General features: G+C 43.9%; 1 protein-coding gene across 3 annotated transcripts; it reads left to right on the top strand.

Moving 5' to 3' along the window:
- The first annotated feature begins 30,586 nt into the window (after nt 1–30,586).
- Nucleotides 30,587–61,506, top strand: LOC126986747 (inactive rhomboid protein 1-like). Of its 3 annotated transcripts, none has more exons than XM_050843126.1 (14): nt 30,587–30,774; nt 33,404–33,703; nt 36,378–36,561; nt 37,889–38,014; nt 42,137–42,361; nt 42,716–42,790; nt 43,696–43,932; nt 46,374–46,520; nt 47,443–47,517; nt 48,222–48,383; nt 53,712–53,800; nt 53,976–54,216; nt 55,793–55,893; nt 57,775–61,506. In XM_050843126.1, exons 1-14 carry the CDS (start codon nt 30,734–30,736, stop codon nt 58,361–58,363), a joined length of 2,592 nt encoding a protein of 863 aa, XP_050699083.1. In that variant the 5' UTR covers nt 30,587–30,733; the 3' UTR covers nt 58,364–61,506. The 3 variants fall into 3 exon arrangements, with proteins under 3 accessions (XP_050699083.1, XP_050699082.1, XP_050699081.1); XM_050843125.1 differs by lacking the exon at nt 30,587–30,774 and adding an exon at nt 32,095–32,257 and having other exon boundaries at nt 37,895–38,014; XM_050843124.1 differs by lacking the exon at nt 30,587–30,774 and adding an exon at nt 32,097–32,257.
- The last annotated feature ends 10,583 nt before the right edge of the window (nt 61,507–72,089 follow it).

Genomic DNA, 72,089 nt, shown 5'->3' with positions numbered 1-72,089 from the left:
ATGTAATTTCCACACTACGTAGGTTGTTCCAAGGCCTGAGCACTCTTCGAAAAAAGTACCACATACCCTCAATTTTTGTAATCACCGCCTCTCTTGGAAAATGTAGACAACTATTTAAACGTCTCGGATCACCATGGAGCTCAAATAACTGTGATTCACGTTATTACTCTCGTTGTGGTATTTCAATCCCTTATATGAAATCCGCTGTAGACGTCGGCTGTTTGTTGTTTTAGGGATTGGGCTACAGTGTTTCATCAGCCTGTTGTTTTAGGGATTGGACTACAGTGGTTATCATCAGCCTGTTGTTTTAGGGATTGGGCTACAGTGGTTATCATCAGCCTGTTGTTTTAGGGATTGGGCTACAGTGGTTATCATCAGCCTGTTGTTTTAAGGATTGGGCTACAGTGGTTATCATCAGCCTGTTGTTTTAGGGATTGGGCTACAGTGGTTATCATCAGCCTGTTGTTTTAGGGATTGGGCTACAGTGGTTATCATCAGCCTGTTGTTTTAGGGATTGGGCTACAGTGTTTATCATCAGCCTGTTGTTTTAGGGATTGGGCTACAGTGTTTCATCAGCCTGTTGTTTTAGGGATTGGGCTACAGTGGTTATCATCAGCCTGTTGTTTTAAGGATTGGGCTACAGTGGTTATCATCAGCCTGTTGTTTTAAGGATTGGGCTACAGTGGTTATCATCAGCCTGTTGTTTTAGGGATTGGGCTACAGTGTTTATCATCAGCCTGTTGTTTTAGGGATTGGGCTACAGTGGTTATCATCAGCCTGTTGTTTTAGGGATTGGGCTACAGTGGTTATCATCAGCCTGTTGTTTTAGGGATTGGGCTACAGTGTTTATCATCAGCCTGTTGTTTTAAGGATTGGGCTACAGTGGTAATCATCAGCCTGTTGTTTTAGGGATTGGGCTACAGTGGTAATCATCAGCCTGTTGTTTTAGGGATTGGGCTACAGTGGTTATCATCAGCCTGTTGTTTTAGGGATTGGGCTACAGTGGTTATCATCAGCCTGTTGTTTTTGGGATTGGGCTACAGTGTTTCATCATCCTGTTGTTTTAGGGATTGGGCTACAGTGGTTATCATCAGCCTGTTGTTTTAGGGATTGGGCTACAGTGTTTCATCAGCCTGTTGTTTTAGGGATTGGGCTACAGTGTTTCATCAGCCTGTTGTTTTAGGGATTGGGCTACAGTGTTTCATCAGCCTGTTGTTTTAGGGATTGGGCTACAGTGGTAATCATCAGCTGGTTATGGCGCCAAATGACCTCGAAGTTGCGGCGCCAAAACAGACCGCCCTAATCATCATCATCATCATCATCATCATCAGCTAGTTAATGTTGATGTTATTACTGGTTATCTTTACGTGAGCAGAGTCATGTTTCTGTGTTTCCTGTGTGCTTCCTTTTCCGGCAGAGTAACATATAGCGCTTCACCCTTTCTGTAGTCTATTTTTTTTTAATCCCGCGAATGAGACTTCAGACGGTAAATCCTAAAAGTTGGCCGAAGTATCTGTAATGGCTATCACGTCCGGGTTCTCCACAGCAGTTCAAGCAAGCTCTTCATCAACCGTGGTCACTAAGCTACGCGCGTTGCTGTATAGGCCGGGAATCTGCTCTTGTTTCCGACGCTTCGAGGTGGAGGAGTCTGTCTGTCTGTCTGCTGTGTTTGTATTCAGTTGTGTTTCTATGTGTGCTGTGTCGTCAGTACGGTTTGATAAAGAGGAGGAGGAGGAGAATGAGGAGTAGGAGAACGAGAAGGAGGAGGAGGAGGAGAAGAGGTCCCCGTCTCTCCTCCTCTCTCTTCTCTCTCTTTCTCTCTTCCTCCCTTCCTCCCTTCCCCCTCCATCCCTTCTTCTATCCCCCCTCTCCCACTCTCTCCTTTTCTTTCCTTCCTCTTTCTCTTCCCACCCTTTCCTCCTTTCCCTCCAATCCCCCATTTTCCCCTCTCCTTCCTACTCTTTTCCTCTTATTCCCTCTCCCTCCTCCTCTCCCTACCCCTTCCCCCTTCTCTTCTCTCCCTCATTCTCTCCCCCAACTTCCTCCTTTCCCTCCAATCCTCCAGTCCCACACTCTCCTTCCAACGCCTTTCTTCCCATCTCATCGCCCTCCCTCTCTCCCTTCCCCCCCTCCCTTCTCTCCCTCATTTTCTCTCCCACCTTTCTCCTTTCCCCCGACCCTCCTTTTCCCCCCGCTATCTTTCCCTCTCCCTCTCCCTCTCCCTCCCTCACCGCGAGTATTGCTTCCATAACTTCACTTTACGGCCAGTTGCTCGCTGCTAATGAAGGAGGGAAGGTGGGCACTGTCTCCTTGTATTGAGTAGTCCATAACGGGCGAGGCAGAGCAGACCAGCCGCCCGCCCGCTAGACCATGCAGCCCCCTGGAAGAACAGTGTTGGGGGTGAGGAAGGGAGGGAGGGATGGGATGGGATGGGATGGGAAGGGAGAGAGAGAGAGAGAGAGAGAGAGAGAGAGAGAGAGAAGAGATAATGAGAGAAAGGAAAGAAAATAAATAAATAAAGAAAGAAAGAAAGAGAGAGGAAAGAAAAGAAAGGAAGAAAGAAAAGAGAGAGAGAGGAAAGAAAATAAATAAAGGAAGAAAGAAAAAGAGAGGAAAGAAAAGAAAGAAAAAGAAAACGAAAAAAATAGAAAGGAAAAAAGAGAAAGAAAAAGAAAGAGAATGAAAGAATGATATAAGAAAAACTACATAGGTTTTCAGACCACACCCAGGCCATATGGTCCAAACAAGGTGGGCTGTATCTAATCAAATGGCCTCCAAGACTTTACATTTATGCCTCAGCGAATATTAAGGCAAGGGAAGTGGCGGTCGAGTTCTTTTTAAATGAACCACAGGGGGAGGGAGCTTATCTATCCTCGCGCTACAACGTTGGTATAGAAAATTTTGGAGCGGTGTTATCGACCCGTAAACAATTTGAATTTATCCACATTTTTTTACAGCAAAGGAGACAGCACAAGGGCACACAAAAAAGGAAACAATAAAAAAAAGCCCGCTATTCGCTGCTCCTGTAAAGAATCCGAAGAGGTGGCCGAAAGAGCACTCAGTTACGTGAGAATAAGCTATTAAGTATTTTGAAACGTTCGATCAGTTCCCTCAGAGGCGATGTATATCAGGGAAGAACATGTTAAGCGATAAGAACCTCACCCACTTTTGTTCACTCACATACTCACTCACTCACTCACTCACTCACTCACTCACTCACTCATTTTCTTCCTCCATTTCATTCACACACCTAATCACTTATGCTCACAATAACACACTCACTCACTCACTCACTCACTCATTTTCTTCCTTCACTTCATTCACACACCTAATCACTTATCCTCACAATAACACACTCACTCACTCACTCACTCACTCACTCACTTTCTTCCTCCATTTCATTCACACACCTAATCACTTATGCTCACAATAACATTTACTCACTCACTCACTCACTCACTCACTCATTTTCTTCCTCCACTTCATTCACTCACCTAATCACTTATCCTCACAATAACACACTCACTCACTCACTCACTCACTCACTTTCTTCCTCCACTTCATTCCCACACCTAATCACTTACCCTCACAATAACACACTCACTCACTCACTCACTCACTCACTCACTCACTTTCTTCCTTCACTTCATTCACTCACCTAATCACATATCCTCACAATAACACACTCACTCACTCACTCACTCACTCACTCACTCACTTTCTTCCTCCAGTTCATTCACACACCTAATCACTTATGCTCACAATAACACTTACTCACTCACTCACTCACTCATTCATTTTCTTCCTTCACTTCATTCCCACGCCTAATCACTTACCCTCACAATAACACACTCACTCACTCACTCACTCACTGTCTCCGCCACTCCACTCACACACTAAATCACTTCTCCACACAACGACACATTCTTTTAAGCACTTAACACTAACTCTTTTCCTTCCCCTTCACTCCCAATCACTTTCCCACACGACACACTCACTCACTCACTCACTCACTCACTCCCAGGTACTCGCATCGTTATTGCCTTCCCGTCATAGTCACCTTCTTGTGGATATTAAATCTTCTTATTTCCGCCTCGTAACTTTCATGGGAGGAAGTGACAAGCTCATCCTTCCTCCTCTGCCAACCCGCTTCCTCTCCTCTTGTGTCCTCGTTTACCTCCCTATCCCCCTCCTCCTCCTCCTTATTTCTTGTTTTTTTATCCTCTTTTCTCTCTCTCTCTCTCTCTCTCTCTCTCTCTCTCTCTCTCTCTCTCTCTCTCTCTCTCTCTCTCTCTCCTTATCGTTGTGCTGCTGTTTATTCTTCTCCTCCTCCCCCTCCTCCTCCTCCTTATTTCTTGTTTTTTATCCTCTTTTGTTTCTCTCTCTCTCTCTCTCTCTCTCTCTCTCTCTCTCTCTCTCTCTCTCTCTCTCTCTCTCTCTCTCTCTCTCTCTCTCTCCTTATCGTTGTGCTGCTGTTTATTCTTCTCCTCCTCCTCCTCCTCCTCCTCCTCCTCCTCCTCCTCCTAAGTCAGTATCATCATCCTTGTCGGAGTTATTCATAATTTTGTTCCTTTTTATTCTTCATCATTCTCCTTCTTCTTTCTATTTATTTTATTTTCATTCATTCTTCTTCCTCTTACTTCTTTTTTTTTCTTTCCTGTAATTCTTGGCTTTCCTTTTCTTCCTTTTTCTCTCCTTAGTCTCTTCCTTTTTCCTTCCCCTTTATTTTTAGTTTCATTCTTGTCGTTCTTGCCTTCTCTTTTTTCCCTATTTTTTTTCGTCTTCTCATTCTCTTTCTCTTTATTGTCGTCCTTCTATAATTTCCTCTACTCCTGCTCCTTCCCCGCCTTCTCATTTCATTCATTCTTGTTTTTCTTCTCCTCTTTTATTCATTCTCGTCGTTCTTGTCTCCCTTTTCCTTCCTGGTTCTGTTGTCCGTCTTTCTTCCCTATTCCCTTTCCTTATTCTCGGTCTTACTACTCTTTCCACTCCTCCGCTTCCTCCTCTGCGGCTATTTCTACACCCCACCTCCACCTCTTCACGTCCCACCCTCAACCCTTACTGTACCTCCCACGCCCCCCACGAGAGCCACTCCAGCAAGCCAAGCAAGTAAGCAAGTAAGAGGTGGGGGCGGCGTACCAGAAGGGCCTCAAGTTGCTCCCTGTTCCCTGTATACACACACCGGACGAGGGCCTTAAGGCATGTGTTAAGGGGAGGGGAGGAAGCGTGACAAGGCCCAGACGGAGGGAAATTGAAAGAGTAGGGACATAAATCAGTTATTAATAGCTTCCCGTGTAATTTGTTGCGGGACTGAAGGAGGGGAAGTAAAAATAGGAGGTAGTTGATGAGGGTGGAGAGAGGGGTGGAGGAGGGGTCGCAGGTGGGAGTGGAGGTCAGTGGTGGACGGCAAGTCGAGTGTGTATGTGGTGCTGCCGCCGGCCTGGTGATCGTGTGCTGGTGATGGTGGCGGCGGTGGTGGTGGTGGTGGGGCTGGTAGGGAGTCACGCCGTGTGCTTGTGGTGGTAATGGTGGTGGTTGTGGTGGTGGTGGTGGTGGCGGTGGTACTGATAGCGAGGACCGTGGTGGTAATGTTAGTGTTGGTGATGTTATTGTTTTATTTCTGTTTAATTCAGTGTCGTTGGTGGTGGTGGTGGTGGGGCTTAACTCACAGCTTTGTACAGTTTTTCTACTCATGAACAAACAAACACACACACACACACACACACACACACACACACACACCCACACACTCATCAGTGTAGTCATCACAGTGGATACAACGTTTCGTCCTTCATGCATGTTTTAAGACCTTGTTCGGCCGCGTGACTCGGCCTGTGACACGTGTCTCCGTGGCGGACTATTGAGCCAATTGGCGCCCTGACGTGAGTGTTGCGTCCTGGGCTCAACTGGCTCCGTATGTGTACACAGGGCGTCAACTGGCGCCGCCTGTGTACTCAGCACCGAGCAGCGTGAGCCTAACAAGAGGCTGCAGGGCAGCTTCTAAGGCCCCGGTGATGCATGGTGGCGTGATTTGCCATCGTTGTAGTGAAGTAATTCGGCCCAACAAAGGAATGCCGCTGAAGGAGTGCCGGCGAGCTGTGCCTCGCCGCCGAAGTGGTTCGCCTGAACCCTGCCGCACCTTGGTGGTGACCTCAGCTGGCGTTAACCATCCTCGGAGAAAATATTATCTGATAATGAAAAGCTTTCCTTCGTCTACATTTCCACATTCCTAAGACTTGAACACTTTCAAGAGGGAAGTATTAAGACACCTCGCCGACCGTTTGTTTATCTTTTTTTTTATCATCTTCCTCTCCATTTTCGTCGAGCAGTGCTACTACGGTTTTTCTTTCTTGTTTTGTCTTGCCTCATACTGGTGCAAAATAAATTTATCAGCAAGTCCTAAAAGAAGGACACCTGTAACAAAAATTATTCTTTAAGGTCACTGAGAGTAGTGTTTCGGTAACGGTGGTGGCGGGGCAGCGTGCGGGCATGGTGATCCGGAGAGCCGGGTTCAAGTCTTGCCCGCTGTTAAAACCTGACAACTTTCAGCCCTCGCCATCCTGATGAACTCCTATCAACCTGGACGTTAGCGACACTCTCAAGACGATCAAGTGAAACACAGGGGGGCGGGGGGGCAGCATGAGCCAAGCAAGGATGGCGCCACTGTAGAATACCTTCCCGCCCCACTGACGGGCTGGGGCCGACGACCAGCCCCTATCAAGAAAACCTACCACCGCTCCTGGACAAATGTTAAAAAAACGGAACTGTTTTTCAAAGAATCTCAAGGACAGAATGCTGAATAATGAAAGCTTACTTAGAATATCATTGAGAAGTACTTTGGTAAGGAAAATATCAGGTCAGCTATGAAAGAATGTTTTAACAATTAAAATTTCTTAAGAAAGTCCTAAGGAAAACTGCTTTAGTAACAGAAAATATTCTTCGGAAACGAAGGAAGAATATTTTGATAACGGTCTCTGTTCTTTACAACGTGTCAAGAAAGAATGTTTTGATAAGGGAGTTTTCTTCAAAAAGTCTAAAAGAACACTTTGATAACGGAAACTTTCCACGAAATGAAGTGGTTATCCGGCCACTTATCGACGTCACACACACACGTGAAGAACGAGCCGCGGGAGGGAGAAAGGAGCAAGGGTCAAGAGCGTGGCCTGGAGCACATACCTGACCGGAACGTGACACACAACACCCGGCACTCGGCGGACAGCGTCTTCACCCTTACGACGCGGCTGGAAATGCCTCGTGTATGTCCGGCGTGTCAGTGAACGGCCCTGTAACACGCGTCCCGGCAGTCTCCGGAGCGTGTTTTGTTATGCTTTCGTGCGAGCAAATGCCGGGAACATCTTTTTCCTCACTTGTATAGCAGCGTCGTCCTTCCCGGAAACCGATACACACACACACACACACACACACACACACTCACACTAATACATCAGTTGACGTCATTCCAAATTAAAGGCTATAATTTTAAAGGAGATAATACAACATTTTCTTGGAATGCAACATGTTTCGGAGTGGCCACATAGATAAGTGTGTGTGTGTGTGTGTGTGTGTGTGTGTGTGTGTGTGTGTGTGTGTGTGTGTGTGTGGAATGGGATGGAAAGGAATGCGGATAATGTGGAAGGGAGTGGAATGGGATATCAGTGATTGGGATGGGGCAAAGAGGAGGGTGGATGGGTGGGTGGAAAGGAATGTGGACAATGTGAAAGGGACAGGGATGGGAAGGAAAAGAGTGGGAATGGGATATCAATGACTGGGATGGGGTAAAGAAGAATGTGGATAAGTTAGTGGAGAGGAATGTGGATAATGTGGAAGGGACAGGGATGGGAAGGAAAGGAGTGGGATGGGATATCAATGACTGGGATGGGGTAAAGAAGAATGTGGATAAGTTAGTGGAGGGGAATGTGGATAATGTGGAAGGGAATGGGATGGGAAGGAGAGGAGTGGGATGGGATATCAATGACTGGGATGGGGCAAAGAAGAATGTGGATGAGTTAGTGGAATGTGGAAGGGAGTGGGATGGGAAGGAGAGGAGTGGGATGGGATATCAATGACTGGGATGGGGCAAAGAAGAATGTGGATAAGTTAGTGGAGAGGAATGTGGATAATGTGGAAGGGACAGGGATGGGAAGGAGAGGAGTGGGATGGGATATCAATGACTGGGATGGGGTAAAGAAGAATGTGGATGAGTTAGTGGAGAGGAATGTGGATAATGTGGAAGGGAGTGGGATGGGAAGGAAAAGAGTGGGAATGGGATATCAGTAATTGGGATGGGGTAAAGAAGAATGTGGATGAGTTAGTGGAGAGGAATGTGGATAATGTGGAAGGGACAGGGATGGGAAGGAGAGGAGTGGGATGGGATATCAATGACTGGGATGGGGTAAAGAAGAATGTGGATGAGTTAGTGGAGAGGAATGTGGATAATGTGGAAGGGACAGGGATGGGAAGGAGAGGAGTGGGATGGGATATCAATGACTGGGATGGGGTAAAGAAGAATGTGGATAATTTAGTGGAGAGGAATGTGGATAATGTGGAAGGGACAGGGATGGGAAGGAAAAGAGTGGGAATGGGATATCAATGACTGGGATGGGGTAAAGAAGAATGTGGATAAGTTAGTGGAATGTGGAAGGGAGTGGGATGGGAAGGAGAGGAGTGGGATGGGATATCAATGACTGGGATGGGGCAAAGAAGAATGTGGATGAGTTAGTGGAGAGAAATGTGGATAATGTGGAAGGGAGAGGGATGGGGTGGAAAAGAGTGGGAATGGGATATCAGTAATTGGGATGGGTGGGTGGATGGTAGTGCCGGCCAGTCGAGGAGCTACAAGGCAACACACCCACGAACCTCTTACCTCCAGGACACATTGGCAGGGCGGCGCAACAGCTCAATGTGTGTTTCTGCTCCATAACTCACCGCTCACGAAAGCCACGACCCGAGACTACCTGTACGCCCTTCCCCTGCCTACAGCGTTACCATATTATCGTACTCAAAACATCGCATTTATCAGTGCCCAAAACTCTCGTACCCACACAGATAACGAGATTCCAGTTAATGTTATCGTTAAAAGCGTGACTTATTGGTGTTTGTTTGCGATGTTTGGAAGTCAGAAACGGGAAAGTATGATGTGCAGAGTGGATGAGTACGATAGTTTGATAACGCTGCTTGCCTCCCTCCCACACTCTCCTGCCTCCCTCCCACTCTCTCCTGCCTCCCTTCCACCCACACCCACACACTCCCCTCCCCATCTCCCTTTCACACGGACCTTCCCCTCCCCCCCCCCACACACACACACTCCTTCCTGCCTGCTGTCTCCCACACACCCACACACTCTCCTGTCTACCTGCCCCCCCCCCCCCCCCCGCACCCACACTCCCACTATGGCCCGGCTCTCACATCGACACGTCCACTTCTCCATACCGTCCACATCCACACACAAACATCCACCTGCCTACCAGCCCCCCACACCCACTTTACCACTTTTGCCCGTTCTCTTACACCCACTTACTCACTTCTCTCCACTTCCCACACCCACACGCCCGCATACTCTCCTAACACACCGAATACATTGCTGCCATTTACTCTCTATTGCTATTTACTTGTGGTCTGCCCTCGTGTGCTGAGTTATGCCAAGTCAAGCGTCCTTCTGGCAGTATTTTCCATAATGCATAGTTCGTCCTCTCCACCATACCTGTTGTTGTTGGGTGTGGATTCGCCTCTTGACTGCGGATTTCCTACAAGAAGACCTCACCACGATACAGGAACGGAACAAAAAGTGGCTGCTACAATTCAATGAAGAAAAATGTATAGCCCTGCACCTTGGGAGGGGATATCCAGCATACCAATACCACATGGGAAAACACTCCACTATCCACCACAGAGGCACATAAAGACCTGGGAGTATATGTGACCAGGCTACCAGTGAAAGCCAAATACATGCCAATCGCAGCGGACGAGTTAACGCACAGTGTTTTCAGCAGAGGCCTTTCGATGCGTTCCTACAACCGGTTAGAATGAGGAGAGTCCGTGTGACCTCCATGCAGATAAGTCTCTTCGAACTGAATACCGTCTGTTTTGTCATTTTAGTTCAGTGTCCTCCTTTCCTAATCATAAGGGGGCTTCGTGGTGCAGTGGTTAGCACACTCGTCTCACAACCGAGAGAGCCCGGGTTCGATTCCCGTGCGGAGTGGAAAAATTTGGGCGGCTTTTCCGATACCCTACGCCACCTAGCAGTGAGTGGGCACCAGGTATTAATCGGGGGTTGTGTCCCGTCTCCTGGGATCTGTTCCCTTCTCCTTCTGTCTCTCTCCGGCATGACCACAGATGTTGCGCTGACTAAACGAAACTTTCCAAACTTTTTCCTAATCATAAAGTTCCTCTAATGCAGGAAACTCAATAATCCGTCCACATCGTGTCCCGCCCGTAGACTACACGAGTGCGTCACGTCCCACATTTCTGTCTTAATTTGTTCAAGGCAACGCGCTGTCTCGAAGGTAACGCGTATGTAAGGACGCCAAGGGCAGACACCTACAATTAGTCGTGCTCCCCATAAAGAAATAATAATTTAACAATTATACAAACCAATTTGTTATTTTTTGTGTAAATTTACGGCATAATAACCCCCATTGGTGTGAGTTTTGCCTAATGACTGGACGCGGAGGGCAGCCACGCCCACCCACTCCTGGCCTGTCTCTCTCACCCACCCACCCACCCACCCGCCCACCCACCTACCCTGGCACCCCCTCCTGTCTCACACCCACCCACCCGCCCACCCACCCTGGCACCCCCTCCTGTCTCACACCCACACGCCCACCCACCCACCTACCCTGGCACCCCCTCCTGTCTCACACTCACCCACCCACCCACCCACCTACCCTGGCACCCCCTCCTGTCTCACACCCACACGCCCACCCACCCGCCCACCTACCCTGGCACCCCCTCCTGTCTCACACTCACCCACCCACCCCACCCACCCACCTACCCTAGCACCCCTCCTGTCTCACACCCACACGCCCACCCACCCACCTACCCTGGCACCCCCTCCTGTCTCACACTCACCCACCCACCCACCCACCTACCCTGGCACCCCCTCCTGTCTCACACCCACACGCCCACTCCCCTGCCGTGGCAACTGTACCCGTCTCACACACCTCCTCCTCCTCCTCCTCCTCCCCCTCCCACTCCTCCTCCTCCTCCTCTACATACATACCAGTCTGTCTGCACGTCAGCCACACATACGATCCACACCGCAATCTTCGTTTTCCTGAATATTTTACTTATCGATATATTGAAGGCTTTCTCCTCCCGGGTGCCGACGCCGCTGCCGCCGCCTCAGTAATCTTCCCCGCCTCAGGACGGCAGCGTCGCGACACCTCTTTCTGGTTATTCATTCACGCAAATAATATTAGACTCTGGAAGGGTATACCGTCGCCATATTATATGATAGGAATTTCCATATTTATTAAAGTCTTGGGGTTGCGTTCACTTTCATCTCGACATCTCGACTCGTGCGAAGGGGACGAGCCCGCGCCAGGCGTCCCTTCGTGATGGTGTGGGAAGCATCGGTGTCTCCAGCCCAGCGTGTCAGATTATCGTATTCACCACATTGTATTTATCATTTTTAAGCCTCAAACTCTCGTACCTATACAAATAACGAAAGAATATTAAAACTGTTATTTATTGATGTTTGTTTGTTTGTTTTTACTATAGATATCGGTCAGAAACTACGACAATGCAATATGGTGTGTACGATAATTTGGCAACGCTGCTTCAGCCTCTCATCGCGTACATCGGGGACTCTGAACCGCCTTCCGCTCCCTGCATTTCCTCTTCCCCACGACCTAGATGCTTTCAAGACGTGGATGGTTGGCAGGTTTGCTCGTCATTAACCGTCATCACCATTATTGGCATTATCTTCTACTTGTGGTACTACTTCTTCTCCTTCTTCCTTTTCTTGTTCTTGTTATCCTTGTTCTTCTTTCCTATGTACAGTTACTAGGGCCAGTCGGTCAGTGGCTAAAACAAAATATAAATCATTCTTCGGCACAGTGTGGATACCTCATACAAGGGCAGAGTGTGCGGATATGTCTTCTATTTCATTTTCCCTTGACCGCTCTCTTATGTCTTATCGGCCTCTACAGACCTAGTGAAGGGCGCCACACCTCGAGGATTTCGGGGAAGGAGAGGCAGGGGAGGAGGGGGCAGCGGCGAGGCACCATGGGGGGGGGGGTACCGCTCCCTGTGCCTCAGTGGTAAGCTGGCCGCGAGCTGCCCCCGGGGGAATGAGAGAAGAACGATCACTGTTGAACGTGCGGTGAGAGAGAGAGAGAGAGAGAGAGAGAGAGAGAGAGAGGGGGGGGGAAGAAAAAAGAAAGAAAGAAGGAAGGAAGGAAAGAAAGAAACGAAGAATGAGACAAAAAAACAAATCAGTAAACAAACAAACAAACAAAGAGAGGAAGAACAAACGAAAAAAAAGACTAAAATATAAAAATAAAAAAATGAATTAATTAACGTAAAAAAAAAAAGAAACAAAAAATGAAAGAGGGAAAAAAGATAAAAAAAAAATACCCCCCCCAAACAAAGGAAGACATCAAGGCAGCGAAATAAAAAAGGGAGGAATAAAAAAGAAACAAAAATAAAATAAATAAAAAAGAAAAGAAATAAAAATAAGACTCAGTGGACTTGTGAGAGCAATTAGGAGACATTCTTTGGGTGGTGCTCAGTGTCCCGCCGCCATCTTGGGACGCGGGGATTCTTTCGTAATTAACCTCTCTCTCTCTCTCTCTCTCTCTCTCTCTCTCTCTCTCTCTCTCTCTCTCTCTCTCTCTCTCTCTCTCTCTCTCTCTCTCTCTCTCTCTCTCTCTCTCTCTCTCTCTCTCTCTCTCTCTCTCAGGTAACAATAATGATACACGTAGGGAACAGGTACGAATCAAGACTGGACAGGTGAAGTAATTAGCATACCACGAGAGAGAGAGAGAGAGAGAGAGAGATCTACCCCCAAGCTCCCTCCCTTCTATTCCTTCTTGTGTGTGTGTTCAGCGATGTCAAAGAGAGAGAGCGCGAGTCGGCGGGGCGGAGAGGAAAAACAGCGGCCGGTGTGCGGGAGTGGACGGGAGATCAAAGGTGTTTCCCGAGCTTATTATGTTTGTGTTCGTCATAAAGCACCTGAAGGGGAGGGAGGGAGAGAGAACGGGAAGAAGGGAGAAGAAAGGAAGGGTAAGGACGGAGGATAGGGATTGGAAAGGGTAGAGGGGAAAGAGGAAACGGAAAGCAGATAATAGAGAAAGGAAAGGAAGGGAAGGAGAGAAGGAAGAAGGGAAAGGAAAGGAAGGGAAGGAGAGAAAGAAGAAGGGAAAGGAAGGGTAAGGAAGGAGGATAGGGACTGGAAAAGGTAGAAGGGAGAGAGGAACGAGAGAGCTGAAAATAGAGAAAGGAAAGGGAGGGAAGGAGAGAACGGGAAAAAGGGAGAGGAAAGGAAGGGTAAGTAAGGAGGATAGGGATTGGAAAAGGTATAGAAGGGAGAGAGAAAACGAAAAGCAGAGAAGGGAAAGGAAAGGGAGGGCAGGGAGGGAGGGAGAGAGGGAGAAAAGGGAAAGGAAAGGAAGGGTATGGAAGGAGGAGGAGAGGAAGGGAAGGAAAGACAGGGAGGGAAAACAGGAATTGGAAGTGTTAGAAGAGAAAAGAAAGGGAAGGAGGGATTGAAGGATTGAAAAAAAAAGAAAACTAAATTAAAGGAAAGGAAGCAAGGGAGGGAGGGAGGGAGGGAGGGCGTGGCGGCCGCTTGTTCGGTGCTGTTGACGGGGGAGAGGATGCAATCAATACCTGTGTGTTCACGGGGCCGCGGCACAGGTGTTGTGTGGCTCCCCTCCCCTCGCCTCCCCCGCCGCGTCCCGTCCGTTCCCTGCTTCTCATCCTCGGCCGATTCATCCTTCCAATCATTCTACTCCCCGACCCCCTGCTGATCCTCCTCTTCTTCTTCTGCTTATTCTTACTTCTCCTCTTTCTTTTCTTCTTCCTCCTCTTCTACTTCTCCCTCCTACTCTTCCTCCTCTTTCCTCTCATCTTCCCCATCATCCATCTTCTTCCTTTCCCAATCCATTTTCTCTCCTTCTTTCTCTCCTTTCCGTGTCCGTCACCAATCTTCCTTCCTTCATCAATTATTTCCTTCCTTATTTTCTATCTTCCTTCCTTTCTCTCTTCCTACTCTCCTTCCTCTGTTCTTCCTTCAGTCCTTCCTTCCTTTCTTCCTATGTTTTTTTTTCATTATTCATTCATTCATTCATTCATTCCTCTGTTCTTCCTTCCTTCCTTCCTTCCTTCCTTCTCACCCTCTTTTCTCTATTCCTCCTTCATTCATTCCTTTCATCCTTCCTCTGTTCTTCCTTCCTTCCTCATCCTTCCTCTGTTCTTCCTTCCTTCCTTCCTTCCTCATCCTTCCTCTGCTCTTCCTTCCTTCCTTCTTACTCCTGTTCTTCCTACATTCCTTCTTTTCTTCACTTCTCTCTGTTCTTCCTTCCTCCCTTCCTTCCTTCCTCCCTCCCTTCAACGTTCATTCCTCACACCTCACATCCTTTCCCTTCCCTTTTCTCCCTAACCACAAGCCCTCACTTTCCTCTCTTCCCCTCCCCCTCCCCTGCGACCCTCTCTTTTCCCTCTCGTCCCCTCCTGTCTCTCCCCAACCACCCCGCCTCCTCCTCCTCTCCCCGTGACCTCCATCCATTCCCCATCGTATCCTCCCTTACCTAACTCTACCCATCATCCCCCTCACAAGCGTTCCCATTCTTTGTTCGTATTCTTAGACACATTCGCCTCTCACAGCAAAGGAAAGGAAAGGAAAGGAAAGGGTTCTCGTGAGTTGAAACGACGTCCATGGCGCAGAAGCCTCGTCAAAACTATCACTAAGCTCACAAAAACTACCCATGCAATACCCACAACCTCTACGAAGGCCTTATCAAGTGTGTGTGTGTATGTGTGTGTGTGTGTGTGTGTGTGTGTGTGTGTGTGTGTGTGTGTGTGTGTGTGTGTGTGTGTGTGTGTGTGTGTGAGGGTCAAATTCTTAAATATTTCAAGACTGACTCATTCACATTTGATAAGACTTTCGCAGGAGTTTGGGGCATTTGCAGCGGTAGTTTTATGACCCTGGTAGTATTTTGGCCGTTTTTTCTCTACCACGAACGTTAAAAGCACTTATTACAACCCAACTGATCTCCTTTTCGATCTCTGGAAATAGTGTGTGTGGGAGGCGGAGGCGTGTGAGAGGTCGTATTTGAAAACATTTCGTCGCTCGAGTTCACATATTCGACAAGGCTTTCGTTTGAGTTAAGGTCATTTCCGGGAGTAGTTTTATGACCCCGGTGGTAGTTTGACCCTTCCACTGTAGATTGAGCCTAAAGAAACACTCATTAGAACCCGACTAACCCCCTCTTTGACCTTTGGAAATAGTTGATGTGAGAAGCGAGACTGTTTTATAATACCGTCCTTATAATTTAGGTTAGGTTAGGTTAGGTTAGGTTAGGTTAGGTTAGGTTAGGTTTGGTTAGGTTAGGTTAGGTTAGGTTAGGTTAGGTTAGGTTTGGTTAGGTTAGGTTAGGTTAGGTTAGGTTAGGTTAGGCTAGGTTTGGTTAGGTTAGGTTAGGTTAGGTTAGGTTAGGTTAGGTTAGGTTTGGTTAGGCTAGGTTAGGTTAGGTTAGGTTTGGTTAGGTTAGGTTAGGCTAGGTTAGGTTAGGTTAGGCTAGGTTAGGTTAGGCTAGGTTAGGTTAGGTTAGGTTAGGTTTGGTTAGGCTAGGTTAGGTTAGGTTAGGTTTGGTTAGGTTAGGTTAGGTTAGGTTAGGCTAGGTTAGGTTAGGTTAGGCTAGGTTAGGTTAGGTTAGGTTAGGTTTGATTGGACTAGGTAAGGTTAGGTTAGGTTAGGGCCCCGACAGTGATGGAATATGTACCTTTTATCTCCCTTATCTTATCGCTTATCTTCATCCTCCCCCAGCGTTCCATCCTGTCCCTCCCCTTCCCCACCCCTACTCCCCATCCGTCCCCTTCACCCCACCATGCACCCTACCTCCCCATCCTCACCCCGTCTCCCCCTTTCCCTCACCCTTCCTCCCCATTCTTACCTTTTCCCTCCCCTTCCCTCACTCTTTCTCCCCTTCCTCACCCCGTCCCTCACCCTTCCTCCCCATTCTTACCTCGTTCCTCCCCTTCCGTTCAGTCCCCAATCCTCCCTCCTTCCCCCTCCCCCCCTTCACCCCCCCCCCCTCGCCATAGCTCCTGCGACAAACAGTTAATCACACAACTCCATCATCGAGGCAGCGCACCGGGCCCACCAATCATCTCCGCCAACAAATCCAATCTGCACTTTGATTGGCCGCCGCCGCCGCCTCGCCTCCGCGCCCTCATTCTGTGCTCCCTCCTCTTCCTGTCCTCCCTCCTCTTCCTCTTCCTGTCCTCCCTCCTCTGCCTCTTGTTTCTTATTCTTCTTCCTCTTGTCTTTCGCCTTTGCTTTCTCTTCTGCTTCCTCCTCCTCCTCCTCCTCTTGTTTCTTCTCTTCCTCTTGTCTTTCGCCTATGCCTTCTCTTCCTCCTCCTCCTCCTCCTCCTCCTCCTCCTCCTCTTATATCTTCTTTTTTTTCATCTTCTTTCCCTCGTTCTTCTCCTCCACGTCCTCTTCCTCCTCCTCCTCTTCCTCTTATATCTTCTTTTTTTTCATCCTCTTTCCCTCGTTCTTCTCGTCCTCCTCCTCCTCCTCCTCCTATTTCATCTTGTTCTCCTTGTTTTTCTGCTTCTACTCCTCTGCTTCCTCTTCCTCTTAATTCCTCTTTCCTTCACCTCGTCTCTTGTTCCTCTTGTTTTCTGCTTCTACTCCTCTGCTTCCTCTTCCTCTTCATTCCTCTTTCCTTCACCTCGTCTCCTGTTCTCCTTCTTCCTACCTCTTCTTCTTCATTTCTCCTTTTTCTCCTCTTCCTCTTCTTCCTCTTATTTCATCTTATTCTCCTCATCTCTCCCTCTCCTCCTTCCTCCTCTTTCTTCTTTTATTCATACCCTTCTCCTCCTACTCCTCCTCCTCCTCATTCCTCCTCTTCCCTCTTATTCTATTCGCCATTTCCTTCTCCTCTTCCTTCCTCTTCCTCCTCTTTTTTTTTCCTCTTGTCTGTCGTTCTCATCTTTCCTCTTGTTTCTTCTTCTTCTTCTTCTTCTTCTTCTTCTCTACGTTGTCCTGTTTCCTCTTATTCTAATTCTCTTTTCCCTTTTCCTTCTACACTTCCTTCCTCTTCCTCCTCTTCTTTTTCCTCTTGTCTCGCGTTCTGATCTTTCCTCTTTTTTTCCACCGTGTATTTCTCTTTCTCCTCCACTTTCTCCTGTCTCCTCTTTCCTTTTTCCCTCTACACTTCCTTCCTCTTCTTCCTCTTCTTTTTCCTCTTGTCTCGCGTTCTGATCTTTCCTCTTATTTCACCGTGTATTTCTTTTTCTCCTACACTTTCTCCTGTCTCCTCTTTCCTTTTTCCTTCCTTTCCTCCTACCTTCCTTCCTTCCTTCCTCTCCTTCTCTCACTTCCTTCCTTCCTCTCGCCTTCTCTCTTCCTTCCTTCTTTCCCTCCTTTTTCCTTCCTTCTTTCCTTCCTTCCTTCCTTCCTTCCTTCCTCTCACCTTCTCTCCCTTCCTTCCTTCCTCTCGCCTTCTCTCTTCCTTCCTTCTTTCCCTCCTTTCTTCCTTCCTTCCTTTCCTTCCTTCCTTCCTTCCTTCATCTCACCTTCTCTCCCTTCCTTACTTCCTCTCGCCTTCTCTCTTCCTTCCTTCTTTCCCTCCTTTCTTCCTTCCATCCTTTCCTTCCTTCCTTCCTTCCTTCCTCTCACCTTCTCTCCCTTCCTTCCTTCCTCTCGCCTTCTCTCTTCCTTCCTTCCTTCCTTCCTTCCTTCCTTCCTTCCTTCCTTTCGTTCTCTCTTCCTTCCTTCCTTCCTTCCTTTAGTTCTCCCTTCCTTCCTTCCTTCCTTCCTTTCGTTCTCTCTTCCTTCCTTCCTTCCTCTCACCTTCTCTCCCTTCCTTCCTTCCTCTCGCCTTCTCTCTTCCTTCCTTCTTTCCTTCCTTCCTTCCTTCCTTCCTTCCTTCCTTCCTCTCGCCTTCTCTCCCTTTCTTCCTTCCTTCCTACCTTCCTTCCTTCTTTCCCTCCTTTCTTCCTTCCTTCCTTTCCTTCCTTCCTTCCTCTCGTCTTCTCTCCCTTCCTTCCTTCCTTCCTTCCTTCCTTCCCTCTGTCATATTTTTGGTCACCCGCCAATCTCTTCATAATCTCATATCATGCCCACCTCTCTCTCTCTCTCTCTCTCTCTCTCTCTCTCTCTCTCTCTCTCTCTCTCTCTCTCTCTCTCTCTCTCTCTCTCTCTCTCTCTCTCTCTCTCTCTCTCTCTCTCTCTCTCTCTCTCTCTCTCTCTCTCTCTCTCTCTCTCTCTCTCTCTCTCTCTCTCACACACACACACACACGGGACACTCACCTTTTGCCTCACCTCGCCTCACCTGAGTTACATATGATCACAGGTTTTCCTCCGCGTTTCCGGCCTCCCCGCGCCTGTCATTAGCACGCCCCCTTGCGGTAATTAGCTTATCTCAAATTGTGCCGACGGCGTAGCGAAGGACGCGAAGGTGTGGCAGAGGTAAAGGGACGGGGTGTTGCTCTCTGTTTCCCCGCCTCCTGCTTACCTGTGTTTGGTACCTCTTAAAGGGGAGGGAGAGGAAGGCTGCGCTGTTGCTGGTGGTGGTGGTGGAAGGAAGGAAAGAGGGAGAAAAGGAGTATGGTTGCTGGCGATGGTGGTGTTGTTTTGGTGGTGTTGGTGGTAGTGGTGGTGGTAGTGATGGTGGTGGTGGTGATGGTAGTGGTGATGGTGGTGGTGGTGGTGGTGGTGGTGGTGGTAGTGGTGGTGGTGGTGGTGAGGGTGGTGGTGGTTAAAGGAAAGAGGGAGAAAAGAAGTATGGAATGAATGGGTGCTGGTGATGGTGGTGATGTTTTGGTGGTGGTGGTGGTGGTGGTGACTGATGCATGGTGGTCGTGGTGGAGAGGAATGCATGAGTGGTGGTGGTGGTGGGGGGGGGGTTGTGGATGACCTTGAAGAACGTCCGTAAAATATCACAGAAGAATGAGGGCGCACACACACACACACACACACACACACACACACACACACACACACACACACACACACACACACACACACACACGTCTCCTCCTCCTCCTCCTCCTCCTCCTGGTGCTTTAATCTCTTCCGTAGGTCACTGACTTGCCAGACGAACTGATTAATTAAATTACTTAAGCAGCAGCCGCGTTATAAGCCAGTATGCCTCATGTTACCTGTTCTTCTGTTTTCACATTTTCTCCTCCTCCTCCTTCTCCTCCTCCTCCTCCATATTCTCCTCCTCCTCCTCCTCCCTCTCTCCTACTCCTACTCACTCCTCTTCGTGTTTCCTTGCCCCTCGTGTTGGCTCGTCGGAGAAGGACGACACCCGAGAACCAGGCGTCTTGGGTCATCTGGACAACGTCATGCCGCTGGCTACTCTAAACAAATCGTGTATTTACTAAAATTTGGATCTTTTTTTTCTTTTTCCTGTGCTGCCCGGGTATCCTGCACGAACATTACAAGGATCATTTGCTATGGTGCATGTTGTCTACAGTTAATTTTGTGTTTTGTTATTTTGAATGCGATATATCATGTCACTGGATGTAAGGGGAAGACTGCTTATTTAATTCGCGCACGTTTCACCTCCGCAAAAGCACCGCTTCGGATCCTGCTTCAGTTGTCCGAGGGTTCGAACGGACGCGATGTGGATAACTGGGCAGAGGTGGGAGCCAGACTACACTGGGACTCACGGCCGTAGTATTAATCTCCCCCATTCTCGTTCCCTTCCCTTCCCTTTTCCTTGGCTGTGACCCGCAGTTTTAAGCGTCCCCGGGGGTTGGGATTGATTAACACTACCTCGAGAGAGAGCGGATGGGGTCGAGAAAGTGTTGACTTCGCGGGGTAAGAGAATAAATGGTGTTCTATTTGTTATTATAGAAGGAAATATATTGAAAAGTATCAGAATACTTTTATGACTGATATTACATAGCAAACTTTACTGAAGTCAATATATTTTTTTTAGTTAGTAAAGACTGTGGTGTTTCCATACGATACACGGTGACACCCCGTCGGCGTCACGCAGCCTACCAGCCGTCTAGTCCACCATCATAAGAAATAGCCTTTAGAAAATTCATATAATTATTATTACTATTATTACTGTTGTAGTGTTGTTACTGCTATTATATATTACAAATTTAGCATTGTCCTAAATTACGTGATAGGACAGTATGAACACCTCCATGGCTCAGTGGCGACGATAGTGACAAACTGTATATCTGCACTCTCTCTCTCTCTCTCTCTCTCTCTCTCTCTCTCTCTCTCTCTCTCTCTCTCTCTCTCTCTCTCTCTCTCTCTCTCTCTCTCTCTCTCTCTCTCTCTCTCTCTCTCTCTCTCTCTCTCTCTCTCTCTCTCTCTCTCTCTCTCCATATCTATCTACCTATCTAGTATCTACCCATCTAGTATCTACCCATCTATCTCAACCATCCGCGAACTCACCCACCTATCCACCCATCATCATTCTCACCCATTCTCCACCCACCTAGCCGCCCGCCAAGCCGCCCGCTTCCCCTCCCGCCCATCCACCCTCCGCCCGCCAGTCATCCCTGCGCGGCGCCAACCCTTACGCTGAGAAAGGGAGAAAGAAAGAAAATACGTCTACCAGCCTAGTGGCGTGTCTGGGAACCCTTATGTAGTATGGATCGCCCAAGTAATGGCCTTCTCTTTCTTTTTACTGTCATTTTCTTAGCTGGAGAGGCAACACGAAAAGCTCAAAGGATGAAGGCGCGGAAATATTGGAAAAGTCGTTTGTGTGTGTGTGTGTGTGTGTGTGTGTGTGTGTGTGTGTGTGTGTACCTCGCAGCCCTTTTGTTAGGGCCTGACTCGCTGAGGGAGGGAGAGTTTTATCAAATCCATAAAGTCGTAAGTCGAAAAAGGAGTAAAAATGTAATAAGTTGAGAATTGTCAGTGGCACACATCACGTGCGAGGATTTTGGGGAAATATTTTCGTGCGGTTTCTTGTAGCATTTTTATTGTGTTGATACAAGTGTCTCGAAATACTGAGCTTCTTTGCAGCGTCAATGGACTCGAGAAGTCGTGTATAGATGTAACCCAGGAAGCCAAAACAACCTCATCCTCGTGCCGGAACAGCTGCTCCGCTGCCCCGCCTCCTCCCCGCAGCGCCAGTACTCCAGACCAAATGTAAATATATCGAGTCATAATTTGAGCAGGTGGTTGTGAAGTTGTCGGCATTGAATGTTCTCCCCAGGCAACTGGAGAGGGGCTGCGACGGCCGCTGCGAGATCTCTCTTACCTGAATAATTTAAAGCGGATGTTGGGCAGCGGCGCAGCGGCGGCCACGAAATCCACGTTTCCCAGAAGTAATTTCACGAAAGTCGTGAGTTTATCTCACTGGGCTGGTCCAGCTGTGTCTGTGTACCAGCTGCTTTCGCTGCTGCCGCTGTTGCTGATTGTGATGACGATGATGATGATGATGATGATGATGATGATGATGATGATGATCCTGCTGCTTCCTACAGTTCACACCAGCCGTGCCGTGCTCCCTATGTTCCCGCCGTGGCTGAGGCAGGTGAGGAGGGGTGCTATCTCCTGGTCACCTAAAATATACTTCATTAGAACTCACTTAATGACTTACCACACCCACGCCTTTGTCTTGTAAAACAAATAGTTCCCTACAGACACTTTAGGAACTCTTGCTTCACCTTGAGTCCTTCCATCGTCATCGCCTTCGCCCTTGGAGGTATAATGTCTCCATGTCTCGCCTCCATGTCTCCGCCAGTCAAGAAACCAAATACGAATTCCAGATAGAACAGAACTCGCCTCAGTTATATCACGACAGTAGTGTAGTGAGCACCCGCATCGTAGTTATTAGCGGCGATGAAGGATAATTACAACGTGGGATGTGGAGCAGCCGCGCGCCACTCATCCACAAGCCTGCGCGATAACGAGCCCGGCCGCGGCGACAGTCTTCAAGCGAACAATTTTCTGTGGGAGGGAAACACAAGTGATCAGTCAAGGTCAAGGAGGAGGAGGAGGAAGTACAAAGGAAGTACAAAGGAAAAGCAAACAGCAACAGACCTCTTGGTCCCAACACGGCTGTTTGTTGCTACAATCTACTCTAATCTACGAGTCAGAGATACAGGACAGCAAAGGTGAAGGCTCCTCCCCTCCCACCAGTCCCTCCAGCCGAGGCTGGCATGAAAAGGAAGAATACCATGTAGTATAGAAAAACTACAATGGAATTTTATATGGATAGAAGGAAGATCATACACGACGACTAAGCTAACACTACTTTCTGTTAGACCGGAGCAAAATAACGGATGTTCGGGTTAGCTTCCAAATATTTGTCTAGTCGGTTTTTTAACGGGCAAATAGTTTCGCTTTCGACGACGTTTTGAGGCAGACCATTCCATACATTGATGACACGGTTAAAGAAGAAGTGTTTTGATTCATTTGAGTTGAAACGCTTCCTCGTTATTTTGTATCCATTGTTTCTTGTTACGCTTGATTAAGAGACTGTAAACTAATCATGAACATTAACATTGTCGAATCCCTTGAACATTTTAAACACTTCTATAAGGTCACCTCTTAGCCTGCGCCTTGATAAGCTGAAAAAGTTCACTGGTGTGTGATGTCTGCGGTGACTGTTGCCTCTTACACCTCCCTCCTTACTCCCCTTCACTGCCCTCTGATCACCTCCCTCCTTACTCTCCCTTCACTGCCCTCTGATCACCTCCCTCCTTACTCCCCTTCACTGCCCTCTGATCACCTCCCTCCTTACTCCCCTTCACTGCCCTCTGATCACCTCCCTCCTTACTCCCCTTCACTGCCCTCTGATCACCTCCCTCCTGACCCCCCTTCACTGCCCGCGGATCACCTCCCTCCTTACTCCCCCTTCACTGCCCGCTGATCACCTCCCTCCTTACTCCCCCTTCACTGCCCTCTGATCACCTCCCTCCTTACTCCCCCTTCACTGCCCTCTGATCACCTCCCTCCTTACTCCCCCATCACTGCCCTCTGATCACCTCCCTCCTTACTCCCCTTCACTGCCCTCTGATCACCTCCCTCCTTACTCCCCTTCACTGCCCTCTGATCACCTCCCTCCTTACTCCCCCATCACTGCCCTCTGATCACCTCCCTCCTTACTCCCCATCACTGCCCTCTGATCACCTCCTTACTCCCTTCACTGCCCTCTGATCACCTCCTTACTCCCTTCACTGCCCTCTGATCACCTCCTCCTTACTCCCCATCACTGCCCTCTGATCACCCCCTCCTTACTCCCCTTCACTGCCCTCTGATCACCTCCTCCTTACTCTCCCTTCACTGCCCTCTGATCACCTCCCTCCTTACTCCCCATCACTGCCCTCTGATCACCTCCTCCTTACTCCCCTTCACTGCCCTCTGATCACCACCCTCCTTACTCCCTTCACTGCCCTCTGATCACCTCCTCCTTACTCCCCATCACTGCCCTCTGATCACCCCCTCCTTACTCCCCATCACTGCCCTCTGATCACCTCCTCCCTCCCTTCACTGCCCTCTGATCACCTCCTCCTTACTCCCTTCACTGCCCTCTGATCACCCCCTCCTTACTCCCCATCACTGCCCTGATCACCTCCTCCTTACTCCCCTTCACTGCCCTCTGATCACCTCCTCCTTACTCCCCTTCACTGCCCTCTGATCACCTCCCTCCTTACTCCCTTCACTGCCCTCTGATCACCTCCTCCTTACTCCCCTTCACTGCCCTCTGATCACCCCCCTCCTTACTCCCCCATCACTGCCCTCTGATCACCTCCCTCCTTACTCCCCTTCACTGCCCTCTGATCACCTCCCTCCTTACTCCCCTTCACTGCCCTCTGATCACCTCCCTCCTTACTCCCCATCACTGCCCTCTGATCACCACCCTACTTTCTACCCATCACTGCCCTCTGATCACCTCCCTCCTTACTCCCCTTCACTGCCCTCTGATCACCTCCCTCCTTACTCCCCCTTCACTGCCCTCTGATCACCTCCCTCCTTACTCCCCTTCACTGCCCTCTGATCACCTCCCTCCTTACTCCCCTTCACTGCCCTCTGATCACCTCCCTCCTTACTCCCTTCACTGCCCTCTGATCACCTCCTCCCTCCCCATCACTGCCCTCTGATCACCTCCCTCCTTACTCCCTTCACTGCCCTCTGATCACCTCCTCCCTACTCCCCTTCACTGCCCTCTGATCACCTCCCTCCTTACTCCCCTTCACTGCCCTCTGATCACCTCCCACCTTACTCCCCTTCACTGCCCTCTGATCACCTCCCACCCTACTCCCCCTTCACTGCCCACTGAGCCCCTCCCTCCTCCCCATCACTGCCCTCTGATCACCTCCCTCCTTACTCCCCTTCACTGCCCTCTGATCACCTCCTCCTTACTCCCTTCACTGCCCTCTGATCACCTCCCTCCTTACTCCCCTTCACTGCCCTCTGATCACCTCCCTCCTTACTCCCCCTTCACTGCCCTCTGATCACCTCCCTCCTTACTCCCCCTTCACTGCCCTCTGATCACCTCCCTCCCTTCTCTCCCTTCACTGCCCTCTGATGACCTCCCTCCCTTCTCTCCCTTCAATACCCACCCTCTAACCGCTTAATCCATATCCATACAGTGATAACACCGTCACATCTGATAATACCACAGTGATAATTACATCGCCTATATCATCACTGTGCGGTGGTGATAATCACTCTCAAAAATAAATTTAATAGAAGAAAAAGAAGAAAAATATAAAAAAGAAAAGGAAAACGAAAGAAGAGAAAAAAAACGAGAAGTCGTCCTCAGCCAAGTTCTCCAAGTTTGAACCAAGTTTCAAGTGACCACCAAGTTATCCTCTCTCTCTCGCTCTCGCTCTCTCTCTCTCTCTCTCTCTCTCTTACACACACACACACACACACACTGCCATCTGTTCGTGGCTGAGTCAGTCTAAAGTTGAATGCGTTAGATCAATTACTTCCTGCGACCTTGAGTCAGACAGTCTTTGTATCTCTGAGCTTCATCAGCAGCGAGAGTGTTTAAGACAGGATGTTGTGTGGGGTAGGCTGGATAGGGTGTAGGGCAGACCAGGCAAGGTGTAGGGCAGGTCGGGGAGGGTGTGGGTTGGTAGTTCAGGGTTTAGTTCATGCCAGGCAGGGTGTGGAGCAGGTCGATAGGGTGTTGGGTAAGCTAAACAGAGTGCAGGGCTAGTTGTGTTGCAGGCCGGGATGCGCTTGGCTCAGGACAGGCAAGATGCGGGGCAGGGCGGGCAGGTTATAAGGAAGGCCAGGAAAGCGTGGAAAATGCCAGGAAGGACGTGGAGCTGGCTAGGAAGGGTGTGGGGCAGGCCATGTTTGGAGTGAGACTGTCCAGGCAGGGTGTGAGGCAGGCCATACAAAGACTGGGGCAGGCAAGGCAGGGTTCGGTACAGGCAATGCGTGGTTCGGTACAGTCCGAGTCAAGGCGACTATTAGCCTCTTCCATTTAGCATAACCTGTTTCTGGGTCGTAATCTGTAGAGTCCCTTGATAGATAGAGTCCCGACAACCTAAGATTTGGACACCATTATTGGTCCTGTTTTCACCACGAGAGCGTGTGCTAGCGTTTGAAAAGCACGGCGAAAACAGGCCCAATAATGGCGTCCAAATCTTAGGTAGTCGGGACTCTATAAGGGACTCTACAGATCACGACCCAAAAACAGGTTACGCTAAATGGAAGACGCTATATATAGGTCCAGTTCCACAGTCCAACACCGGGTCATTGTAAGCGCCCAAACCAAACTATATTCTCCTCAATGATACGTTATTTCCACTCAATACCAGGTACTAATAAAGAGATTTCCTGATGTGTGGTTTCCTAAAATTTCCTCGTTTCTTTATCAACGCCAAACAAGGAATTATAGTCGTATTTTGTGTTTGGTTGGGGAGCTCACAAACTTCCTGTATTGGACTGTAAAACTGGGCCTATATTAGAGGAGATAGTGGTATGTAGTACTTTAGTTTCCTTGGTCCGGGTCCAGGGATGTCCAAACGGGGTGTGAGGCACGTGGCACAGGAAGAGTGTGGGCCAGGCAGGGTACGGTGCTGGGCGGGCAGGGTGTCGGGGAGGTCATGGAGGGTGCGGGGCAGGCCAGGCTGGGCAGGGGGTGGTGGGGCGGCACCTTACTCTCAGATGGTCGTCTTTAATGTTTTCAAAGGTCTTGGGATCGACCTGGGTCCAGCGGCCTCTCTCTCTCTATCTCTCTCTCTCTCTCTCTCTCTCTCTCTCTCTCTCTCTCTCTCTCTCTCTCTCTCTCTCTCTCTCTCTCTCTCTCTCTCTCTCTCTCTCTCTCTCTCTCTCTCTCTCTCTCACACACACACACACACACACACACACAGACACACCATTGCCTAATGTTTTCTCATCTACAAACGTCTATATTCATATGTTATCATACATTTTTTTTTGTTAAATAAAATTAAAAAGAATCACGCTCAGGTATAATTTTATTCATCAAAATTAATACACGCCTCGCAAACCACAGGCAGGGAAATCAGCCTCGATATATACACAAGCACCGGGCATGTAACATAAGGGGGAAAAGTCGTAGCTATGGAGAAAGAGACGTTTCAAAGGAGACTGAAGCTTAGAGTCATGCTTCGTGTGTCGACTTCAGGACACCACCACTATACCACCACCTCCACTACCTCCACCACCAGTCGTGTCTGCATTCCACTAATACCCATGAAAGAAAGTGACTGTGTGTGTATGTGTGTGTGTGTGTGTGTGTGTGTGTGTGTGTGTGTGTGTGTGTGTGTGGCTGGTCCTCACGATGGTGCAGGAGCGAGAGGCCCCATCACACGATATGTACAAGGAACATCCTCCTTCAGCCGCGTCCCGCTGTGCCCGCCGCCCAGTATGTAGCAGACGCTTTCAGCGGGTAGCGAGTGTTCGTGTCCGGACTGGGTGATTCTGAGGAGGGAAAAGAATGTCCCCTCGCAAATACCTCGTTTCGCTGTTGGAGAAACGTATGGATTCAAATAGGCGATGGTTGCCGAAGGGGTGATGGAGGAGCCAAGGCGAGGTTTGGGGCACCGCGTCGAGGAGGGCGTGATGGCTGCGTCACCAAGCTTTACATCACCATGAGGAACAGACTCAACAAGATATGGCCTCTTGGGGATGCCGACGTCGTGATGCCCATCTCCTTGTCCCCCACCCCCTCCAGCCCCCCCCACCCCTGCCCTTCGCCTCCAACCACTGCCACGAGAACCCATACTGGAACCCCTGCAGTAAGTATAGTAGGGACACACTGCGGGAGTATTAGGGTTGCGGGAACTAAGAAAGGACAGTGGTAGGCTTCCGTATGTGTGCCGCTATTAGGTGGCCTGTCGGGGAGCGAGCTGCGGGTGAGGGTGCTGTGGACCTGATGACAGGGGAGGGTATGCAGGCAGAGTGTATGAGGGTGCAGCGTGTGTGGTGTTCGGGGGCCTTTCAGCGTTCAGGGCCACCCCTGGGAGGGGCATCTTCTCGTTCAGTACTAAATCACCTCATAACTGAATAGTCTCAATATTATGTTCATGTGTGTGTGACTGTCGATCGCCACGGGACCCAGGAACCTCTCCCCACCAGCCGTCAGGTCTTGCTGATAGTGCATAAGAACGAGGAGTCTGCAAAAGGCCGCTTGACTAAGGCAGCTCCTGTAAGCCTAACCCCACATTAACTCACTATCCATGAATTTATCCAACCTCTTTTTGAGTGTACATGGTACTGACATTCAGAACATGACTGTCAAGCCTGTCACACTCATCCACAACTCTATTGTTAAACCAATTTTTTCTTGTCTTTATTAAATCTGAACCAGTCTGAACCGTTGCCACGTATCCTACCTGGCTCTTTTACAACCAAAACCCTATCAACAACCCCTGTTTAAAGTCCTTCATCCATTTATAAACTTCGGTCAAGTCATGTCGTAACCTTCGCCTTTCTAGAGAATACAGATTTAAATTATTCAGTCTGTCCTCATACTGTAAGTTTTTCACCCCTTGAATCATTTTTGTCATCCTCCTCTGTACATATTCTAACATCTTGATATACATTCTATAGTAGGGTGACCAGAACTGAACAGCATAATCAAGATGAGGTATAACTAGTGCTCAGTGAAGCTTGATAATGACTTAAGCGCTCCTATTGCTTACGTTCCTTGAAATGAAGTCCAGTATCCTCTTTGCACGATTGTTAGACTGAATTCATGGAGCTCTAGGACGGAGGTCAGAGCTCTCTAAGACTCCTAGGTCGCTCTCTTACCCAGACTGTTTTGAGGGGTGTCATTTAAGGAGTAATTTGTGAGGGGTTATTCCTACCTACACTCAATAAGGAATGAGAGAATAAAACGGTGAAAGAAGTAATATTGATGATGGAAGTATATGATTTATTTGACAACTATTTTGGCGTTGTCTTGCTCTTACCAGACATTACAAACCAAGAAAGGCAATCGCTTGACTCTGTGGGTAATTAATCACGGCCTGATCACGATATGGTTGTGTGTGTGTGTGTCCGGCCAATAGTCTCACCCATCTTCCTTAGCTTATCTTCAGCTTTTCTTCGTTACTCAGGATTTTCACCCTATCACATTCGCCTCCATCCTCCTCCCCGCCAGTTAGCAATGCCTCGCCCTCGGTGCGCAGTACTGACTAAGGAGGTGAGATATGAAAGAGAAAAGAGGATTGAAAAAAATATGCACACACATCCGCTCTCTCTCTCTCTCTCTCTCTCTCTCTCTCTCTCTCTCTCTCTCTCTCTCTCTCTCTCGTATTCAGCGACGCAGTAGTACTCTCCTTGATTCGCTAAACGCAGTGCATTGCGTTATCTTCCCCCTAGATCGGAAGAATATAAGCTCTGTTCACTTTTTGAACGTCAATTTTGATACTTATCATTTCGAGCGCATAAAGTATTTCGTACGCATAACACATTAAAATACATTGTGCTCACTTTACAACCGTCAAACGCTTCCCGGCCCCACCTGACCAAATATGCATTATTTTGCTTAGTTTCCACTCATTGTGTTGGAGTTCTTCCTTCGCTGCCACCGATGCCAATTTTACTCGACATAATCACTTAAGGTGGTCTGTCACTCTATATCCCTTGAGTAGATTCCTGACCCCATCTGATCAACTTGATATATATCTTTCGGCTGTAGCCTATTATTTTCCTCTTTGTGGGTGCCATTCATCATTCACCGCCACAAGTGTCCATGTTCCGCAACATGATCCCTTAGGTTGGTCTGGCCCTTTGATCCCCCTGACCCCGTCAGACCAAAAGTCTGTCATTGGACATTATCGCTCCTTGGGTTGCCAGTGTAACGTGCAGTCACCGATTTCAGTGTTACGCCTAACAAAAACTTAGATTGGTTTGTCGCTTCATATTATTTCCTAACTGTAACATCTTCCTATATTCTCTCCCAAGACGTCACTCACGCATTCAACCCGCCCTCCCAGCCCGCCTGCCCACTCGGCAACAGGAGGCTGACTCAGGGCCGCGAGGAAACCAAATATCATCCACAACACACTACACCTGAAACTTGCCGAGCCCAACGCCTTCTCTCGTCGTAAACTCGGACTTCTCCTGCAGCCGTCTCGTGTTGCCCCCCCAGTCGCCGCCCATATAAACTTGCAGGCGTGTTTTTACCCTTCGAGATGGGTGAATTTGCATACAGAATACGACCACTGCGTCTTGAGGGTGGCCTGTATTTCCTTCGCTGAACGAAAGGAATTGCTGGTTGTTTTTATGGCTGCATTTCACATCCACAGATGACTGCATTGTTCTTGGTTTTCATTATACAGTCCCAGGCATCCTAAAGAAAGAGCTTCCTAATCATAAGCGTGGGTAAAGAAAAGGTAAAGTTGGGAACATACGCTATAGCTAAAATTAAGCGTCGCGGCGGTGCTTATCTCCGCCCCGTTGGCCCTTTATTGAGCCTGTGGTGGGAGGGAACCCTTATCCGGACACAGGGCCAGTTTAACATGCGGGTTACCACAGGTTACCCTCCCCAGGTTTCCCCATGTACCCATGTTTATCGACCATCCCGAAAGGAAGAATGAACAGCTGGGTACGCTGCGCGCCGACTGCTCAGCCCAGCAGGCTTTGAACCTAGGCTCGGAGATTCGTAATAAGAGTGTTATTTGTAAACCGTGACAGGTGGACAGAGACTTATTTTCAGTCATCGGTAGCATAACATGAGGCGAGAGGCCGCTTTACAAGTTTCCGTGCGGCATTACGTGTGATTGAAAGCCAACGAGCCTATGCTATTTACCTCTATACATACTTGCCTTGATTTACCTCCACAGTGAATTAACACTTCATGACAATGAGTACCACCACCTTCGTCGTCGAAAAAAGGTGCGTTTATGGTTTAGTTACAGGAGATAAACCACAATGGCATCCCCTTAACAATGGCTGAGGCTGAAATCTCGTCAAGTGTCATCGCGGCGCAGTGTTTGTTTTGCTGCCGCGGCAGTGACGCAGTGCGAGGGGGGCTGCGAGCGTCGCTGAGCCGTGCACTGGGATGCTGAGCTGTGTGCCGCTGAGGAGGGGTGCACAGTGCACAGCTCCCTTGACTGGCTGAGTAGCTACACGGCCAGGCAGGATGGAGAGCCCCGACGTGCCCCTGGAAGAGGTCGGAGAAGGGTGAGTGGAGGGCAGCCGAGGACAGGCTGAAAAACAGGGTGACCCACACAGCCAGCGAGCTATTATTAGTTTGTGGCGGCTACAGGTGACGGCCGGGGCAGGGGTATGCAGCTGAGGCCCAGGTCCCCCGGGGTAAACGTTCCTAGGCGGGGAGGGGCGAGGGGCTGCTGGCGCGGCGCCCACCCACCTGTCGGAGCGGCTGATGTTGGGCGAGGGTAGCACCGCCCCCCTCCCCCCCCCCCCACACACACACCCCTCGCGCGGACACACACACACACACACACACACACACACACACACACACACACAAATGATTCAAACCAAAACTATTAATGAACTTAAAGGTAAACTTGTTTGTAGTGAGGTGAGGGGGCATGACCCCATGAGTGCAGCTCTCCTCCTGTATATCTTGATCTTGACAAGTAAGGTGCAGGGCACCGTGCAGGTGCATAACACGCAACAACCAGGCAAATACACACACTCCTGGAGGGGGAGGGAGGGCTAGGTGAGCTACTTCAAGTCAGATCTGATAATATTGCAGATGTTGACAATACTTGGTAAAGTTAGTTAAATTGTAGAATTACACCCACCATCACCTCAATGGCTGACCGCTAGTAATGGCAACCAATGGCACGGCAAGAAGTGTATCACATGTATTTTTTTTATAAACAGGTAAAAACTAATCTAACCTAACCACTAAATCCAACCTTACCTAAACTGACCTGTGCCTCGCTGCCAAAATGTGATAAACAAAAAAATAATCCCTTCCAAATGAGTAATTTGCAATGAAAAGCAGTTCAGCAGTGTGTTGTACGTGCACAAAGTACTTCACATAGAACAAAGATTTTGTTCGTCGTGAGACAGACGTAGTTCAGAAATAATACCAAAGTTAGGTTACTCTATAGTGAGTATAGTCTATATAATAGTTAGGTTTCTTTATTTGGTAGAATAAAGAATTAAAGATAACTTTATATGGTGTGAACAAGTGACTTATTTGGAGGCTGTAAAGCTAATTTGGTTATTGTTAAATTGATCAAATTATGTATTTAAGTTACTGCAGGAAATTGAGGAAAGACCTAATCCCAGTGTTTACCCAAAGATTTTATAAGCATTTGACATTGTAGTGTTAGGAATGTACCATATATAGGAAATTGATTTCTTACCTGGATGGGGGCCACCCCCATCCAGAAAACTGTGCGATGTCTCCAACCAAAACTGCAGCTGATGATTTTCATTAAGATGGTCAGATGGTTGGCTAATATGACATAGCGAGATGGCACGGACAACTACTAATTTTCAATACTTAGTCAATAACAACAAACCAAACAAAACATCCAAAAGAACAGCCAAACCACGTGGCAAATTAATCAAACTCGTATAAGGTCTGACCAAGATGCTTGTCCAGCTGGTGCTTGAAGGAATTCACCGAGATGACAGAAACAACAGAATCCTGCAAGCTGTTCCAAATGTTAATTACTGACAGGTGACTGGTTTTGGGGTTGGTTTGTGTTCAGTGGAAAGAGGTATGGTAGTTGTGCAAATTGTAGACACCATGTAGATGTGCCTTCAAGGTGTGGTAGTACTAGATATTGATTTATGTAGCAGCAGGAATATTTCTGAAGTAGACTACTTGAAAATGCCAAAATTATTTAGATATCTACCCTCATGAACATAATTGAAGATGATGCCAAGCTAATGAAAGAACTTGCACAGAGCACCATCTTTAGTGTATGGCAGGAACATTAAATTTTGGTCACCAATTTAAATTTATATATGTGTAAATGCCAATAAATTGATTCATTGATAAATAAATCAATATTGAGAATAGCTTTGTATAAAAGTTTTGTTGGTGTTAAATCAGCTGTTACTCCTCTTATCTTGGTGGTGAAGTTATTGATAATGATAAAGTGATAAGATCTGTTTTTTATTCTACTCAGAATATTGCAGTATATACATGCTAGAATCTGTGTGGGAGGGGAGATGTTAATTACTTATTTGCTATATTACAAACTCTTCAAGCAATGTGAAGAAAACCCTTCTATGTCATTATGTCTAACCATTTTTAGGGGGTAGGTGAGGAACAGGTAGACATGTTCTAGAATTAGAAACGGAGAGAAGTATGGAATACAAAATTGACATGACAACCAAAGTAAGCTGAGGTTTGTATGGCCTTATTTAGATACTCAAAGGACTGCTGTTTTGAAAAGAATCCACATCAGTGATGTCAGTAAGGAAAGTAGAGAGGGGCAACCTGAGGAAAGGTTGGTAGATGTGGTGAACAGATATATGTGAGTGCAAGAATGAAACTAAAGAATGCAAGTGATGAGTTGGTGATAATGATGATTGTCTCCATTCTCTCTGCAGTCCTTTTGAGGAGAAGCATGTGATACAACTGAGAAAGAACAGTCACAATTAAGATGTACATTTGTTTTCAATAAGTAGCTGAATTCTTGAATCTTGAATCTGTTTGTGCAAAGTTTTCTGACACCCTCTCTTTGTTGTGTTGGATGAATTAATTAATTTTACAAGTCCCATATTTTCACTTTGAATTTGGAGAACATTAAGATATCAGTGTGTGAGTAGTTATACTTTTAAGCCGACGTCACTAACCATTCCTTATTTTTTACAGACGGATGGTCCCAACTGGCCGGGCGGATGGCCAGCGAACTGTCAGTGCTCCAACAACCACCCTAGGCCCTTCCCTCTCCTCTGCAGCTGTCACCAGACAGCATGGGCAGCCCCAGGCCCACCCTCCACCCCATCAGCATCAGTTTGCCCCACAGGCCCACCCCCAGAGCATACCAAGCGCCTCAGCCCCCAACACCATGACCACCTCCACCACCACCACCACCACTACCACCGCCACCTCCACCACCCCCAAGCAACCCCCCCTCTCCAGAAGCCTGTCCCGGAAGGAGCAGGTCAAAGCGTGAGTACTCCTATGGCCAGATCCTTTGTAACCAACCAGTCACTCCTTTGGTATTTGAGAGAACAGTGGTGTGATGTTCAATGTTTGAGTGAGTGAAACCTTTACTCTTTAACCCTTAAAGCGCGGACTTGTTTTGCCGTGCCTGTCTTCCCACGCGGGCATATTCAGGCAAAAACATACCTCACTTCAACCTTTTATACCTTCACTCCTACTTATCTCATGTGACTGAATGAAGCATCATTGTAAAGTACTTACCCTTAACTGTCCTTTGACATTAATTTGAAGACTATATGACAATTGGCAGAACCAGTACGGAATATTGAATAGGATCACTGAAAACATTATTATAGACAGTTTTCCACCCCTAGTGGACTTCCCTTCTATGATTTAGTAATAAAAACATAACTTTTATATGGATTATGTGAAACACACCCCAAAAAAACTTAACTTCTGTGCCTTCCTGATGCCCTTGATGGGTGTTGAGGTCAAAGGGCCCCCATCTTGTGAATGAAATTCACTGGAAGGGTGAGAAGAGGTGGGATGTCTAGCCGACATCTCAAAGCTAGTGCAAGGCGTACACTGACCAATAATTAGTCAAGGGAGCATGATTGGGTATTGTTTGAAAGAAAACAACATGCTTACTCTACTTCAGCACAAATAAATTAAATTTGACAGCCCGCTAATTTAAAAAAATGCCTTGTCGACTATTGTCAACACCCACAGTTTGAGGCCAGGCACCAGCTGTCGACTAATGCTGACACCCATGCTTTAAGGGTTAAGGTAGACTGCTAGAGCATCTTATCGGCTCTTTTTTTTATTTGGAAAGAGTTCCATGAAATCTGGTGACGGGGAGGAGACTCCCCTGGATACCCTCACCCTTGAGTGAATAGTACGTACCTTTTCAAAGAAGAGACTAGATGCCTTATGCAACTCTCTGATATGAAGAAGGCACAGGCAATTACATGTGAAAGTTTCATATCAAGCAGATACAAGTGGCACACCACGGAATATGAAAAAAATCTTTGACAGCTGCTGTCTGGAAAAGTGGATTTTTTGCTTTCATTTCCTTCTCAGCCTTAACTATAAATGCAATGGCATTTTGTGGTGTCACATGAAAGAGCAGTAAAAAAGTTATTTTCTTTGCATTGTAGAAAATTTCAGATTTAAAATAAGAAAATTATGCCTATGAAATCTGACTTGTGGAAAATGAAAGATTTATTTTCATTTATCAGAAATAATACTCAAGCTTTTCATCAGTACAAACCATTAACATTTCTTATAGCTTTCTATGTTTTGTTTTGTTTCATGTCAGTTGACTAAAAATTACAGGCTCTGAAACTTTTTTTTACTTCTTTGACAAAATGTAATGAACCACATCTTGTGAAACCTACATGTGATCATTAGTACATACATAGATATAACTTATTAGGAAATCAAAGCCATGGGGCCAAAATTGTGGGCATCCCTATACTCCCCTTAATATGACTAGTCCATAATTTTTAGCAGGCAGACTAGGGTTAGAGTTATTTAGGGAAGACCAGTTAATGTGAGATTTAACAAAAAAGAGCAAAGGTGTGATTTGTACTGTTTGATTAGATAAAAAAATATTTCCTTTGTGATTTGGGGTAACAAAATGAAAAGTCATTTTAGACTAGTGAAAAGACTTTATAAGTTTGGGTAAGTTTGTTGTGTTAGGGAAAGACCAGCTGATGTAAGGTGAAAAATTTAAGTATTTATGAGGCAGGAATGAGAGTGGAGTGTATGTGGTAGAAGCACACACACTATGTAAACTCTCCTGATGGTAGAATAAAAAACAGCGATACAGATGCAATGATAGGGATAACCTTGCCTGCTAGTAGTAAAAAAAATTCAAGGAATAACATGAGTTTGATGTAATTTTAGGTTTATGTAAATTCAGATTCTTGGTGTGAAAGGATGTGATGAAAACTCATTTCTAAAGGTTTTAAAAGATTTATGATAGTCCATTGCAGTAGACAATGCAATTAGCATTTACTATGATGGAATGAAAGAGATGGAGGTAACAGCACCTTATCATCATTTTCTTAGATAAGTAAGTATGAGTGGATAGATATGAATGGTCTGTACAAGTAATATAAACAATGGAATGAATGGTAAGCTAATGACAACAAGGAATGTGTAAATCACAGTAATTGTAAGAAAGGGGATTAAGTAGCATCTACTAATGGACATCAGTATTATTTGAAAGGGCAGACAGTACAATAAGTACTATTGATATTCTCTGATAGTGTCCTAAGCTTATTAAAGACAGAATAAGATTGCAAATTAATGTTTTTGGAAACTGGCTTATCTGAAAAAAGATAGGAATGTGAAATGTTAGGGTCAGTCAGTCAAAATGAAAGATTCAAATGATTTGGTTGTGCAGATAAAGGAGAAACAAGGAACTGTCTTCTTTAAATTGGGGAGGTTGAAAAGAAGGATGAAAGGAGTACATAATTACTTTGTTTATGGGAATGATTAAACAGACTTGCTATGAGTCATGAAACGGTTGAGGCGGCCATTTGATTTAATTTTTACCAACAAACACTTCTGTGCACTGAATATGGATTATTTTCCCACATGTCTCTCATGAGGGGAACTAAAGCTGATTATGACATGAATGGTACATATGTTACTAAAAATTACTGTGTTGCAGGTATGTGAAGAAAGAAACCAGAGAGTTCTTTGGACTTGATGAGTCCACTGAAGATAATCAGAGACAGCGCTGGCAAGACAAGCGGAAACGTTTGGCCAGCCGCAAGTATGGCCAGCTCAAGGACCAGACCAACACTACCCACCACACACAGTCTTTCACCAGTGACTTCCATGCCTTATCAGAGGTGAGATGCTGGTTGCTGGTGGCATCTTTTCCTTATCACACATTTTTGTTTTTCTTCTTTTTATTCATTGCATTGCCCTCTTTTCAGTATTTTAAGTTATCCTTAATTTGAGCTAAGCACCTCCACAGTGCACTGGTTAGCATCCATAACTACGAATCTGCTGGCCTTGGTTCAAATCCCGGCCTGGGCAGTCTGCATGCAGCTCACCCAGTTGTTCATCATCCCTTCAGGCTACTTAATTAATGGATACCTGGGGAAACCTGGGGAAGGTAAACTGTGGTAACCTGGATGTTTCAGTGGCCCTGTGTCTGGTTCTTTCCCACCACAGGCTCAAAGGGCCATCAGAACGAAGATGAGCACAGCCGCCACATTCAGCTGTAGCACATGCTCCCAACTTTACCTTTTAATGAGAGCCTCTTAGTCTATAGAATGAAAAAGCTATTAGATGAACGATAGATATCAAGGAAGCTAATGGGAATATTGTTTTTTGCAAGACATCATTAATCTCAAGAAATTTGGGCTCATCATCTTATTCCCATTATTCATGAGTTAGAAAGTCTGTCTTAGTCACAGTATCATATCTCCCTGCAGCCATATGATGAGAAATCACTATTAGCTACTATAAAATCCAGTTAAAGATTAATTTAGTGTTTATTCAATTAGATTCAAGTAAAATAACCTTCTCAGCATAACTCACAGAAGCCAGTGGCAATCATTAGTTACTCTTGACAAATTCTCTCCATTCCAGTATATACCTAGTAATTTTTGTTCAAAGCAAGATGTGTATGGAGGTAGCAATTCTGGCAGTAAAATGGCCTTCACTTTACTAATAATTAAATAGTCAGAGAAAAGAATGGACATAATTTGTCACTCTAAGACTGCCACCTGTACACTCAGCATGAGACTGAAAAGTCAGCACTTGGTGATGATAGCTATATTGCTGGATTTTATGTCTTAAGAACTCAGTCTTGGCCAGGGGATTGGCTGTTGTCTCTTATAGCTTTAACCCAGTAGCAGTGACGGGCCAAATTTGTGGCTTTACCATGTAGCAGCGACAGGCCAAATTTGTGCCATAATATAAAAAAAAAAAAATGATACATAATCTGATGACTAATGCTTTGATATATATTATGAAATGGCTTGTGTGAGGGGTGATTTTTTCTCATTTTTCTCACTTAGAGGGACCATTAAGAAACATGATCCCCGCTGCTACCGGGTTAATTAATCCTTTGTGCGCGGTAACTATTTTTATGGGAAATCACCTTCTTAATGCAATCTCTGCTGCATACCATGAGAGGTTAGGCACCTAACACATCCTTTTTCCCAGCTTCAGGAGGGATTGGGCGGAGGTTTGTCGGACTCAGTGGATGCGGCAACGTGGCCTCAGCTGCCTCACCCCGGGAAGGACTCCGTCGCCAAGATGACCTGGGATGGCCTCTCCTTTGTGGTTTCGGTGAGTCTCTCTCTCTCTCTCTCTCTCTCTCTCTCTGGTTACCTTTTGTCATTTTATTCCTTCTTTCTTGTTTTTTTATCCTCTTTCTTTTGTCTCTCTCTCTCTCTCTCTCTCTCTCTCTCTCTCTCTCTCTCTCTCTCTCTCTCTCTCTCTCTCTCTCTCTCTCTCTCTCTCTCTCTCTCTCTCTCTCTCTCTCTCTCTCTCTCTCTCTCTCTCTCTCTCTCTCTCTCTCTCTCTCTCTCTCTCTCTCTCTCTCATATATATACACACACACGCACATGGGAGCACCAACAATGACGAATTTGGTGTCAGAGGTCAGCAGGTCAAGGGAAATGTTAGTGAATTGGCAGTGATGTACCATAGGCATCAGCCTGATGATTTTATTGAAATAGTTTTTGGAATTAGAGTACCAGTGAAATTTGGTAAAGAAAAATATAAAGAATCAGTGCAGGCAGTGTTTGAGACAAGCGGAAAAGGTTTTAACCCCTTGGCTGCAGATTTCCTACAAGAAGACATCACCAAGCTACAGGAGTGGACCAATAAGTTGCTGCTTCAATTCAATGAAGAAAAATGTAAAGTCTTGCACCTTGGGAGGAGATATCCAGCATACCAATACCACATGGGAAACACTCCTCCATGCACCACAGAGGCAGAGAAAGACCTGGGAGTATATGTTACCAGGATACCAGTGAAGGTGATTAAGTTTATCAAATGGATCATGTGCAGAGAGAAATGACCAGAATATACAGGAAATACAAGTGTGAACTAGGTGTAGGCTTCACCCCGGGGTTTAGCAGCTCCAGTTTCCCTATTCACGAGGCACCTGAACTTCGTTCGACCACCTACCTGAAGCTAACCTGACGTATCGTATGAGATGGAGGGTGAACAGGAGTCATTCACGTCCAGGAGGGCATACAAGCCGCCGAGGCCCGCCCCCATTCCTGTTGCGAGCATAGTATCCACCATTCTTGTTTTCTTCTTTCATCTTTCTGGGGGACATTGTTAAAGCACAAAGAACTCACACTTTAGTGCTGAAAACACTCTGTATTGCTGAAAAAATGACACGACCGCACGGATGCTATTTCTACGAGTTTACAACGCGGACTGAGACTAGAGCCATTGTCTAGCAGTCAAGAATTACCCTTGAACGAGCAAGAATTAACCCCAAATCATGCAGAATTCTTGTGTTTCTTGTTCTGGCACATCAGATTTTAAAGAATTCCCCCAATTTTTGGCAAGAATCGAGGGGCCTGCGCAAGCCGCAGCGGGACTCAATAGGGCCACTGTCTTGCTGGCCACACCTTCATAGGCCTATAGCGATGGCCATTTCCTGAGCTTCCTATGGGTAACCCTGCCAAGGGGGGGTGGATATAGAGGTCACAAGTTTACTGTTGTGTTATTGTTGCACCACATACCATTTTAAAGCATCACTGTAAGATAAGTAAGAACTTCCCGGTATGAAAACATCATTGTCATCGTTAGAAACAAGAAAGTGAAACGATGCCCTTTGTCAATATTTTGTGGAGAAAAAGGACGTTTTAAGAAACCCCGTTGCATGCAATGACGCTAAGTAGCTAGTACTAAAATACTCCTAATGAACTGTAGATCCTGTAAATGTGACTACATTAATGCATGTTGTCCTTGATGAATGACACAATGAGAAATAGTGTTGGTTCATTCAGTCATGTGAACATAATAGAGCGCTCTGGTGGATTACAGGAGGGAGGTGAAAAACAGTCTCAAGAATGGGGAGGTCATTCAAGACAGCCATATATCCCCAGATGACGCCCTAGGGTTGCAAACTTGCCATCCTTTCCTTAAAATATGGAATGCCGTTTGTTCCGTATTTGGCTGTCTGAATGGTTAAGCAGATAAAATTCAGTATTTTAAAACTGTAGTGAGCACATTTTTCGGTGAACCACAAAACCAGTCAATAAAATTATGTTTGTCAAGGGTCGTCCTGAAATACAAGAAAAATACACGTCATAACGTCTCTCCCTCCTTCCTTTTGCCTTCACCAGCAGCGGGCAGCGGCTGTCAGTCATGGCAGGCTAGAGAAATGTTTGGATTGCCACCCATTCCTTAGAATATGAATTCTTTCTGTATTGGAGAATGGGATGTTGCATTTTAGATCAAGGTGGCAGCTCTAACTGAGATTCTATTCCCATTGTTTTCTGCTTTGAGCACTCGTCTTGCAGTGAACAAATGGAACCCACGCTCATGTCTTCGACTTGTACAAAGAGACATGCCAGTCCTCGTCGAAAGACAGAATTGGTCAGCTAGGCTGACGTAAACTGATAGAGTTGGTCTATCGGCATCCTTACCTCCCCTTCATGAGCTGTCACCCGGCCCTACTCGAAGGGACGTACGAACTTGACCCTGACGGATTCCAGATAGCCTGTATCCCCACCCAGCGGGTGGCAACAAAAAAAAAAAAATAAATAAATAAAAATAAAAAATAAAAAATGATGCTCATATACCAAGTCACTTCTCATAAACCAAGGCATTTTTGTGGGATTTTTTTTTGCTCGTAAATTAAAACACTCGTAAACTAAGGCACTCGTAAACCGAGGTTTGACTGTACTTGTAAGGAGGTGCACAGCCACTAAAAATTCAGCTTTGGTTACAAGTCTCAGTAAATATCAAAGAAAGACATGGAATTTATTGAATAGAGAGTAGTTGAAATCCAGAGAACAGATGGAAACTCAATTTTTTTTACCATTTATCATTTCACATGATCATTTTTCCCTAGGGCAGACAAATATCTTGTATGTCATTTCTCTTCTTAATACATACCAATTCCAGTCAACGGTTGACCTTGTCTTCTTGTTCATATGTTTTCTTTGAGTCATCAAATCAACAGATTTGCTATTGTAAAGTCCAGGAGTTTCTCAGTCCAGCTTCCTTCAGCCCTCTTTGAGCCTAAATCCTCCTAGTTCACTTCCTTACAAATAAAGTCCCTCATTGTTGGTATTCTTCCTTTCCTTCACCATAGCAGTGTCAAGGATGGAATTATATCTCACACCATTTATTCATATTCTGTGGGCACAGATGATTATTTTTGGTGGTATGTACAATATCACTGCATCCATTTTTCTCTTCTTATCTCACATGTCAATTGTTTGTCTCATCACACCCTGTTCCTATTTTTTGTAATTTAATTTTAGTCTGGAATCAATCATAATTATTTATTTACTCATTTTGTTTATCCAGTCCTTCCTACATGTCTGATACATGCCCTTTGCCATATTATTTGATGTAATACCTTTGAACACTTTTGTTTTCACCAGACCCAAATTAACAAATCTCTTTTCACTGATGTATTGCAGTTTTAATTTTATTGCTATTATCTCATCAGGGTCCGTGTATCTTAAGTTCCTTACCACTTCCACATTTCCTCCATCCTTAGCCCCATCTGATTTTCCATCTACAGGCGCTCTTACTGCCTTATTTACCACTTCCTTATTTTCATATCTAACACTCAACAATACCTCTTTTGCTCTTTCCTCATTCTTTACTTCAGCTTGCTTTGTAATCTTCTTCATTTAAGTATTTCCTTATCAAAACCCGATTATATTCCTCTTTCTCACTCAACTTCAATAGTTTTATGTGTATTTGATTTGTGGGAACTTGTGACTTTAATTATATCCTCATGGGTCTTGATTCATATTTTATATATCTATAAAGTCAACTTTTTTGGACAGCATGTGGGTAGTCTCAGGCCACTTGGTGATGACTGAAAACTGTTAGCTTGTAGTGGCGGGCGGGACTTGAACCCGGGTCCTTCAGGACACCGCTCCCACATGCTGACCACACACCCTCCCCTTAGTTCTTTCCATTGCCTTTTTTATTCATATGTGCCTTACTGGTTGGTCTGTCTCTTTGTCCCCAAACAATTGTACTCATCTGATTCACCTAAATTTCTCACCGTTTTGTTATTATTCTTTCTCAAAATTTCCATAACTTTCTGTTTTAGTCTTACCTCTTAGATGTTGTTCCTCTAATTTCCCTAAAGTTCATACCAACTTTCTCATCTCAGTTTTCCCATTATTGTTGATGCTGTTGTTGTTGTTGTTACCTGCATTTGGCACGTATGTAACACAAGTCGTTGGCTTCTTCCAGACGGTTGCAAAGAGGAGAGCCAAGAGTCAAATCTCAGGTACAGCGGGCGGTCGGTCCAAAAGCCGGAGTTATGCCCCCTCGTCCATGTCTGTCCCGGATGAGGTGTTTGACGAGCCAGACGTCTCCCCCACCACCACAACCACCACCACCACCACCACAACTGCAGCTACCATGCGCCCTTCTCCTCCTGTTGACCATTGCACTATGGAGTCACTCTCTGATGAAGTAAGGAATATTCCATACATTTTATTGGCATCTTTCTTTCATCAGCCACTATTTTAGTAGGGAAAACTATACCTGTGTGTGTGTGTGTGAGTGTGTGTGTGTGTGTGTGTGTGTGTGTGTGTTTATTTACCTAGTTGTGGTGTACAGGAAATGAGGTGCACTTGTCAGGTCTCATCCCCAAATCAAGCAATCAAATTTTGTCTCAAAAACATTTATGTTTTTTGGACTGGACAATTTCATTGTAAGCAAATGTCATCTTTATGCCTTTCATCCCTGTCTGCCAAGTGTTTTTCATCCACACTTCATAAGCTTTTTCACTTGTAACACCCTAATGTTAATTATTTGCTGTTTCAGGTGTTCTTTGACGGCAAGGTTTCAGGAAGCCCTGACGTAGGAGCTGGCACCACTAGTTATGACGGTAGTAAAGAAGTAAGTGAGACACCCTGAGTTCTTGATCAGTTTTCATTTTAGTTTTTTCTTGACCACACAAAAGAGGAAAGCAGTATTTTCCTAAGGACATTATGATACAGGAAAGGAAGTAATAGAGAAGAAAAGGGCCATGTGATGGCATTCCAAAGTGAGGCATGGATATGAGGTGAGACTCAGTAGTCATTGATTTAACCATTCGAAAGAAATGATGCAACATACATGATGTGAACAAAATAGGCATTAACACCTTCACTCCAGCGACACCGACGTCGGTGTCCGACGGCGTCACCATATGGAAAGGGTTAGTCTTTTTCTAAACCTCTTAATCCTCTTCCATTTCCTATTAATCCTCTTCTAAACCTCTTAAGAGGAAATGGAATAGGATTAAGAGGAATTCAGAGGAGGATTGAGAGGTTTAGAAGAGGATTAATCCTCTTCCATTTCCTCTTGACCCTTTCCATACTGTGGCACCAACGTCTGCGTCATGGATGGAAAGGGTTAAAGAAAGAAAAAAGATGTATAGATTACCCTCCTGGAAAATAGGAGTATTATTTTATCATGTTCTAGAAGGCAGTGTAGAAAGTCTGCATAATGCAGAGACAAAGTGTATGTACAGAAGAAAGTGGACACTTCTTCCCTTGATGACCCATTGAGGAAGGTGTGAGTACAGGCTTTAGTGCTACTAAAAAACAAAACTGAACTGGTCATTGCATTTTACATCTCTTAGTGAGAAACCTGCAGTCATGGTCTTGCAATTTTTATCCAGATTTTTATTCGGGTGTAGTGTAGTTCCAGGGACTGGACTGGACTGGACATACACCAAGTTTGACACTCAAGCTTGGAATACTAAACCCTCAAACATTATGGGTGATGCTGATGATTCTTACCATTCCCTTTTCCCTCAGGTATCAGGAGCAAGGTACCACCCAAGTGTTCAAAGTGAGAGGCAGCAGAAGCAGTTCCAGGTCTCAGATTCTGTGGATGCCAGTGGGCGGTCCAGTGCTCATATCGGTCGCTCACGTATCTGGAATCGAATCCTGGACAGCTGCTTTGACAACTCTGACCGCAGACAATATGGCAGAGGGGTACTGGGAAGAGCCTTTGGCCGGAGCTTCAAGGAAAATGTGAGGAAAGAAAAAGATGTAAGTAAAGCATTTTTTATTGCATTGCTTGTGAATTTGGCCTTCATGAAACTGTCTCCATAACAGCAGTAATTAGGATGGTTGTAATCTGATGATGATGACATTTTTAGCAAAGTTTATTTTATATAACACATCATTCCCCTGTTTTCTGAAAACCCTTGCCTTACTATTTCATATCAAGGATTGAGTTGGTTTAATATGTCATATGAAAACAGTTACTATTAACTTTTTTTTATATACTTTAATGTTGTGTGAATGGCCATTAGATAGAGATGTCTTGTATGTCATCCCTTCTTGCCTCATCATCTCTCTTTTTAACCTCGTCCAGTGCCTGAATCACTTCCCCAGACTCCTCTCACCTTCCTCATTTCTACTAGGTACTGTTCTGTCACAGTCCTTCTCCACTTTGTTTATTCTTTTCCACTGTACCGGTTCCATTACTGATTTTGGCGTGAAGCCCTCAAAACACTCCAAAGATTCTTCTTCCTGTCGTTTAGGCCCAGGGGACTCGGCCAGAGGGTCCGCCATCTTGGATGTTTGTTTACTCTCCATTCCAATCTCCTTTCTCTCCTTCTCCTCCCCGTTTTACTTACCGCTTCTCACTCTCATAATCCTCTCAATGCCTGAACTCCTAGGAGACAGGAACCCAAATGGCTTAGCTGTTCTCGGGCCCTTTTGACTGACAAGTAGATTGCTGTCCTTCGCTCCATTTTCCCACGTCCACTCGCAGCGGCGGTCGGCGGCAGCGTGTGTGTGTGTATTTACCTAGTTGTATTTACCTAGTTGTGACATACAGGAAAAGAGCTACGCTCACGCTGTCCCGTCTCCATATCCTCTCTTATCCAACTTTTCCTTAAAATCATGAATGTTTCCTGTACAGACCACCTCCTCCTTCAGTCTATTCCATAGCTCAATGCTTCTGTTTGGGAAGCTAAACTTTTTCACATCCTGCCTACGCATGGTTCCGGTGTGTGTGTGTGTGTGTGTGTGTGTGTATTTCACAATGGCCTGATCACGAATTGGACTCGCAATCGCCAGCAAATTCCCTCACATTTTGAGCAAGGTTTTTTAGTCGATTTCTGGGTAGTTCCAAGACCTCACACACCACGCACGTGTGTGTGTGTGTGTATTTACCTAGTTGTAGCTTTACAGGGCCTAGGCTTACACTCGTGTGGTCCCGTCTCCGTATCTGTATTTGTCCAACTTTTCCTTAAAGTTTTGCACACTCTTCGCCAATACTACAGCCTCACTTAGTCTGTTCCAAACCTCTCTGTTTCTTTGTGGGAAGCTATATTTCTTTATCTCTCAAGCATCTTCCTTTCCTCAATTTTTTACTGTGTTCTCTTGTGTTCCTGGTGTTTATTCCTTCTTTTAGTAGTAACTCCTCATTATCTACATTTTCCATTTTGCTCAATAATTTATAAATTAGTATTAGGTCTCCCCTTTCTCTTCTTTGTTCCAGTGTTGGTAGGTCCATCTCCTTTAATCTTTCTTCATATGTCAATCCCTCCAGTTCTGGTACCACTTTTGTTGCAATCCTTTGTATTCTTTCTAGTTTTTTATGTGTTTCTTCTTATGGGGAGACCACACCACCTCTGCATATTCCAATTTTGGTCTAATCATAATGGTTATTAAAATTTTCATCATATCCTTATCCATGTAGTGGAATGATAATCCTATATTTCTCACCATTTTATACGTATCATCGAATATCCTATTTACATAACTCACAGGCTGTAGATTAACTTGTATTGTTACTCCCAGATCTCTCTCTTCTTGAACTTTCTTTAATATTTCTCCATCTCCCATTCTATATGTCCATTTTGGTCTCCCTTCACTCTTTCCCATTTCCATTACATGATTTTTCTTCACATTGAATTCCATCTCCCATTTAATACTACATTCCCAAATCTTGTTCAGGTCATCTTAGAGAATTTCACAGTCTTTGCTGTTTCTAATATGTCTCAGCAGTTTTACATCGTCTGCAAACAGGCTCACATAACTGTTTACTCCCTCCGGCATATCATTTACATATACTAGGAAGAGTACAGGTGCCAATACCGATCCTTGAGGCACACTACTCTCTACAATTCTCCATTCCGATTTTGTGTCCTTTACCACTGTTCTCATCTCTCTTCCCCTTAAGTAGCTTTCCATCCAGTTCTTCATTCTTCCCTTTCAAACCACCTTTATTCTCCAGCTTCCATAGTAGTCTTGTATGTGGAACTTTGTCGAACGCCTTCTTCAGGTCCAAGTAAACGCAATCAACCCATCCGTCCGTGTGTGTGTGTGTGTGTGTGTGTGTGTGTGTGTGTGTGTGTGTGTGTGTGTTAACATGCTGACATGCACATTAATGTTTGCATGAGTGCTTGTCTACCTGTCATCTAACAGGTATGCATGCATACAGAGATGTCCAATCAGTGACATTCTGACATCCACAGGTGAAAAAGCAGCTGGATGAAATGAATGACTATCGGCCGTATTTCACGTGGTGGGTTACAACAGTTCAGGTGGTGATCCTGCTGCTCTCTATCATGTGCTATGGCCGCGCACCCTTCGGCTTCTCTATCAGTCAGCAGAAGGGACAGGTGGGTGCTCATCACCTTGCTTTATTTTTATGTTGTTTGTTTGTGTTTTTTGTTATTGTCTCTAGCAGATGTATTTTCCTCATTTTTGTGGTTCAGGGTAAACAGATCTGTATGATTTTTACTCAGTGAGGTGCAAGAACATAATCTCAATGTGTGTGTGTTTGTGTGTGTGTGTGTGTGTACGTGTGTGCATGTGTGAATTTGTGGTTCGAGTCTTCTGGAAAATGTAAATTTAATGATATTTTAGTGACCCACAATGCACCTTCCTTCTGTATTTACATAGTTTGTTTCTCTATATGATACTGCCAAGCTGTCACTCAGTGCTGTCGGTGAAAATCCTCTAGAAAGTTTAATGTCAAAATGCTTCACAAGTGGCTTGTTTCAACTGTAAATGTCCTTGGCAGTTGTAACATTACACAGACACACTTTTAAGTCTGGAGTAAGATTCATAGTATGCAATTTGTCACTTCTGTCTTCACATCCTTGCCCAGTATTATCTTCATTAATCTTATGATCTCTTTTTCCTTATAATATTTCAATCTGCTCTCGTGTATTATTGTGTATCTGTGTTTACTAAATATGTTTAAAGGTGTTTCCACTGCTTCACTTCTTCAGTTTCTTCTCATCACTAACTTTCATTCTGGTTTATTCCTGATCTCCATTGTATAGTGTTGTGAAATTAGTAAATTCTACATTTAATCTTTAGAAAAGAATCTTTCCCTATCTAGTTCAATAATTAATCAGTAGGAATAGTAGTTTTCTTGGTAGGTATGGTCTGCTAGCAGAATCTCCTTATTTAGGGTGGGAGTCCACAAACATCCCATGGGGTTAACTCTATCTCTCAGCTTTTCACATCCCCATGCAAACGTCAGTATCACTTTTTATTCCTCTTGCATCTTATGTCTGTTTTTCTTTCTTTTAGGTCCTGATGGCCAGTTTATCAATACAGACAGTGGACTACTGGGAACCCTCAAATTTTTGGCTTGGCCCTCGAGCGGTGAGTACCCCACTGAGTGGTGAGGAACAGAAAGGTTGCCAAATCAAACATCGCACCTCACCACCTGCTTTATATTGTTCTTTGCCAACTCAGCATTCCTCACCAAAATTTAATAGGGTTTGCATATCATCTTACAGTATTGAATGCTTTTTATCTCTAGAATCATAACTTGAACCTGTTTAAATAGCACAGACTGCAGTAACCAGTTTACTGTAGCAAAACTGTGATTGGTTGAGGAGGTACTATCCACTCCAATGGCCTCGAGAACACCAAACTTGAGCCGTCATTCACGGAGACAAGATATGGCAGCGTCGCTCTTCCTCCCCAGGCCATATCTTGTCTCCGTGAATGACAGCTCGAGTTTGGTGTTCTCGAGGCCATTGGAGTCCATAGTACCAGGGCTGTGGAGATAACAGGAAGGTAGTTGTAACAGAAAGTGTGTGTGTGTGTGTATATAAATATGTAGACATAACTGTAAAACTGATAAAAATTTAAAATACATAAGAGTTGAAATTGTTTAAAAATTTGGAAATCAATGTTAATTTTGATCTCAGGTTTTCTACCATTTAATTGAATCAATCTTTTATACCAAAGCAGGCTCATAGTGAGATTTGATGCCTGTACCCACACTGAAGGGAAGGCAAACAAAACTGTGTCCTGGAAAAATTCCTCCCACTGATGAGCTGTCTTCCTTTGTCCTACAGGCTGACCTAATACACTTAGGTGCCAAGTTTGCTCCCTGCATGAGGAAAGACGAGAAAATCTATCGCCATGTAGAGGAGCAGCGGCGGGCAGAGCGAGAGACTGGGTGCTGCATACGAAACGATGATTCAGGCTGTGTCCAGTCCTCTCGGCGAGAGTGTTCGGTGAGGCAGACTTGAAGTGGTCCTTAGGACTAATACTTGGCTTTTACATTCTGCTCAATGATTTGTGGAGCTCATTCTCTCACAATAATTTGTTTGCATGTTACTAAGAACTGCAATTTGGTAACTGTGTGTGTGTGTGTGTGTGTGTGTGTGTGTGTGTATAGCTTAGGAACTGCTTTATACTAAGAAAACTTACTAGACATGGTTAATCACTAAACCCAGGCAATAATAATCGTCATGCATTGTTAACACTCGAGTCTCAAGGCCACTTTCATCAACATTTCAGCTCATCTGATTACTGATGATTGAAAAATAATTAAACTTATGTGGGCTGCAGTGGCTGTTGTATGGGATGGAATTCACTGAGCAAGCTTTCTCAATAATGCCCCAGTCACACATTCACGACAATGACTCCCGGCGCCCTCCGGACATCAGACCACGCGCTGCCAGTTTTGGAATGTCGCGCTGCCAGACGTACGTAACGACCATCATAAGTCCATCCCCTTGAGTGCCGACCATAGCCGATGTCAAAACGACGTTGTTACGATGTCGTTGAGATGACATCCGACGGCCGTAACTTATTCGCGACGGTGACAGATATCAGGGAGGGTCCCGATTGTTTTGAAAATGTCCAAAACTGTCGGCGTGCGGCCCGACGGTGGGAGGCGTGGTCTGAGTCGGGAGAGCGCCGGGAGTCATAGTCGTGAATGTGTGACTCGGGCTTAAGCAGTCATTTGCTCAACAAAATGCTGATTTCAAATAAAATGTTTAAAACTTCAACATAAGAATGTGTATATGAAAGGTGATGAATATATAACCACTTTGGTCCTTAGAGGAGGAAGGACTTAATCCATGACAGTGTTGACTTCAGATGAAGTGGAAGGTTTTTTTTTTTTTTTTTTTTTTTTTTTACTCAAAAAATCTCAAGAAAAATACAGATTCATAGGTGTGTATATTTATTTCATGTTATTACTCATTGTGGCTTCCTTGTGATTCCTTTCTGAACATTTTTTGCCCCATTTTGGAGCTCACAGTGTCTCACAAGAAGTTGAAAATTTTATCTATAATATTGTATGCCTTTATTATGCCTCATATATATATATATATATATATATATATATATATATATATATATATATATATATATATATATATATATATATATATATATATATATATATATATATATCGCATTCCACTATTTACACATGCGTCTGTATCACAGTCCACACTATACCACACTAATGCTTCAAGAGAGTGTGGTATTCTCTGGAGCAGGGGTCAACACACAGCCCCACATCAGACTCAGGACAGTAGAATCTCGTGCTACAAAGGCGGCTCAATATAGCCTTTATCCTCATCTGGCACGTAATCCTTGTCCGAACCAGAGTCTGAGAGTGCTCCCACGTTGTCTTCAGATGAGGAAACCTCAAACTTACCATCTATCACCATATGGCAAAAGGAATGGGCCGCCGCGGCATTGTTTACACTTGGTCTTGATCTTGATGTCACAGGTGGCTTGAAATTCCTCCCCAGCTTGGGTAGTGTTGCCAATGCTACAAACGCACTCACGCAGTGTTGCCATTGTCTGCAGCAGTCTCTGTAGCAAAAATAAACCCGCTACATCGACTGTAACAGTGTTTAGCAAGCCCGACATGTATACGTGTCGCTAGTATTTCCTGCAACCATAGGCGCTGACGCGTATACGCGTCGCTAGTACTGTACGGGTTAATACTCCTTGAGTAATAAATTGTAGATAAAATCAGAAATAACTGCAGCATAATTGTTTAACCTGGTAACAGCGACGGGCCAAATTTGTGGCTTTACCGTGTACCAGCGATGGGCCAAATTTCTGCCATGATATAAACCTCCCAAAATAGATGATGCATAAACTGATCACACATGCGTTGATATTTATTATGAAATGGTTTGCGTGAGTGATGATTCTTTCTCATTATTTTACTTAGAGGGGCCTTTAATCTAACCTAACCTAAGAAACATGATCCCCGCAGCTACCGGGTTAAAAATTCAAACGTATAAGTGCTTACTAAATACCTCCCAAAGAGCTACGTACATGGGCGTACTTAACACTGCGTGGGTTAATAAAGGAGTAAAGTAGTATTGTTGCTACATGTGAATCAAGGCTGTTTATTTGAGACTGGATGCTTCATTGTTACTTCTGTATTGATGTACCGTGCAGTATAGATGAAAGCAGTGGTGTGGGGTCTGATTTTGAAAAGTCTGACTCCTGGAAATATTAAGGTCCAGCCCTGACTCTGACTCCAGCTCCGCCCCTCCTCTCCAAAATATAACATTTCCACAGAAAATGCATTATATCAATATTCCCATAATAAAAACTTCCCACAGATTGCTTGCATGAAATGTCTGCTTCCAAGGGGTGACTTAGGGTCCCACAAAAGCTTATTTCTCCCACAAATTTGTGGAAATTTCCCATGAAGTGGCAACATTGCCCTAGAAGTGCACACAAGTACTTTACACAAGAATTGATCACATAAAGGAGTTGGAGTCAGATATTTTTACTGACTCCAACCAAAAGTAGTTGACTCTTGGACTCCTAACTCTGACTCTGACTCCACATCCCTGGATAAAAGGATGATATCCTGGCATGTGACAGGGGGCTTGCCCCGAGGTGAATAATGCTGCCACGTTTCTTTAGCTGCCATTGTCATGTAGTACTTTGAGCCATTACTATATACAGTAAACCCTCGATATAACAGACTAATTGGGGGCAAACTTAGTCCGTTAATGCCAAAAGTTTGTTATAAGCGCCGGATATTTTAAAAATATGTATAATATTACCGACAACCCTAATAAACGTAGTTATATATATTTTTTATTTTTTTATTGTGTGTTGTCTGCACGTTGCCTGTATAGCCTCACAGCACACTTGGTGATGGATTGCAAGGCACTGAGGCTGCCAGGTTTGGCAGTGGGGCCCTGCAGGGGGGGCCGTATTGTTCCGGGTATGGGTAGAATTTTAAAAGTGCGCCAATCTCACACTGGCAGGCGGAACTTCTTTTTTTTCGGTGTGTTTGAAATAATCTGCAAACTGTTTCTGTCACAAATTTTTAATTGATTGAGTTTTCAATGCCTGTTTTACACCCGCTGCCGCCTGCCACCACAGCTGCAAAATAGCTTGCAGAAGTTCAACTTGATTACTCTTTCTATATTTCATTCACCGTTCATAAAGATCACAAGTGGACAAACTAGAACAAAACCAGGCAAGTTAATGTTTTTCCTGCTATGTATTCCCCCAGTGCGCATGCACAGTGGACAGCAGAGCGACTTATTTCTGCGAGGAGGTATTTCTCGCAGCACTGGCCAGCTTAGTGGACGACCCCCACCGCCGCCTTTTCCCATCATGTGCTGCATATTTCCGCCCCCCACACCTCGTGCCAAATAAATTTAAACTAACCAAACCTAACCTAACCTACCTAACGGGGGGGGAGATTTCACCCCCTTCAACCCCTTTTAAGCCGTGTCAGTACCAAGGAGAGTATAATAAATTTTAATCTCCCTGGTCAGTACTGACACTCACAAACACTGGGCTATTTTCCATTACATTTACATCCTGGATTGATGCATAAGACTTTCTTGTGGTGTAAATACATTCATTTGAATGGAAACCACAAGGAGGAAAATATTCCATCAGGTGGGCTGAAAAAGACTACAGGAACCCAGGGATGGAACAGCAGATAAAGGGAAGAGGGTGAGGCAGCTAGCAGATGCTATTGTTGTTACCAGGCTTGGTTGATTCAAAAGCTATTCTTTGGTGGTCCCCGTGGATTTCTAACCCTCTGACCTTGCTCGTTATTTACATTATATCGAGGGTTTACTGTATCTCAACCATTCTGGAGATGCTGTTGATACATTCCATTAATGGCATAATTTTTACAATGACTATCGTTGAGAAGAAACAAATACACGTAGATAGATGAGCTGAGCTTCAGTTTGGGGAAATTTAGCATGACCTTGGAGCTTGGGAATTACTAAACTTGATTATTATTGTTATGATTATTATCATACTCGCACAGGGCTTGAATTTTAATTTATTCTAGTCTGTCTTCACTGCTACTCTTCAAATCCTTCTATATAAAACTGTGTGTGGGGAAGGATAACTAACTTCATCTGTAAATCTTTCCCTTTTGACTCTTTAATACCTATGAATATCCAAGTACAGTGTTGTTCTTACTACCAAACTAATTTCTCTTCTTACCTACCCTAAAGCCTCTGGGTCAAGGAGACATGGAATCGGTAAGTGTTTTCATCATAATAGAGTTATCAACTTTAACCCATTTGCATGGAAAATATGTGTTAATCATGAATTTACCAGTGACACGGATGTTCTCTTCTCTCATAAGTTGCTGGTCACTTTTCAGTCACTGCTTTGGTCAATTTTTTTGCTTCACAATCCTCATGTTTTCCATTGTTCCCTTTATTTGGCACATACATAGTGCAAAGAGGGCTGTGCCAAATATAAGACACAAGCATATTTTCTAAAATATCTGACCAACCTCTGCAAGTGACAAATCCAAAATCCAGTTTGATCCCTTACATGAAACAGAAAGCATTAGCATAATTCACCTACAGATGTTCACCCTACCATTACAATATACACAAGGTTGTTCCGGATGCTGCACCAACCACATACAAGAAGATAAAATGTCAATAAAACATAGCAAAATGCATTCAACTTACCTCTAATATATTGTAGGGCACTTTTTATGCCTCATCACTGCCCTCAAGTGGCGTAGTAATGAAAGGGCAATATTAAGCAGCTTTTTCAAGGGTATGTTTGCCCAGGAAGCCAGAATTTTAGCTGTCGAGCTTGACTAGCAAGCTGACATCCTTTCTCTATCAGCTGCCAAAGATTTTCATCATACCACAAAATATGCATTTATCCACCAACCTGAAGTGAGCTACCACAGGGTATTTTTATACCAGTCCTCAGGGTGGGACTACTTCCCAAAGACCCATTACTGCAACATAATACATGAAAAAGGAAACGTAAATGATAAGTAGATGGCTATTGACTGTGTTGCAAATTCTGGTCTTTTTGGGCCCTTATCAACAACATGTGCCCTTCACCCTTCCTCAAGGCCGGAGGATGTAAATGTCCTTATCTATATATGCATGCATTCAGAGATACATATTATTTACCTAAATTTGTGCATTGCAAATATATCATGGAAGTGAATAATCGGGTGTTGCATGCAAAATTCCTTACATGAATTAACAATTATCTAATAGGTCAACCTACATTTGTCTTTAATAGATGGCTTTTGTAACCTTCTTATATTTTCCCAGAACCGGTTGTCAGTGTGGAAAAAGTGGAGTGAGCTGGCCAAGGGTCCAGATGGTCGTCTGTCTGGCTCTGTGTGTGGCCAGGATCCCAAGTAAGGCCAATGTGGCAGTATTTTTTCTCCCTCATGGACATGAGTTGCTCAAGTGAATTCTGTTGAAAATTGATCTCAATGCAAAACTTTGTTTTGTTAGATGAATGTCTCACCTTAAAACTTATGAAACAAATATTTCACCAAGATAAACAAAATACTTTGTCTTTCCTCTCAGCTACTGCAAAGAACCGGCGTCTATCCCTCCGCACGAGTGGCCAGACGACATAACGCGCTGGCCAATCTGCCGCAAGAGGATAGCAGCGGTCAAAAAGATCCATACAGCAGAGCACATGGCATGTGAGGTGATTGGTCACCCATGCTGCATAGGGATCCACGGGGAGTGTCGGATCACCACACGGGAGTATTGTAACTTTGTGCGTGGCTACTTCCATGAAGAGGCCACGCTCTGCTCTCAGGTGGGTGATGACTGCTCTCTAACCTTCTGCTACTGGCAAAAGAAAGAGTGGCTATCCAGAAGATAAGACACTAAGCATCATCAATCCCATACTTCATGAGAGAAGGGAAAAATGTTGACATAACTGATAATATCATGGAGACCCCCCCTCTGCTCATAGCAATTTTTACCCACTCCAAGGGACCACTGACAGCTGGCAGGGTTGGAGTTTGTATTAATTTTCCATCTTCATTATTATGAGCTACCAGTTTTACCACACTCCAGATCATGCAATTGGTGTAAAAAAACATATTTGCTGGCGGATAGGACACATTTTTTTCTTTTGTAAAAGTTTAAGAACACTACTCTGCTTCTTATGACCTTGTATATAGATCAGAGACTGAGTGCTTAAGACATGAGGTACTTAACTAGAGGGTCAAGCAGTAGTATGCAAACAACACAAATTGTTACTGGCAGTGCTTAGTAAATAAGATCAATGTGTAATTATTTGCTGAGCTATTCAACAAATGTCATCATTGTGTAGTTGTTTTTGTTGTTTTCTGCCTATTACACTGGTAGGGTTTCTTGGTGGGGCTTGATGGCCAGCCCAGCCTGTTATGGCTCATGCTGCCCCCCAGAGCTCATCTTTGAGCCTCTCTTTAAAGAGAATCTAGAGTTCAGGTTGATAGGTGGTCTTCAGGACAGTATGTGGGTAGTCTTGGGCCACTCAGCAGTGACTGAAAAATCCCAGCAGTGGTGGCGGGCAGGACTCGAACCCACATTCTCTTGGATGCGCCGGCGGCACACTAACCACTCAGCCACCGTTTTCCCAGGCAGTGGCTAAGTTTCTGTGCAAATCAGCACTAAAATAGTAATCTATCACCAATCAATTAGAAACTATTTTTAAATTACCATAATCCCACCTAAAGCCAATGGATAGTAACCTACCACCATGAAATAATGATGGCAAGACTAAGACCAAGACTGCACCGTGCCAGTAAATAAGCCACTCAGTAGTAACAAACCACCCAGCTCATCTGGTCAACGGTAGAGTAAAGTTACATTTGCATATTTGTTAACATTTTTTACTGCATTGTCCACTGAGCTCAGACCCATGACAGAAAATAACAAAGGCACTGGTAGAACCTTGAATTTTAGCCTCAGGTCATAGATTATGGCAAAGAACATGGTAATAGGGTAGCTGCATGATGTTTTAGTCAGCCACCAACCAAGAAAGTGGTAAGGACAGGAAGGGCATGAGTTTTTTTCTATAAAATATTTTGTAAAATAAAGTGCATCGTATTTGGAGGTGCATCCTGTGTGCCAGCAAATATGGTAATTATTTTCACTATTATTATCAACTACCTGGTAAACTCTGGAACAGCCTTCCTCTGTTTGTACTTGCTGCTTCCTACAATTTGATCACTTTCAAAAAGAGAATGTCAAGACATGAATTTGACACTTTTTAACCTCTCCTACTCAATTTGCAGGGGCAGTGCTCTAGCAGGCTCCTTTATATAAGTTTTTGTTTTGCCCTTAAACTGCATCCTTTGATGTAATAAATTACTGCAATAACTCACACCTCCTTTGACCTACAGGTGTCCTGCTTGAATAACGTGTGTGGGATGATACCCTTTCACAACCCAGATGTTCCAGACCAGTTTTATAGATTGTGGACATCACTATTTATTCATGCAGGGTAAGTGTTTCTATTGCATTCAAGTGAGAGTGCTGTTTCACTACTTTGATGTTCCAAGCCATTTTATAGATTATGGCATGATCCTGACTTATTCATGCTGGTAAGTGATCCTTATATAAGCAAAGAAAGTATTAGGAAGTATTCTCATCTCACAGTCAACTTTGACAAGCCATCCCTTTTCTTTTGTTTGCTGTCAGCCCCCCATGCAGGTATTATAGGTGGAGGTGCCCCACGTGTGTTTGACTGTTAATCCCATAGAAGCCATTTGGCTGCATGGATGTCATACACTTGACTGACAAAATCAGGCTGCAAACATTTACAGCAATACAAACCCTTCAGTCAATTTTACAGTGTTTATTCATGTAATGCAGGCAACCCCCTTTATTTGACCATTTGTTGTTTGACATTTCAAAATTCCTATCCTTTTTCATTGTTTCAATAAGCAATCCCTTTGGTTTCAATGTTTTTTTTTCTAAATTATATGTCAGTTATTAAGAAAAGGATCTACCTTGCAAAGAAAAATCAAGATTGGACCTTTGATAAGTGGTGTAGATGCTATTATTCTGATGAAAGCATTTTTTATGTGAGTGTATAACATCTAACAAAGTGTACAGGCCTCCAGGGTCTGATCCCAGTGACCCCCACTACTTTCAGAAAACACAAAACACCCTCAGAATTTGGTGGCTTGAGAATAATCTACTTTCCATGGCCTTGGTAATGTTTTCCCAAAAAACACCACTGTCACAAAAGACATGTATTTGGAGCTGTTAATGGATCCCCTCAAATCATCATTTAAAAAGACTCAAGCGAATATATTCTAGCACGATGAGCACCAACTCATAAGGCTTTAGTAGGTAAAGAATGGCTAGGTAACTGTGAAGTTGACACCATTAAAGACTGGCCTGATAATTCACCAGATATTTTTCCAATAGAGAACTTGAAGCAGTAATGAAGGCCAAGTTGTAGTGCCATGACACCTCCATACTCTCCAAGCTGGGAGCAGAGTCATGCTATTGTTAGGCAGGATTCTAGTCTAAAAGAGCTGAAAAAATAAAAGGACTGCAATTAAGTACCAAATTCAGCATGGACTCGGAATTTCTAGTTTTAGTGATTTGACATGAGGCTATCTCTCAGAAAATTGTGGGTGGATTAATTTTCATGCAAATTATATATATATAATGTTTTTTTGTTGTTGTTTTTTGTTTTGTTTTTCCCAACACAACCCTGTCAAATAGTTGGGGTTGCCTGCACTCCATGTCAAATGGGCGGCTCCCAGGGATGAGTCTTACCAAGAGAGAACACACGCAGCCTAACACCTTTAATGACTTTCCTAAAGTGTTTTCCTAAGATGCCCTTCTTGTATCCATCCACTAGTATAATACGGGTAAAGTACAAGGAGGGAAAGCAAATTTTTTTTGTTCACTTATTATTGTTTGCTTAAATTAAAGTTGTAGTGGAGTCATAATTTTCCAGCAACCTAATATGCATTATTGCAGTGCACACAAATTGAAAATACTGTGTGATAAATGGGAATATGGTAAGAATTTAAAAACACCTCAGGTAGATTGAGGGAGGGGGATGACATGGTTTATGTTATAGAGGAGCTGCCTTGTGACATCTGAGCGGCCTCTAGCAGGTGTCTTATGTCCATGTCCTTACTTGCTTATTTAAGATATAGTTACTTCACAGTCCAAGGATAAAACCATACTGAATACATTTGACTAATGTCACTTGACCCTTATCTATGTTTAAAATAGCTAAACCATTGAGATTACCAAATCTTTACATATTATTAGGAACTGTAGTTACTAAAGGTTGACAAAGTGACTTTCATAATATCTTAAACCTTGTAAACATTTACTAACATTAGCTTCCTTTCAGATTCATCCATTTGAATATCACAATAGTGCTCCAATACCTGTTGATGCGGGACATGGAGAAGCTTGCCGGGCCTGTGCGCATCGGTATCATCTACATCGTATCAGGCATCGCTGGCAACCTGGCCTCTGCCATTTTTGTCCCCTATCGAGCTGAAGTTGGTCCATCTGGCTCTCAGTTTGGACTACTAGCGTGCGTATTTGTGGAATTCATCAACTCATGGCAGATGATAAAGAACCCATGGAAGGTGCTGGCCAAGCTGGTGGCCTGGACATTGACTTTCTTCCTGGTGGGGCTCTTACCGTGGGTGGACAACTATGCCCACATATTTGGCTTCATCTTCGGGTTCCTGCTCTCTTATGCACTGCTGCCGTTTGTGTCGTTTGGTCCATACGACAGACGGAGGAAGGTGTTGCTCATCTGGGTGTGTCTGGTGGCCGTGGTGGTGATGCTCACAGCACTTATAATACTCTTCTATGTCACGCCCATATATGAGTGCAAGATCTGCGAATACCTTAACTGCATCCCTCTAACTCGGGACTTCTGTGCAGAACAGAACATCAATTTCAACAAGAAGTTGGATATTATGTGAGAGGCTGATACCCCCTCATTCAGGCGGCTCTGCTGTCAGTCAACGGTCACCGACGTGCCAACATTTCTAGTAATTTAACCAGTGTAATTATTACTGTGTGTTATACAAGTGATCACCGCTGTTATGGTCATTTTCTAGTTTCATACTCGGGGAACATGGGATACACCACCGCCTATTTTGGCCGCATATGTTACGAGTCTGACCAAAATGGTCAGACAAACAGGTTGGTATTGACAAGTTTTGAACAAGATCCTCATACATGCCTTGAACCACTGTATATATATAAATGCATACATCTACCTTCCAGTATGCCCTGTAGTTGCCTTTTAAATCCATTAAGAACATTGCTATTTTGGCTCTAAAAAAAGTATCTGGAAATCTTTTACTGCATCCCACAATGTCTATTTCATAATAAATTTATGTAGATGGATGGATTAACCAAATCAGCACATGGTAATGTTCCTAGATATATAAGTACTTCTGAGGAGATAAAATATATACAATACTCAGTGCATAGTATTTCCTCTCTGATTCAGGAATTAACTTCAGAAAGTGAAAATTGTATTGATATTCAAATATGTTTACTAGCACTGACAATATATCTTGTTCACAATTAGTGTTGATACCAGCCTGTTGAGAGCCTATTGTGGTATTGTGACATTATTGGTCACCAGAACACAGAGGACTGAAGACACAGACAGTTTTACCAAGAGTTCAGGACCACAATTCTGGAACTCCACCAGATACCCAGCAACAAGACCTGGTGGGCCTCTCGAGGCACCAACATGTTAGTCTGCAGAAATTTCCGCTCAAACCCCTCAAAGACAAACTCAGTGGACTTCCATAATTGTGGTCTGTCTAACAAAATGGAGAGTGAAAGATGCAAAAAATCCTCTTTCTTATACCTGATATTATTATCATTATTATGATTATGATTGTATGTGAAAAGTTAAGTGTAGGTTAGATTACCCACTGATTTTCCCAATAATTGAACCCCATATGCATAGTGTTAAGATAATTGGACACCACTTCCTTATTTCCCTCCTTTTTATAGGTGACCCAGGCAGGGGTAACTCTGAGCCACCGTGTTCTCTCACTCTCCACTCTGGCAAGTGTGACTCAAGGGAGGGTCTCCAGGGGCACAGTCAGTCACTTTCACTTCCATTTATCTCGTCCTGCTCTTGTGTCATCATCACCAGCTTGTGCCGGGTTCTGAGAGGTGTGGGAGGGAGGGAAGTGGGATCTGTCAGCAGGTGTGAAAATATCATAAGGTGATTGTGCCACCAAGTTGCTGGTTGTGTGTTAAAAGGGGTGAAAATTTTGTTATTGTAGAGCAGCAGTGCAGATGGTGATGGCTGAATGCCTTGTTCTGTTTTGGTTACTATTGTAATGGCATGGATGCATGTGCTGCCTGTGGTGCTTAGACTTTCCAGGCATTACTAAATTGAAGTAAAATGTATAAGAGATTACAAGGAGAAACTTTGGTGTGATGAATCTTCTGTTGCTGAAAGGTGTGCATTGTTATTGAAAGTAGCTTTCTTTTGGGGGGATGCATCTGCATAATTCACTTTGTTGTTAATCATAAGCTTACAGCCAAAGTAAGACAATTGAAGTGATTCTTTGTGACAAAATTACACATTCTTAGAATAAGACAAACAAGATTTTTCTTTGTTATTAAATAATAGAGATGGCACAGTACACAGGAAAAATTTGGGTATAAAAATGGTGAAGGGTTTGGTCAGCCACACTGAGATGGTCTCATGTAGTGTGTGGAGCATACAACATAGGCAGAAGAGGTCATTTAGTCATGTAGTGCAGAAAGAGTCATGCAGTGCTTGGCAGGGGACTCATGCACATGGTAAAGTGAAAATCACACAGCATATCGGGAGAGAAATATCACTTTCATCATGCTGTATATGTGGAGAGGTCAGTCACACGATCCATGGAGAAATAGTTTGTGGTTTACACTTTACCAGGGGGAATGGTGTGTCAGCCATCAGGTCACATTCCTTGGAGTCAGTAACTAGGTCACACAGTGCAGGGTTGGGAAAGTTGATTGAGTCACAGCTAACACTTTGAGACATTGGGGGATCACAGGACATGGGAAATATTTCAATAGGCACGTGGTCATACAGGTCATTTATCACCATAAATACACTTACCATCATTTTTTTTACCATATTATGAAATGCACAGTTTATTAATAAGATGGGTGAAGGACACTGGAATGAGCATAGCTTTGTCTGTGTTAATAAAAACATTAAGTTAAAGGTGTTGGTAGCAAGAGACTCCTCCATCAAGGTAACTGACAGCCCCTGGGGAAAGCTGTAGTTGAATGAGAAACCCTCAAGCTGAACCCACAGTGTTGTCAAAGTAAACAACCCACAACTATGTATAATGTTCAGATTAAATAAAAAAAATGGTAAGTGGAATGTGACTGTGTGTACAGTTATATCATGTAGGCAAACAAACTGAATTGCTTAAGAATCTTTTGAGGACAATGAAGAAGAAATAGGCATGTGGATAAGCTGGTCTGCTTTAACCAGGAGCAGCTGGCCTGTAATGTCAGAAGCATCTCATATTGAGGAAATTTGCAGGCTTCTTATTGTCTTCAAAATGTTCTTGGTCACTGAGTCCATACTGCACTTTCTACTTATCACATGGTCATTGTTTTCACCTAAGCATGTTGCCAGTGGCATATAACTGGTATATTGTTGGTAAATAATTCATGTAATGCCCCTCTCAAGTATCATGGAGCTACATTGTCACAGATATAAGTAGTTTCATGTGGTCATAACTTCATCATGTAATTTTTTCATCTCGCTTAGATTAATAATTTGTATGAAAAATGTGTTGTTAGGATGATCTCATACAATAATTTACAACTCATTCCATAATGTCTGTTCTGGATATTTGTGTGGGGGCCGAGAGTGCGATGAAGTGCGGGCAAAAGGTCACACACGTGGAGGAGGTTAACAAATTGGTCAGCTGAGTATGTTAATGGTTGACTAAGGCAGCAGTAAATGACTTTGTGAAGATGATAGAGAAGTTTTCTTTATCAATTTTCTGGTGAGATTCTAAAACGACCTTTATTTAATTACTTTTGCAAGATATGTAGAGGGTCATAAAAACTGCCAACTACTCGTTAGTAAAAATTTGACTTATTCCCCCAAAATTTGGATTATCTAAACTCGTAGCTCAGAGAGATATGACAAAAGCACAGAGGAATAATTAAATGGGAAATAGGTATATATTCCATTTTACAAAATGACAGTGTGTGTGTGTGTCTGTGTGTTTATATATATATATATATATATATATATATATATATATATATATATATATATATATATATATATATATATATATATCATATATATATCATCATCATCATCATCATTTCATCAACGCCTGCTCCTAGGAGCTCCCACCAGGGGATGGCCACGGCAGAAGAGTTTCCAACTTTCTCTATCCAGACACTCCCTCCTTGCCTGCTCAAAGTTTCTCAAAGATCTTTCCCCCCTCTCCCTAATGTACTCTTGCACCCTATCCCTCCATTTCACTGGAGGTCATCTTTTAGCATTCCCTCCCTCTATCTCACTCACATACACCCTTCTGGTCATCTTACTCTCCTCCATTCGCTCCATGTGGCCAAACCACTTTAAAGTCTGTCGCTTCACTTCTCCCACCACTCCACACTTCTTCCCTTCACCCCTGTGACACATTCCAAAATGCTCGTACAAACTTTCATTATTCATTCCATCCATTCTACTCACACCACAAACACTCCTCAAATAACTCATTTCCACTGCCTGCACTCCAGACCTCTGACTTTCATTCCAGGCCCACATTTCACTTGCATATGTAAGGGTTGGTACTATTTTAGTGAAGAGATTTTCTATTCTCTTTTTCTGTTACTCTCTCGGTCCCACACGTCCTCTGCGTGTATCGAAACACACAAGAAATTAATCACAACAAGGAGAGGGTATTCCCCGGCTGCCTGAGATTGAACCCACGACCAGCGTGACAGGAGAGCCACTCCTTACCGAGTCGGCCAAAGAGGTACCCCACTGGCTAAGTGGGTTATGGGAGGCTCGTTCATCAGGCATAGTTGCCGCACTACACGGCTTTCCCCCCTATGCAGATTAATTTCTGTGTGTTGAGACCTTTAGACAGTGACCCATATTGGTGCACTTTTTCACAGTGTCCCCATAGAGACATACCTTCCCCATTGCTTCCCATTTTCTGTCAACCTCAGAGAGCATGGACCATCACTTCCTGTTATACCCCTTCAGGAAAACTCAATAGAATCACAGGATAGGATGTCCACCGAATGCCACCAGTTTAATGAAGAGATTTTCTATTCTCTTTTTCTATTACTCTCTCGGTCCCACACGTCCTCTGCATGTATCGAAACAAGCGAGAAATTAATCACAACAAGGAGAGGGTGTTCCCCGGCTGCCTGGGATTGAACCCACGACCAGCGTGACGGGATAGCCACTCCTTACCGAGTCGGCCAAAGAGGTACCCCACTGGCTAAGTGGGTTATGGGAGGCTTGTTCATCAGGCATAGTCGCCGCACTACACTATTAATATATTTCTCAAATCCCTCTTTACCTCCATGCTCACACTTCTGCCATTCATGATTCATCTCAAAGACCCTACCACCCTTTTTCCTTGCAATGCCCTTTCTCTTATCTCTCCCTCTATACCACCATGCTTACACACAACTGATCCAAGGTACTTAAACTCATTGACCTCCTCCATTTCTTCAACATTCAAAATTATTTTGCATTCTTTTTCACATTCAATTCCCACTATATATGGGCATACAAAATCTACAACCTCCCTTCTACTTCGCTCACAAACCATCACTTTACTTTTGTTGACATTTACTTTTAGCTTTCTCCTTTTACAGACATTATCAAAAACACTGACCAAATTTTGTAAGTCACTTTCATATATATATATATATATATATATATATATATATATATATATATATATATATATATATATATATATATATATATATATATATATATATATATATATGTGTGTGTGTGTGTGTGTGTGTGTGTGTGTGTGTGTGTGTGTGTGTAATTCACCACAGCCTCATCACGTGTTGGACTCTTAATCTCCAGCAGGTACTCTCCCGACATGAGCAAGTGCTCTTTATCGTTGATCTTTGGGTATCACACACCACACACCCCATCCCCCTTGCTCAGAGGGGGACAGTAACCACTCCTAGTCAACGGAAAGAATCCGGCCTGAGCGGTGTGTGTGTGTGTGTATATATGAATATATTAGTGATGTATCGGATACCTGCCTCCGCGGAGCCTCCGCAGTGAAAATGATATCCGCATTACAATCTGCATCTGTGTTTTCAGACAACAGAAGCTCTGCATCATTATCTGCCTCTGCGTTTTCAGATAATAAAAGCTCCGCATAATTATCCGCTTCCGCGTCAAAGAACTACCAAGGTTGTGGAGCTCTGCCCAGCCAATATTTCGCCTCTTTTTTTTTCATCATCCCTTTTTTCTTTATTTCTTTTCATCCACATCTCTCCTCTCTCTCTCTCTCTCTCTCTCTCTCTCTCTCATATGCAAACAGCATATATGTACTTTGTACTATAATTGTGTTAAAAAATAATCCACTTCCGCATCCACAACCACTGACATGGAGGTAAAAATAATCTGCAGTAGTGTCCGCATCCAAAATTATTAATATCTTAACAGACATGAAAAACAGATATCTGCCTCTGTAGAGCTCTAAAATTTGGTATCCGATACATGACTAGTGTGTGTGTGTGTGTGTGTATATATATATATATATATATATATATATATATATATATATATATATATATATATATATATATATATATATATATATATATATATATATATATATATATATATATATATATATATATATATATATATATATATATATATATATATATATATATATATATATATATATATATATATATATATATATGCTTAACATCAGACCTTACTATCATTTCCGATTGGGGCAAGAAGAACTTGGTGTCCTTCAACACCTCAAAATTAAATTTCTCCACCCATCCTCTTTACACAACCTCCCAAACACCTATCCCTTATTCTTCGATAACACTTAGCTGTCACCTTCTTCTACACTAAACATCCTCGGTCTATCCTTAACTCAAAATCTCAACTGGAAACTTCACATCTCGTCTTATAAATCAGCTTCCTCGAGGTTGGACATTCTGTATCGTCTCCGCCAGTTCTTCTCCTCCTCCCAGATGCTATCCATATACAGGGGGCTTGTCCGCCCTCATATGGAGTATGCATCTCTTTGTGTGGGGGGGCTCCTCTCACACAGCTCTCCTAGACAGACTAGTCAAAGGCTCTTCACCTCATCAACTCCCCTCCTCATACTGACAGCCTTCTACCTCTTAGATTCCACTGCCATATTGCATCTCTCTATCTTTTATTGATATTTCCACGCTGACTGCTCTTCTGAACTTGCTAACTGCATGCCTCCCCCCCCCTCCCGCGGCCCCGCTGCCCACGACTTTCTACTCTAGCTCATCCGTATTCTGTCAAAACCCCTTATGCAGGAGTTAACCATCATCTTCACTCTTTCATCCCTTAAACTGGTAAACTCTGGAACAGCCTTCCTTCATCTGTATTTCCTCCTGCCTATAACTTGACCTCTTTCAAGAAGTGTGTCAAAACACCTCTCCATCCAAAATTGACCTCTCTTGGCCACTCTTTACTTTTGTCTTTGTAGAAGCAGCAATTAGCATGCTTTTTCTTCCTACACTTTTTGTTGCCCTTGAGCTGCTTCCTTCGTTGTCAATATATATATATATATATATATATATATATATATATATATATATATATATATATATATATATATATATATATATATATATATATATATATATATATATATATATATATATATATATATATATATCATGTGACTGGGAGCTTTCAGAGATATGAATCATGGTCTGAGTGTGGCTAAAGTGCAGTTGTCATGACTTGAAGGGACATGATCTGAGCTACATTCATTGAATCAAGTCTCAGCTACTCAGTGAGAAATTCCAAAATGCACAAATGGCGAATGTTGTTCATTAACATTGCAATAATGCAGTACCAGTCAGTGGATGTAAACTGTTATGTAAGGAATAAACACATTGGGGAGTGAATTCTGCCGACTGCGTGAAATTTGTTGCATCATTGTGGAAGGTTAAGGTTTTTACTAATTGAGTAAACTCTATTTTGTCTTTTTACAACATAATTCACAGCATCATAACATGGATTAAAACCCAGCAGGGTTTTTTTTTTTTTTTTTTTTTTTTTTTTTTCTGGTAATTTTTTTTTTAAATACTATATTAATTGTAACAAAAAAAAAGCTCCCTCAATATGTGCAATGCAGTAAACAGTCATACCATTCTCCCATATGGCATGCTGACCAGATTTGTGACTCCTCCAGGTGAGGCCGGAGCTGTTGTAGCATGTAAGAAAGTTGTGTGCGTTTGGCAGAAGACCTGTGACCAGCCCTTGCTCAGTAGTTGACTGAATGCTATATTGTTAACAGTCAACTTGTGGCAAACATAGGGAACTTTCTCTTCTGCTGAGCCTTTTTGATATATACTTGAGTATGTGTTTGTCCCCTTTTATGTTTAGCCAGTGCAGTGAAGAAACTTCCAAATTAACTGTGATTTGTATAGACAAATTTGTTATAGGTCACAGCAACTTTCCTGAGTTCAGTCAATCCACCTTTTTTTTTTTTTTTTTTTTTTTTTTTGCATGTATGCCTTGATGTTACCATATATTCATCTTTTTTTTTTTTATATCTGTTGGGTATTTCAAGACTCCTTCAATTGAATCCATTCTATTTTATAAGAAATGGCAGTTATTATACAAACCATGTACATTATGATCAGTTTGCCCTGTGTACAGGCACCCTGTAGCCCTGGCCCCTTCCTCATTCCTATGTCCATGTTTGCCTTGCCCTCATACCTCATCTTTTGTTGCTGTTCCCTGATCACTCAAGTGTTTTGATTTATACTTGGTGTGCTTTCCCTTATATCTTGTGGGATAACCCATTACTTCTCCAGCTGGAAAGTGAAAATTTATGCCCCATGCTTAGCAGAGGCACCACTATTAATGCTGTGAAGAAAACCTTTCCTGGTGAGGGCAGGAGGTAATTTTTGTTTGCTACAAAGGATATAATTTTCCACTTCCCATCAGTGATAGCTAATGTTAGCCACGGTGAACAACCAGACCATCCTTCACCTGCTATCTGAGGTCTAAATTAGGGCTGGTAAGAGCCTTGAAAATGTTGTATCCTGTACCAAGGGAGAGACTTTCCCTCAGTCTCTGTCATTTGCTGAATGAAAGTTAAAGAATTAGTACATCATTTGTTATCAGATTGGCTTCTTATCATTGCCAATTCTTAAATGATGCTGAATGTCATAATTGTACTTTTGGCACACAATCCAGAATAACAAACTTTCAACAATTAAGTAAACCATTTCCCAGTGAAACAACTCATAACTCCATATCAGAAAGGGTACTACCAGAGTCCACCTAAGAACTGGCCAAGTAAGACAATGATTTTTATCTGGTACCTCATACCCCCCCTCCCCTTTCCCTTCAATTCTGATCAGTACTAATCATCCATCATGTCTTCCTGGTTTATCCTCCAGTTCATAATTACATACCCCTAGCATTGCAGGCACTACCAAGTCAACGAACTTCTCACCTAACAATATCATATCCCCTCTTCAAACCAGATACATCTACTCTGTCCACTTCATTATTTCTTCAATCACCAATTAAAACATGAATTAGTTACATGTGGAATTTATTGCCAGATGCTAGAAAGCTGATCACTCATTTCAGTCCTCACTCTCACTACACAAACCCATGCTCACTCCCTGTGCCTGTCCCCTCATATTTTCATGAAACATTTGAAAATTAATTACTAAATTATAAAGTGCAAGTGTTTAAATTTTGTCGTCTCCCTTGGTATTAAGTTTCTTCATCCAAAGTTCACAGCCACTAACCAAAACCCTAAGATCAGTATGGCCAGAGGAAAGAGATTATGTCCCTTTCTTGCAAGGTGAAAAGTGACAAACTTTCTAAGTAACAAAACATCATTATCAGCTAACTAGTTTTTGGTTCATATTCAACAGCCTTATTATTAAGCATCAAATAACTTGTGAATGACTACAAATGTTTAGATAAAGGCTTTTGTTATTCAGGTTACTGAAATTTTTCCTAAACTTTCTACATTTTGAGTATTTTACCAGCAAGTATTTTCTAAAGACTGACAAGTAGTATGGCACATAGAAGGCAGAGCTGGTGAATCACAGTATATATATACATATATGAAAGAACTTTTTATTCAAATGTAATGAGTTGCTGGTTAGGAGAGAAAATTTCATGAAGCCTCGAGACTGTTTACTCCTTGCTGTGACAATCACAGTGGAGTATACAAAGTAGCATGTACTTACATATTTGTAAGGAGTATTGTAATAACTTGTGCTGCTGTGCTACAGGTCACAAGCACTTCCCTGGTCAGCCATTGACCCATGTCCAAGATGGCTTCAAGGAGAGAGAAAATGGGAACCAGGTTGCTCCATGGTAGAATGCTCTGTTTGTTTGTAGAGACATGAGTGTGGACCCTGCTTAAGGCAGGCCCCTAGTGGGAGAGGTAACATGCATAACCCCAACCAAGCTATGGGGTCTGACTTGCCTAGCTTGAGGGTTAATCTCAATTGTTTTACTTAACACAAAAAATGATGATCCAAAAAGTAGTCAGGCAAAGTTGAATGTTCATGTACAAAGTTCTTCTATTATTTTTTCTATGATTCTTCCCAAACATGTGTATCTGAAAAGCCTAGTTGCTGGATGAAAATGAGTAAATGTAAAAGATGAGTTTGTGATTGGCAGGTTTGTAATGGTAATGAGATGTAAGATGGCTATTGAGGCTGTTGTTTTGGATGTAGAATAGAGAGAGTACTGTGGTGCAAGGGTCCTGTATCAGAGGGGTTCCAGTTCACTAATGAAAATTGCTCACTTCCTCCACCCTAGAAAAGAGCCAAACTTTATTGTTATCTGCTGTCATGAAAGCCTAACATTCATAAGGAAATGCATAATACAAGAGGGCCATTTTGGATATATGAGAGGTTCCCATCAAAAAAGGGCATTAAATCCAATCATCCAATCCAAAATGGCAGAAGAGGAATGTAGCATTAATTTGAAGGCCAGCACGGTAAGCAGGCAGTGAATCATGCTTGTCAAAAAAAATATTTGAAGGAGAGTGTATATGTGTGTGTGTACGTTCATGCGGTCGCATGTATGCGTGTGTGTTTTTGTTTGTATGGTTGTTTGCATGCATAGGTGTATGTGTTTGTACATGGATGAGAGAAAAAAAAGTTGTACTGTGATCCACACATAAGCTACCTGCCATGTAGTGATTCTAGGTTTATTACAAGCAATATCATCTTCCATGAAAAGAGTCAATCAATTTAAATGAAGTGTAAAAGTAACATTTCAAGTTTTACAAATAAAGACAACTAATTCCTTCCCCAATGAAGATTAGGCAGTGTATGTCCCAGCCAATAAGTGCTTACCTCACCACCTTGGCTGTAATGTCAGCAGACTGTTCACCATTTTCTTACTGACAGAGTAAAGCATTTTCTTAAGCACATTACTTTTACCAAAAAGTGAATATAACAGGTTTACAATTCCAATTGGGTGATCAAATTACAATCAGGACACAGGCAAACTTATTTTGAACATATAAAGTAATATTAGGCTTAATGGTACTTAACAGAAGGACATAACTGATATAATGTGTCAGCACAAATCATGTTAACAAAGTGACAGCTTGCTCTCACTATCACCCTCAGTTACCTTCTTGCTGTACTCATCATAAGTAAATCCCACAAGAACACAGCTTCTTTTTGAGAATGTTTTATTAAGTTATGGGAGAGCAGCCACCTAAACACACAAGAGGAAACAGGGGGCAGCTAGCACACTACCAACCTCTGTTACTCCATCAGACCTTCATCCTACCCCACCAGCAGCTCCAGCTAAACACAGCTGCTTACACTACAACTTGACTTTTTAGTGCCAGTGTCAATATGGAACTCCTCCTGAACATTACAAAACTTTTAATTAATTATTTTTGAAAATTTCAGTTTTGAGGCTTCTTTGGGTAAATTATTTGCTTCACAGGGGTTGGTTATGTGCTTCAAAGTGCTGCTGTCAGGGGCTGCTCATTCTGTCTGCTTGTCCCATTATTTCCCTGTAGCAACACCCTAATTAAGATGACAACCATGAATCTTTGTGTACTTTACCAAAGATCATCTCTAGTAATGTAAAACCTTACAATTAAGACTTTTCTTATTATCAAGTAGTGTATTTGTGATGGATTAACATGTAAAAAGTTACTCATTCGTGACTTATAGGCTAAAAATCTCAAGTCTGCGCTAGTTCAGAGTGTACAAGGAGTGTTTTGCTTCTGGTGGTGGAGAGCAGGGGGTAGAGTGTGAAAAGTGACACTCCCCCAGGAGATAACGCTCCTGTGTCTCTGAGTTGCCAGTGGGCATGAGGCTGCTGGCCTATCCATTTGTCTGATTGTACAGTTTCTGTGTGTATGGTATGATTGTGAGGCAATTTTTTATGTTTTTGTATAAAATACAATACCATACGTTTTGAGCACACTCACATGCTTTTTGTATTGAACCAATTACCAAAGAAAATAAAACTAAAAATGTATAGATGAAATACTGTAAAACTCCCCAACATAGATTTTTATGAAAATGGGGTGAAAAAACATTTGTGTACTAATAAAATGCTAAAACGAGTAGTTTTTTGTGATATTCCCAAAACCAATTGGTTGACCTGTGCCCAACTCAGTGATCAAATGTATTGTGTTCACTCAGCTATACACAGGTTTTCTTACATGCCAAAAGTGGTTATACATGTAACATCAAATCCTTCCCATCATTTCAAGGGTCAGACTAATCTGTATGGCACAAAGGTGGTGGTCACACTCAACACCAATGTTGTGCAGGTGGTAGTCACATGCCAAGAGCTATGCAGTTCTCTTCCCAACACAATGTCACACAGGTGGGTTTTGGGTTCTCCCTCATGTCCTCCTCCAGTGGGTTGTGTACGTGGGTTTGCACACCGGAGACAGCACCAACCAGCAAGTGGTAGTGGTTATTGAAAGCTGAGAGATAAGCAGTAGTCTTCTTTATTCCTGCATTAGTAGCCTACAGCACAGTCACAACCTTTTTTTTTTTTTTTTTTTTTTTTTTTTAGATGCTGCCTATCATGCCAGTAGGCTCTCTCGCTAAGGCTCATGCTGCCCCCTGATGCTCCTCTTGATCGAAGTCGCCTAAGATAGTGTTGACTGAGTGACAAGATTACACACATGCTGCCCAGTTGAGCAGCATGTGGGTAATTTTCTGTCACTCAGAGACGGTTGAACATTGTCAACATGCATCGGTGGGACTCGAACCTAGGTTCTTGGGCTCACTATGCCCGCATGCTGACCACTCGGCTACCACCTCCCCAGCACCCAGCCACTGCAGGCCTCCCTGTGCGTCTCACCTCACAGTCTATCTGCTTTGTGACTAGTTGATTTACCTCGACTCGTTGCTGCGTGTCTTACTCATACTAGGCTGGATTGCAAATCTCTGACTGACCTACTGCCCCTATCTGTGTTAGGCCTTATAAACCCACTTCTTCTAAAAGATTCCCAATGCCCCTACCCAATAGGAGAGTAAACCAGTCTCCAGCGGCAAGTAATAAAACACAGAGGTGGGCAAGTGCGGTACTTAGTGCGGTAGTACCGCATCACAAAAAATTAAGTACCGCACTACCGCAAAATTTCTGAAAATGCCGCACTACCGCGGACCGCACTAAAAAATCCTGCAGTATTTTTTTTTGCAGTCCTTTGAAAACTATCGAAGACGACATGTGCAGCGCGGCATGCTCACAGAATTTTTTTTTTTTTTTTACAGTGAATCAGACTCAATCAGTCAATCGGTATCAGTCATCAGAATCAGTGATTCAATCATTCTGACTGTTCAGTTATTGTTCAAAATTAAATACTAAATAGACAGACTAAACTACAACTGCAAGTCTTCCTTAACCCGCGCGGTGCCGACCATTTCAACCCCGAACCCGCCCGTTGTGCCGACCTAATTTTTTTTTTTTTTTTTTTTTTATGAGCTTAAAAAAATCAATCAAGCAATTTTAAGATAATGGAAAAACATGCAAAAAGTGGTTTAGCAAAGTGAATTTTTCTTTAAACCCACCTTACATATGATGGTGTTGCCTCTCGTTGGTGCATATTATATGACGGTATTCATCTCACTCGGTTTTACATAGTTTTTATTAGTTACTGAATCATCATCAGACATATCTGATAAGTTGATAACATATCCTCAATACCAAACGCGAATAACTGAGAGTAAATCTGTTCGTCACTCAACCCAAGGCAGCGCGCCATGATTGCCTCTGACGATGACTGAACTTAGCACTAATTAACATGATCGCCGCTCATGTCCCGTACAAAGTTTTCTTTGATGCATAACATACAATATCTGTTTTTTTAACTTCATTGTAACTTCTCTATTTTATCATTCTCTCTCTCTCTCTCTCTCACTCACCCGACTAGAACACGAGGCCGTCCTGGT

This window comes from Eriocheir sinensis, chromosome 62 (genome assembly GCF_024679095.1).
Source record: "Eriocheir sinensis breed Jianghai 21 chromosome 62, ASM2467909v1, whole genome shotgun sequence".
Lineage (NCBI taxonomy): Eukaryota > Metazoa > Arthropoda > Malacostraca > Decapoda > Varunidae > Eriocheir > Eriocheir sinensis.
Note: the sequence above shows the minus strand (reverse complement) of the source record. Positions and strands in the feature narration are given on the sequence as shown.

Coding starts and splice junctions, on each gene's coding strand:
- LOC126986747 (XM_050843124.1), top strand. CDS start 32,205: ATGACAGAAACAACAGAATCCTGCAAGCTGTTCCAAATGTTAATTACT. Junction 38,015..42,136: donor GCCTCTCCTTTGTGGTTTCG/GTGAGTCTCTCT, acceptor GGCTTCTTCCAG/ACGGTTGCAAAGAGGAGAGC. Junction 55,894..57,774: donor TCACTATTTATTCATGCAGG/GTAAGTGTTTCT, acceptor GCTTCCTTTCAG/ATTCATCCATTTGAATATCA.